Here is a 72089-nt window from a genome sequence, read left to right as displayed (position 1 = left end):
TCTACCTAAGACTACTTTTGAGTATCTTAGAAGTCAATTGGGGATTGTCCCTCTTCATGAAGTTAGTTGAACATGATGTTGACTGCATCGGTCTCTAAATCACTTGAATAATTTTACAAGGGTTGATGTAGAAGTGGACATACTCCACAGGGGGAGCCTCAAGTTGCGGTATGTTGTTGATGCACAGTGAAAATTTGACATTACATGTTGTACTTTCAATTTGGCATTGTTGTCAAAGGGGGAGAAGAATTATGTGATTATGGGAAGGAAAACCAGTGACAGACTGAAGAAAGAGAGAGCATGTGAATACTTGGTAATGTAAACCAAGATTCCTATTCACAATCACAGTAGCAAAGCAATGGTGTTCATATTTGTATTGCCATCAATGCCAAAGGGGGAGATTGTTGGCATTTGCATGAAGATTGCATTAATGATATGTTATGTTGTCATTGATGTCAATTGAACAGGTAACGATATTATTGATATTGTTGTTATTTTTTATATTGTCTTGTAACCGGTAGGAAGAGCTTTGTGAAGGATACTGTAAACCAGTATGTAAGTTTGTGAGTTGAATCGGTAATAGGAGTAAAAGGTGAAACCCTTTCTATGTTATGTAACTGGTAAACCCTAACTGATTAAGGTTGTTGAATTGGTTATGTTGGTTTATGATCTGATGTTGAGCGGTAATGATGGTGACATGTAAGGTCATTGTATGAAGACAAGGTCAATTGTTTGTTTGTCTAGGGAATGAGAAAAGTGTATTGCATCTAATACAAAGCACGTGATGAGTTACTAAGCTTGATGAAGCAGTAATCAAGGAGCAGTTGAGGTTTTCTTGATTAATGTGTTGAGATTGCTATGAAATCCAATGGTCATGCTTGTACCGACTTGTTTGTAATATCGATGAGAGGATTAAATTTATGTTGTGTTACCGACCTAATTGATTTGTATTTAAGGTCGATGAAGTTGTTTTGTTTAGTGTTGGCAAGAATTGGTAGAAATCAGTTGAGAACCAGAGAATGAGTTTGCAATTTGAGTAAAGGCAGATAGAAGCTTAAATGGATTTGATCAAGCAAATGTAGTGCTATTCAGACAAATCAAGAAACTCCTGTTGTTTTCTAACAATTACAACATAATTGAAATCCCCTAACCGAGTAAGCTCTAACAAGCTTGGTTACTTATTAAATCCTCTAACAAGGTGGTCAAATCCTCTACTGAGGTTACTCCTTACTAGGTATTTTCTTCTAACAAGGCATTTGTAGTCAATCCCTTAACTGGGTGATTCCTAACAGGATCAGCTCTTAACAAGACTTTTGTAAAAGCTTTAATAGGCTTGGCTCCTAATAGGGTGAACTTCAGAAGAGTTCAGATATTATCTTGTGAGTCCCATCTCACTGTGGTTTTTACCTATTTGGGTTGTCCACGTATAAATACTTGTGTCATGTGGTGAATATTTTTGTGGTTATGATCTTATGGTTGATTTGATTAACTACTTAATTATTTTTGATAAGGCATGATAACCAGAAGCATTGAGAAATGAAGCATTGGCATATGATAAAGCATTTGGATGTTTACAAGTTAAATGTTGTTTACTGTTAAGTTGTTGTAACTATTAACCGGTATTCTTATGAGTATTTATCTTGACAGTGGTATTTCATTGATAAGTTTACTTTGTATGTTTGAGTTTGAGTTTGGGAAGTTTGTATCAGTTTTTCTATATATTGATTCACCCCCCCCCCCTCACAGTATTCTACCAGATACTTAATCTTTCATCATACCATCAATAGCTTGAAATGATACATCCCGATCTCTTTAAGTTATGTCGATGACTAATGTCTATATTCCTATCGATGTAGGTCCTATCGATAGCCTTATCAGCTATCGACAAAACAGTTTTCGCATGTTTCTATAGTGAAAACTACACCGATGATACTTTAGTAATTACTAAGTCAGTGTATATCCTCTCGATGTGTCTATCAAGTATCGGGATAACTGATATCCCCTCCTTACGATAGTTAATCACTTCCTGATGACCTTTGGCTTTGCTAAGGTGCTTTCTTCGGGGTAAGCTACACTGATGGTCTGATATGTTTCTAAAATGTGCTTCCCTTAATGAAATAAACATGTTTATGATTTTTTATATATAAACTAAACAAAACCTCACATAAGCTCAACCTCTGAGATATCACATAGATCTTGCCTGTTTGGCTAATTTTTTCAAAGTGAAAGCCTTATCTTACTCAGTGTCACCCCCTAATTTCCCAGCTGATGGTTGACTCTCTAGAGACAGATCACAGATGGATGGGAATTGATGTTGTAGGATCACTCCTACACATAAAACTTCAGTAGTAACTATTCTCATGATAAAAAAATACGTGTTTAAAGCATAAGAAAATAGTATAAATAATTTGAAAAATTATGTGCTAACAGTGGCTCTTTCTGGCGATGTATGTTTCTTTATGAACATAGAAAGATCCTAGTTATCTCTAGCAAGAAGACCAACTGTCTACTAAAAACTACAAAAATAAAGAACAGGAAACAAAAACAAAAACAACCCTAATTAATATATACAAAGAACTACTCCTTGTTTTATTTAGTAGAAGAAATGCTTGAGATATTGCCCATGGGTAGGGAATTCCTGAATCTCCCCATTAGTATTCTGCAAAATGTATGAATTTTCTCCTCCCTTTTCCACAATGACATAAGAGCCTAGCCAAAGTGCTTCAAACTTTTTGTGCTTCCCTTTGTCTTGATCCTTAGCATTCTACTTTAATACCCAATCTCTTTCTTTGAAAGTTCTCTCAGGTGCCTTCTTATCATGCACAATTTGATCTGTTGTTGCTTTCTGATGTTCTGCTTCTAAGCTTCTCTTCTATAATCATCCAATTCTACTAATTCATCCAGCCTATCCTCTATGAAATTTACATCCTCTAATTGCTCATGTCACCAATTTATATACCAGGAGAAGATTGTTTAGAGGCAATTTTGCTTCTTTCCCATATACCAACTCATAAGGTGCAAATCTAGTAGACTTCTTGATGGTAGTCCTATCCGCCCATATTGCTAAATTCAACTTCGAATCCCGAGACCTCTTATTATTTCCCAACATTCTTTTTATTATTTTGACTAAATTTTTGTTACTGGGTTCAGCTTATCCATTTCCTTGTGGGTGATAAGGTGAAGAATAAGATACAACAATGCCATATGATTCACAAAAATCAGAAAACTCCTTAGACCCGAAGCACATTCCATTATCAACCATAATTTTATGAGGTACACCAAACCTTGTCAAGATATTTTCCATAAGAAATTTTATTACCACCTTACTTGTGGCTTGCCTAGTTGGGATTGCCTCTACCCACTTAGTAAAATAATTTGTTGTTGCTAGAACCCACCTATGTCACCCAATTGATTTGTCTACTATCTCTCCTATGAATTCAATGCCCCACATTTGAAAAGCTTCCTCAATTTGCATGGGCTTAAGTTGCAATGCTCTATTATACTTTAACCTCCCTGAAAACCTTTGACAAGCCTCACATTTCCTAACATATGCATGACAATCCTTGAAGAGTTGGGGCCAATAATAACTAGCATGTAACATCTTATGTGCATAGGTTTTAGCAAAAAAATGTCCTCCACATACACCTTCATGCAACTCCTTGAGGATTGCTTATGCTTGATCCATGACTAAACAAAGGAGTAGGACACCATCTCGATTTTTCTAATATAAATCTCCTTGCAACAAAACATATCTAGCTGCCTGAAGTTTGATTGTCCTCTTTTGGCTATGAGTAAGACCTTCTTGACATTTCAAATGTTTTAGATAATAAACAACATCTGTATACCATGGACATCTTTCAATGCTTACCTCTGAGTTTTCTAGCTCCACTTGATTTATTTGCATTGCTTCTAAGTTTGAATCCGTCATAAGTTTAGCCAGGCCTTGTCCTCTAACAAGCTTGTCGATTTTTACATCTATGTTGAATTCCTGGATCTGATTAATCCATCTGCACCTGTGACCAGTAGTCTCACTCTGTCTAAAAATATCCTTTACTGTTGCATTAGGCACATATGCAACTACATTTGCTCCTACCAGGTGTGGCCTGAAATATTTTATAGCTTTTACCAATGTATAATCATGTTTCTCATTCAGGTCATAATTTAACTTAGATGTATGCAATGTCTTACTAAAAAATGTCACAGGTTGTTCATATCCCTCATCATTTTTCTGTAACATGACAGCTGCTATGGTATGGTAAGATGCAAAAGAAAACACTTGGAAAGGTATTGAAAAATCAGGAGACTTGAGGAATGGGGCTTCTTTAATGGCCCTCTTTATACTTACAAATTCTTCTAGGGCTTCATTTGTCCATTTGATATCTGCCCCTTTCTTAAGCATCTTAGCAATTAGTTTCATAATTTATGAAAAATTTGAGACAAATCTCCTAAGAAAATTTATTTGTCCAAAGAATGACTGGATAGCTTTAACAATTTTAGGTATCTGAATTTAATTGTAGTGGCTATCCTTTCAGGATCAATTCTAACACCTTCCTTTGATACAATATGTCCTAACAATTTTCCTTTTGTCACTCCAAAATGACACTTTTTGGGGTTAAGAGAAACACCATATTCTAGTGTCCTTATGAAGATCTTCTCCAAGTCATTGCAATTCTCTTCTGCTTTCTTTGAATAATTTGTCAAGTCATCTTGATAAACAACTAGGATGTAATCAATCAAACCTTCAAATGCCACATCCATAGCCCTTTGGAAAGTAGCTCCTGCATTAGTGAGTCTGAAAGGCACTCTAGTATAGACATATGTCCCCCAAGGTGTCGTAAAGGTAGTTTTGTGTTGCTCTGTCTCCTTGACCTTCACCTAATTATACCCTGAGAATCCATCCATCATGGAAAGCAATTCATTTCGTGTAACTTTCTGCAACAAAGCTTCCATGTTAGGCAAAGCATAATTTTCCTTTAATGAAGATACATTCAGATTCCTAAAATCCACACAAAGTCTTATATCACCATTCTTCTTTCTAACAAGTACCAAGTTGGACACCCATGTTGAATGTCTGATTGGTTTTATGATCCCTGCATTCCTCATTTTCATCAGTCCCTCCTTCATCTTTGGAACTAGTGTTGGATTTATAGGCCTTTGTCTTTGTCTAAAAGGTTTCACATCTAGCTTCAGAGGAATTTCATGTTGAAAGAGGTCTTCTCTTTATGCTTTAAGGTCATCATATGACTATACAAAAACATATTTGTATTTTCTTAATAAATTTATCAAGGTTGTTCTGACTTTTGGGGTAAGTCTTTTTCCAATGAACACCTCTCTAGGATTGTGTTCACTTCCAATATTTATCTTTTCAACATCCTCATGTGTTAAAGGGTTGGATTTTAAATAAGCTCTATCCTGATTATCAAAAATCCTTTCCAACGCCACCAACCCTTTTGGGATCTTATTTGATTTTAATTTCAAAATCTCTTTCCCAAACAAAGTGTCTTTACCATCTTGATTTTCTACATAGGCAATCAAATCAATTTGTTGATCTTCAGATTGATCCTCACATATTAGAAATTTCAATAAATCATGATCATAATAAAAAATTTGCCAGTTTTTTATGTTTTCTAGTACTGCTGGTATTGTTTTGATTTCTACTTGAGTTATTTCATCAAAAGGGATGCCATTATGCTTAATTGCAAGGTTAGCCATGAAATCTGCTAAGATATTCTTTGATCTTTCTATCCAATTTATTGCAAAAGCATCAAAAACTTCTATGGAGTCCCAAATTCCATTCTTGTAACGTCTTAATTTTGAAATCTTAGTAGCAAATTTGTTTTTAACTTGAGATATAATTAGCTCTGAATCACCATAAATTGTCAGGATTTTTATCCCATGCATGTTTGCAATTCTGAGTCCTAATAAGAGATCTTCACGCTCAACTATGTTATTTGTGCATTCAAATGCTAAAAGGAATGAGTATTTAAAAGACTTGCTATTAGGGGATATAAACACAACTCCAACCCCATTTCCATCTTTTCTACATGCCCCATCAAAATACATTTTCCATATCATGTTTTTATTTTCTTTATAATGCATTTCAATTTGTTTTGTATTTGACATGGTAGGTTTAACTATACTTATGTGAAAATTGTCCATGTCTGTATGGCAAAAATATGTCATCTGAGTTGGGTCCACTTCCTCAATGATGTATAATGACTTGGGTTCTCTATCAATCCTATCCTTTGTGCCATTTACTGGGATGGTTGCATATGACAAATCCAATTGCACATGTCCACCCACCAAATTAGACCACTATCTGGATAAAATCATCCCATAACTTGGAGGCATCTCCACCACTGTGATATTAGTTTTGTAAGATGCATCAGGGCATGCTGGAAACTTGAATTCCACATATTTCATGATTCCCACCACATGTACTGATCTATTGTTCATGGCATAACACTACCCATATGGGGTATCCACATTCATTCCTAGTTCCTTCATAACATTAGCCGACATAATATTGATTGTTGCCTATGAATCAATCATGCAATTCTTGACAAGCTTGTTATTAATCAACAATGTTAGATAAAATGGGTCCACCTAGTTTAGATACTTGACCAAAGAAGTACCTAGATAAACCACTGGTGGAGTCTCACCAATTTGTCACTGCTTAGGGTTCTCTTGAATGATTTTACCCACATTAGATATTATTTTTACTATTTCATCTCTATAATCAGGGAATTTCATAATCTCAAGTAAAGGGAGAGAAATTTTCACCTGAGACAGAGCTTGGGACGTAAAATAATTGTAGCTTCAAACTTGCTTACTGATTGTCTTATTATCATCAGGTTTTGTTGCCTTTGGAAGTTCTACCTATTTGTTTTGTTTTGATATCATCTTGTTTCCCTTTTTTAGATTTCCATCTTTACTATCATGCTGCTTTGGTATTTTTGCAAACATCCCTGTTGGATTTCCTTGATCTACATTTATTGTTCTATTTCTCAATTGATAATTACTCTTGGCATGTGTTACTACTGCTATTGTATAAGCCTTCTTCTCTTCATCTATTAGGAAAAAATTCCTCAACAAGGGTGGTTCATCCTCGTCTGATAATATTTGTTGCATACTGCTATTTTGAAAAATGATCTCAAACATACATACGGTGCATATTCTTCTTCCGGTGAACTATAATCATCTCTGCCCCAAAATGGTTTAGAGGAAAGTGCATTTATCATGGGTCATTGATCTTCATCTTAGCTTTCATTGTCTAATAAACTTTGAGCAATCACACACTATTCGGGTGCATGAGGTAACCTACAAATATCACACCATGGGAAATCTTCTACCAAATGAGTACCTTTCTTCAATGGATCAGGAGTCTCCTTGTTTTGATTTATTTTTTCATCCTTACCATCCTTCCAATTAGTATTTTATGGCATGTCATTTAGTCTAGGCCTATCATTTTTATAATTCTATGGCCTATCATTCATATATGTTGGTCGTCTGTCATTTCTATTTTGTCTTCCTTTCATATCTTTGATCATATCCATTATCTCTTTGAAATCATCCCTTTTTGGAGCCCTAGGATTATACAATTTTACATCGTCTCTTTTATTTAGTCTACCAAAAGCTTTCCTATTGTTTTCAATAGTAGCAACAATTTTAAAAGCTTGTTGCAATGTTGTAGGCTTGTGTGACCTTATCTCATAATGATTCTTACTATCAAATGCACTTAAGTAAAAATCAATTAGGAAGGAGTCAATAGGTCTCACATCTCTTGGTATTTTGTTCAATAATTTATTAATCTTTTTATTAAATTATTTCACTGATTCATTAAAGTCTTTTTGATACTGGTTAATTCATGAGAAGCAAATGATGTGTCATTATGATCCCCAAACTCTTCAATGAATTGTATCATAAAATCTAGCCAACTGACAATTAATCCATCCGATAATCCTCTGTACCATTCACCAGCATCTTCAATCAAGGATTGCACAAATAATTTCATGAACACATCTTCATGGGGCACTTCAAATTCTTTGATAGTATTTTTTAAATTTATCGCATGTTGTTCAGCCAATTCTAACCCATTGCTAATAAATTTTGGAATAGAAATCCTCAACTCTTTTTGAATAGGATTTGGGTATCCTATTATTCCATTAAAATATAACTTCTTGTATCTTTGAATATTCATAGGTGCCTTATACCTAGGATTATAATTCCCATGATTTCCATTTCCACTATTTCGCCCTCTATTGTTCTGATCCATGTCACCGTTATGTTGTTGTCTTGGATTTCCTTGATTTTGGATCCTTCCACAGTTTGATTCCCTCCAATGGTCACTCCTATTGTCATTTTTTCTATTTATTTCTCCAGTTCCAGGTTGAAATAATGGATTGAAATGATTCATATTGAAGATTTGTTCTCCATTCTTTTTGTGAGGGGGATTATATCTAGGAATTATGCCATCCCCTAACCCCCTTTCACTTCCAACTTCTCTATGTCATGCCCTCTTATTTCTTGATATTTCACCTACAATTTCCTTTTCTTTTGAGGAAATGAGTGAATCTCTTTTTATTCCCAAATTATCTAATGTCTCATCTGGCTGCCTTCTAAGGGCTTTAACCATTTTGTCCTCATTTGAACCTATTTAGCCATTTTGTGAATAAGGGTATCCCATTGGAAATCCTCTTCTTCTTTATCTGGTCTCTCATAATTCATTTCATTACACCAATTAAGATTTTTATCATTACTTTGAGGATTGTGATGTCTTGATGTAGGATCCTCATTTTCATTTAAGTTTCCTCTTTCCCTGTTAGGGAAACTTTTAAAGCTAGCAAATGTCATTTCTAATGTTTGATCTTTCTTTCTATTTGGTCTTTTCTTAGGACTCAATTCAATATGGTTATCTTGTGTATTGTGCAGAGATCTTTGTCCCCACATAAAATCTAATGATAAGTGCCTAGGGTTCTTCCTTACCCTTTTGCAAGACAGAGCATTAATCATGAACTAAATGTAGAGTCGCCATCCCCTTTAGAGGAAAACCTTATTTTAGCTGGTATGAGTTCCTTTTCCAATAGAGTCTAAAATTTATTCACCAAATATTTTGAAAAACTCTTTTTTTTAGCAACTCCCCAGCAGAGTCACCAATGTGTTGGTTCCCAAAACCACAAATTGGAAATCAAAGAGTTTTGCCACTTCTCTTAATGACTTCTGAATTAGTTATGGCCAACAAACGAGAATGATCAGTAGATCAAATTCCCCTGCACTTCAGGCTTCACTAAACCAAGGCGGGTGAACCTATACCTGAAACCTAAATCTGCAGTTTAAAGACTTTTCTATAGCAAATTTAAGAAGTTTAGTGACTTCAAGATGGAAATTGTTCTTGAACCCAATCTTATTATCTGAAAACTGTGACTGGTTGCTTGTAAATGAATGTTTATAAAGTAGTGATTGTATGAATTAGAAATATGATTCCTTAATAAAAATTGCTCTAAAAATACTTGATTCAAATATATAAAATCAATAAAAGACCAGTGCCTTGATTCCTTATTGGTTTCATATCATTTCAAATGGAAAATACTACGGTTAACCTTAGAGACAGTTTTAATAACTTGTTAATGAAACAAGACCATCATCTCAAAGGATTTTATATGAATTGCAATTAAAATGTAACATCCAGTTAGTCTTACTAAATTTAACTTTACTTTAAAAGACCAATAAGACAATTCAAAGTTTGCCAACCAATCCTTCGAACTGATACTCAAACTGAAAATCAATCTTAATTACAACAACATAAGGTTGCACAATGAAACAATCTATATAAATAGATTTATCCAAGGAACTGGTCAACCAATTGAAAAGACACATACCATCATGAGAAAAAACACTTGAATCTTTATATTGAAAGTATGATACTTAAACCAGTTGATTTCAATGTATATCATCCATCAGCTTGATATATCCATACAGTGAGTTCATAAGAAATGCATAAATATTGTCTTGCTATATAACCATAAAAAACTATGAAACTTCTCCTATATGTCTTTCCTAAAAGTTCGTCTATATATAGATGAGGATTTAGTTTGAAAAGGAAAGGGCATACTCTTTCATTAAAACTAAAATTAACAAAAACTAACTAGAAACTAACTACCTAAAAACTGCCCTAACAAACTAAAAACTATAAAACACAAAGTCACATCTTTGAACATCTTTTGATAGTTATGGTTGATCTCCAAGCATCTGATCGCGCTTCTAAATGTGCTTCAAGTATCCCTCTGATTTGTAGGTATCTGCATCATAGATAATATCTCTGACCACAATCTTGAGAGTCACAAATTTTTCCATGTGCTCGATTATCTATGTCATGTCAAGTCCATCAGATCGGGCAATGTTAAGGGAAGCACTGAGAAGACTTTGGCATTCCACAATCCATTTATCCTTATCCTTAATCTGTCCATTCTGATCTTCAATCTCTAGAAAACTATGTTGTATTATTTCCTTGCACTCGTCAAATTCATTTTGTAGTTATGTGTCAAAGTCTTCATGCTTTTTCAACAGCCTTTGTATTCTTTCAATAACTTTAGCGTCTACATTGGTCATTGTCTTATCATGCAATAGATTTCCTAGTTTGTTATAAATTCGGTTGCGGGATACTGCATTGTCCATATTCTTCTGATAAACAACCCAAAAATCTTCAAGGAAACCCTGCAACTTTTCAAATCTCTAAGTCAATAAAACAGAGGTTGTATCAGCCCTCACACTCTGCATTTGCCTTTTTAACTTTTTATTTTCCAGTTGCACTTCCTCACATTTCTTTTTCCACTGAGACCCATCATGGATTTGTGGCACACGTTTTCCTCCTCTTCTTAGCAATTCTTAAAATAATCCCTTGTACTGATCTCTTTCTTTGATCACTTTGAGCAGTTGTGCTTTATTAAATTTCTCAATATCCCCATATCAGCAGTAACAATTGGATCCACTTCACCAACTTTTGATTTCAACATGTGACCAAAGGCTTTAGCCACATAAATGATTTTAGGCCTCTTATTTGGAGGGTAAAGAGCCCATAAAAGAAGAGCCTCTTCATTCTGATCAAATCTAGAACCAATAAAAACATCATTCACTCCCTGAATATCCAATTTAAAATCTTTATTCTCAAAATGTAACATGTTGTCAAAAATAAATGATGCGCTCATATCCCATCCTAGAAAGATGATGATGCCTACCTCACTAAGAACTTGCCTTCCCTTTTGAGGGGTTATAGTGGTCAATTCTAAACCAATTTCTTCCTTTAGTTTCCCTAACAATTCTGATTCCTTTTCAGGGGTTATGTTTGGGATATTATCTCTCTATTTTTTATCTTTAAAATTATATAGAAAGGATTTAAACTCTCTTGACTTAATAAAAACATCATCAGACACAAAGGCAAAATAAGATCATCTTATCTTGCATCACTATGGATGTTTATCTTGGCAACAATTTTCTCTTATAAGTCAGGCTCTTCTACTATGTTTGGTGCCTGATGCCTAGATATTATCTCAACTTCTTCTGACTCCCCTTCACTCTCCTCTTCTTCAGTTTCCATTTCTTCCAATCTCTTCTTCTTTTCTTCTATTTTTTTTGTTTAATTCATCAACGTCCATCAAGGCGTCTTCCTCCTCCATTTTTCTAAACATATCCTCGGCTTCCAAGTAAACATGAAAATAATCTCCCAAATTTTGACTTTTCTTACAATTGTGAATATATCCTTCAGGGTCATAATTGACCCTAGCAGTATATTTGAACAAATTGTATTCTTCAATCAATTTCCTATCAATGGCTTCATAAGCCTTTTTTGATACAATGGTAAAGTCCCCAAAACTAAGAGTCCCGGACAGAAAATTTTGCTTACGCATATCTCCAAAATGTTTGGCATTTGAAACACTTATGTCTTACAATCTCCAAATAAGACATCATGTTTGGTACATATTTTGGAAACACATATGGGGTTCCTTCAAAACCATAAATCTTGAAGCAAGTAAAATCTTAATGAACAAACAAATCACCCCAGTTGTGATTGACAATACCTCTCTCATCAAAAACAACAGGTCTCAGAAATCTTTTAACTTCAGTGGAAATGGATCCTTCACACATGACACCATACATCTAGTATAGTGGCTTTACTATTATCTCTTCAAAATTAATGTAGTTTGACTTCAGATATCGTGAGTCCCAAATTAATGTCCACATTTACATTGGTTGTTCTTCACCTTCTCTGTCCAATGTGAGAAATTTTAAACTCATGGGCCACATACCCTGAAATCTTCCATAAAATAAAATCAAATGCATCAACAACGAGTAAAACTTGAAAGTGGGCTCCCTATTATCTCTGAGATTCAAGAAACCCTCATGTAGTTTTTTTGCAAGATAAGTAGCATAGTCAAAGGGTCTTGGCTCATACATCTGTACATTTGTTGCCAACACCAGTAGCCCAATACTAGCTACATCGGGGACCTCTATACCTCCAACCTGTCTACATCACATATAGGTGTATTGTAAGTAATGTCTGAACATACCATGTTGAATGGGAGACCATCCTTTTTGGTCAGAATGCCCTTCTCAACCATGTGGAAGGCTGCATTCCACCCTTTATAAGTAGTATCCATTTTGACAAAATTCCTCTTCTAGTTCTTTAAATGACAAGGGCACATCAAGGTTAGGGTCTAAGCTAAAAACTTCATCTATGGTGCCATGGATAAATCTGATAAACACCTCGCCATTTGGAAACTGAATGCATCTCTTCATAGAATTATAATTTTTGACCAAGACTTCCATCAGTCTGATATTTACGAAAAATATTTCGAACAACCAATTTACGTAAGTTGGTTATCCACGGGTTGCAAATTGGCACTTCTCTATCTTTTCTCAGAAAATGAAATAGGAAGAGTTCATAACCTCTCACCTTTGTCCATACATCTCCAAACCCTTTAAACCTATCTTCAAGCTGGTCTTTCTGGGCAAATGTTGTTTCAACCTTCTTGATTTTAGACCTGGAGACTGCAATTGATCAATAATGTCTTGATTCAATTTTCGTGAGGGAGGGACTTCCGTTGTTTTGCATTTTTTAGATGTGGATTTCAATCCCTTAGCACTCCTCTTTCTTCTTGATGAACTTGAAGCTTCCATGATGTGTGAAGAACTATGAGCAATAATTCTCACCTTGTGTGTTTTTTACTAAGACGCAATCTGCATTTGGTTCATAATTCGCCTCGTGTGAGCCATCAATCTACTCAGTTGCAAGCATTAAATATAGGTTTCTTTGGTTTCATTTTTGAATTACATTTGTAACATCTCATTGGTATATGCTTTTCCGATGAATTACTCCCTTGGTGCCATCAGCAATATTTCATTCCTTAAGTCACTTTGTTGTTTATCAGTGTGTATCTTCCTGATACCTCCATCGGGTATCCACATAACCTTGAATAGCTTCAGTCGATAGATATTTTTTCTCTGATGAGCCTCCTTATTTATTATTTCCATCAGGTATCAAGATAGCTTGAAATGATACTGATGAATACTAAGAGGGGGGGTTGAATTAGTATACCAAGAACCTTACCAAACACTTAAGCAATTTTACTATAGACCGATATAGCCCTTTAAACAACAAACCAGTTAATACACAAACAAACCAAACAGAAAATAAAGCATTCACCCACAATAACACAATCACCATAACACAAGATATTTTGACATGGAAACCCAAATGGGAAAAAACATGGTGACTAAAACTCACAAGCCTACTATCTGCAAAATAGCAACCAGACCGGTTAAGATCAAATCGGTTAAGGCCTTACAATGTTCTTCACCAGAACAGATCCTGTTAGGAATCCTAATCTCTGTTAGGAGATAAGTCTTGTTAAAGACTACCCTGTTAAAGGATTTCAGATCCACAATTGTGAACCACCTTGTTGGAGGATTTAGAAAAGGCTTAACTAAGCCTACCTGGTTAAGGGTTTCAGACTTGTTGAAGAGATTAGTAATCAACAAGTAGGTGATCTACAAAGTAGCACAAAATGCTTAGTTAGATCCTTGATTTCTCTCTATTAATGCATTGTAGCATTACTTCAGTCTTCTGTCCTTCACACGTTCAATCTTTATCGCAAGATACTTTTTGCAAAGACCTAATCTTCTTACCCACAAAACCCTAGACATGATGTCCTCATATAGGAATCTAATTTCATGTCATTCCAATGAGATTAGATTACAATTTCCTAGGTACAATGCATCTAGACATAATTGTAACACGGCACAGAATCACCGCATCGGTGTCGGTGGAACTCATCACACTTTACAAGTTTGTCGGTTAACAAAACAAAGTATACCGATTACCGGTTTACAAACAAAGACTGGTAAACTGGAACATGGTGTTTTGATCTTAAAAAGATTGGTTGCCGCATGGGGTCCTCATACCGCATGAGGTCCTCAGTCATGCTTTGACCGGCAAGCTCCTTCTGCAAACACCGATAGTCTTCTACAAACAAAGACTATGCATACATTGGCATATAATACCATTTTGAACAATACATCACATACTACCGGTTGAGAATAACTCATACAAAAAATAAGTGTGTGTCCATAAATGACAATCACAACTAAGTACAAACATCATCAGAATTCCAACAATCTCCCCCTTTGGCATTGATGGAAACACTTAGGAAAAATTGACATCTAAGTGCTTACAAAACAAAAATGATGTCATAATCAAAATTACTCCCCCTAAGCATGTACACTACTCCCTTTGCCAAAATTACAAGCATGTACTACTTCCATTTGCAAAAAAATTTCATTCAATACCACTCCCTCTTTGCCAACAATGACAAAGCAATGCAAACATGTTGCAAAGATTTACCAAAATCATATTGCATAAGATGAAAACAGAGTATATATTTATGACAATAATGAGTAAAACTTCTCAAAAATGGTTTTAATGTCTTTCAGAAATTTCTGCATGTCTGTAGACCAAATATCTAGGAGTGAGGCAGCAATTTCACTCTGAGTCTTCATCTGGAATGCTAACTCCTCCATGGCATCCATAGTGCTAAATTCCTGAGTGACAATAATGGCTTCCATGTTCAGAAAGCACTTATGAAGAATCTGCAACTTAGGTAACAAAAGCAACTGAATCTCTAGTAGATTTTAAGTCTGCTTGCAGATCTCTGAATCAATCCTATCATTTTGTTGCCTGTGAGTCTTTATAGTCTGCCCATACACTGTGAAGGAATCATATGGCACTTTGAAGGTCTCCATATACTACTTTAATTCCAATTAGAGTTGACCTTTCTTCTTCATAGCATCATCACAAAATAGATCGGGCTGGCAGATTTTGCTCAAAAGTTTATGTCCTTCAGCCATTGCTAGACTGCTATCATCTCTCTGTTGGATCAGCTTGGTTCTTTCTTCATCAATTTGCTTCACTAATGCAACTTTTAGTGCCTTTTCATGATTTTTCTCTGCAGTAGCCTGGGAAACATCTTCCAATGATTGCACTTGATCACCCACTATTGTGCATAGAAGCTTCAACTAGGCCAGTGAGGAATTGGTATCGAGAAGATTAGTATCAAGGACTAAGTTTGAAAGAGTATCAACAACAAATTGAATAACATCTTTTTCTTTCTTCTTTCTTAGTTCCTCCAATCTTTCTTTAGCAAGTTGAATACTTCTAAGTAGCTCATTTTCGTCTATAGATTTGGTAAGGCAGGCAAGAGTCAATTCATTGTGACCAATGGGATCAACTTGTTTAGCTTGAACTTGATCTCTAGTTGCCTTGGGAATCTTTAAAGTTTGTCCTCCTTCCTTTGCTTTGATCTCCTCTTGTCTCTTCTTCTCCTGCTCCTTGGCCTCCTTGTCGACCTTCTCTTTCTCCTCCTTCTCCGCTTTCTCCTTCTCAGCATTCTCACTAGGTGATTCTTGAATATCTAGTGCAATATCCTCTGGTTTAGTGCCTTCAGCATCTAATGCATCCACATCGATAAGATCATTTTACTCAGCTACTCTTTCTCCTTGATCATTGAAGGCTTCATCCATTTTTTACTTTGATAGGTCAATTACTTGCTCAGCCTGTAGATTTGCTTCGGATACCTTTTTCATCTAGACAACTTCTTGAGCCCGTAGATGAGTGTCCTTTTCTATTGTAGAGAATTTACCTCTAAGTAACTGAAGTCTTTTCTTTCTCATGAAAAAAGTGCCTTTGTACCGATCAAGAATCTCAAATAATTCAGAATTGGAAGCATCTAGAAAATATTGAGCAAAAATTTGCTCCTTAACTGCTTGCTCCTTTTTAATGGCAATGCACCATTTATTGTCCAAAGAATCATAGAAATAATTAGAAACAATAAGTTTAATATCAGTTGGAGACCGATCATTATCACATAAATACTTAATGAGTTCTTGCTCTACCTCCTACTTTTTAGTATTGTTAAAATCATCAAAATAATCTTTTAGATCATCAAGAACTTTCCTTCTAATATTCTTTATAGTCCTTTGACAATGTGTCATAGGCTTGTAAGAAGCAATGTCTACATTTACTAGTGCAGGGGTTACAGGTACATTATCGATTAGCTTGTTCTTCTTACCCGATTTCCTCATCTTCTTCATTTCATCTTCCAATTTAGTGTCTTTTGAATCCTGTGCTCCGTTCTTGGTTTTCCTCTCCCTCTCAAATACCTTTGGCAGAATAGCCTCCAGTTTCTTCTTGGTTGGTGACCTCTTGGTCACTTTTGGACTGGCAGCAGATGTAACCAATGTCGATGCCGATGGCATAACTTTCTTCTTCTACTACTTCAGTACTTCAGTAGGATTAACCCTCTCAGAGTAGGTACCAGTCCTCTTCTTCTTTGGATCAAGCGGTGAAGCAAGTAGGGAGGCATACCCAATGAGTATATCGTTCACCACTTCATAGCCCATAGTCTCAACTTCCTCTTTTCTTGGCTTAATCGCTTCCATTATTCAATGATCCACTTGGATCATGAAATAAATATCATCTTCATACTTCTTAACCAGGTCACCTGATAGCCTTGTTCTCTGGTTCATCTTCAATCTGAACTCATCAAAATACATGTTCAAAGTCTCCGGATAAGTAGATCCCACTGCTTGCAGACTCTCCTTGATTTTTCTTGTAACCGGTAGGTCACTTGACCATTGAACATCACCAACTTCTGGAAAATACCCTTGAAAGTAGAAAAACAACTCGACAAGTAGTTGACCAAACTTGAACCTTAGTGCCTAGTCCGCTTTGATGGATTTCAAATTCTCCATGAGTTATTTTTGCATGCAGGTACACAAGTCGTACTCTACATCTTCCTTGATCATTCGATAAGCAGCATGTACCGCAGCTATAGGAATAGAATTCATCCTTCTATCATAGAATACTCTATACCCAATAACCATGCACGCATACTTCACCAAGTCATCTCTCATGGTGTTGATAGTCATTGCCCGCTTGTCGCTCACGGAACCAGTGAGCTTTTCCACTTTGTCTTTTGTGATCTTACGAAGAACAGGGACTTCTCCAATATTGCAGAAACCGGTCATAGCATGGATTGCCTCCAGTGTGATATCATGGGTTCGCTCAAGATACATCTTGTCACCATGAACCCTACTAAGAATAATTATTATATGATCTTCTGTGAATTCCTCAAGAAAATATGTTGCATTGTGGAAATTCTTCTTCTCGATCACGTTGTACTCCAGTTTAATCTTCTTATCTTCTCCATAGAATAAACTCAACTGGGAGTAAATCACTAGAGACCCTAGGTCTTCCAGTCTGTAATAAATGTAACCAGAAACATCCCCTTTGACAATGACTCCGGTGGGAATTTGAGATAGGGCATTGTAATTCAACTTCTTCCTAAGAGATTTGGATGACTCCTCAAGTGCGGAAGAACTAGAAGAGACTTTGGATGAAAAAGCCATGTCTAAATAATTTTAAATGATAAGACTGATTCGAAAAAAAATACCTCTTCACTCCGAACAAGGGTTCGCCGATGTCGAGTACAACATACTTCTCCAAAAGCTTGCTTTACCACTCTAACCTCCACTCTGGATAGCTTGAAATGACTGTTGGGTCTTGCACAAGATTTATTTATGGATTTCTTCGAATGAAAGATTGATCACTTTTGTTGCGCTGCTCAAGTTAGAAAAATACTTCTTCAAAAATAGGTAAGCAAAAATGACTACAAGAGTCACCTTTATACAAGCTCCTACCTACCATAATAAATGCATCACTGATAGGGTACAGACCCTAATTTTACCTTTTACCACTTGATTTCTTCTGTCGGTCGACAAGTAACCAATACCGATAAAAGCACTTTACTGATATACTCCGAGGGTTCAAAACATTGTTACCAATATGTTCCCCCTTAAGCTTTTTGAAGCTCAATTTGCCAATTCAGGGGTCTCCACACTGGGTGCGGAAACTGGTGCATCTTGTGGCTTCTCTTCAGATTTATTTTTCCAAATTTTATTCATATTTGCCCGAGCGGTTTCAACATCAACCTTTCCTTTACCTTCTAGGTTGACTGGTCTATCTTCCGATGGATTCTGTCTCAGTCTGCATGATCTAGAAAGATGTCTCGGTTTGTGACAATGATAGCATACCATACCAAGAACTCTCCATGGTTCGGTGTTCACATTTCCATTCTTTCTCCTACATGTTGCAGCAGTGTGACTGCTACCACGACATATCACATAGGTTGCACTCCAACCATTTGTCACTCCATAACCATTTGACCAGTGGTCATAGGTTACCGGTTTAAGTTCTGGTTCATAAGAGGTTTTCCTTTTGATTTCAGTGCATAGCCTCCAGGGTTGTTCATAATCGACCTGCACTCAAAAGATCTATGCCCAAACTTGTTGCATGCATAACAATGACCATTAAATCTACCATTTATAGCCTTGTGGTCATTAACATTGTTTTTCATGTAAGGGAAAATATTATAAGTCTTGCTCCTACATACATTGGTAGTATGTCCTTCCTTATGACAGTTAAAGCATACAAGTGTGAACGTTGACTTACCTTTGCTTTTGTTGTTGTTCTTAGGTACTGATTGCTCTTTTGGTGCATCAATCTTGGTTCTAGAGGACTCACCTTCCTCATATGCATAGAAACCAAGTTCAATGGTATCCCTTGATGACTTAATTGATTCCAGTTGTTGGTCCAATTTTGTAGAGCTCCAGTTGAACTTTGCAAGTATCTCCTTCATCTCAGCAAGTTCTTTGGAAAGAGCTTCATTGGTCTTCATTAAGGTTTCATTCTGATAAATGGTTGCATTGAGTTCTTCTTGCATTTCTTCTTTCTCTTCCTTACCCTCTTGCAAATAAGTGGTAATGGTACCAATTTCTTGATTCAACTTAAAGATCTCGTGCTCCTTGTCCTTCACTAGATCCTCAGCTTTTCTTCGGTTTTCCAGTTCCTGACTCATCCTAATGGCTAGTGCTTCTAGCTCCCTCCTCAGGTTAGTTTTGGACTCATTCAGTTTCTCCACTTCTTCAACTAGGGCATACATGTTTGCTTCATCAGAAGAGCTATTTTTAGTAATTTCTAGCATTTGCTCAGTAAGTTCTCTTCTTTTGGCTAAAGAGGCTTTATACTTGACCTTAAGTTCATCATAGGCTCTCTTAGATTCAGCTAGACAATGAGTGAGTTCCCTCATACTGTATTCCCCCATATCTCCTTTCAAACTGTTAGACTTAAAGAAAGGTTGGCTTTGATACCAATTGATGAATACTAAGAGGGGGGGTGAATTAGTATACCCAAGAACCTTACCAAACACTTAAGCAATTTTACTGCAGACCCGTACAACCCTTTAAACCGCAAACCGGTTAATACACAAATAAGACAAATAGAAAATAAAGCATTCACCCACAATAACACAATCACCATGACACAAGATATTTTGACGTGGAAACCCAAACGGGAAAAACCACGGTGAGTAAAACTCACAAGTCTACTATCTGCAGAATAGCAACCAGACTGGTTAAGGTCAAACCGGTTAAGGCCTTACAATGTTCTTCACCAAAACAGATCCCGTTAAGAATCTTGATCTTTATTAGGAGATAAGTCTTGTTAAAGACTACCCTGTTAAAGGATTTCAGATCCACAACTATGAACCACCTTGTTAGAGGATTTAGAATAGACTTAACTAAGCCTACCCAGTTAAGGGTTTCTGACTTGTCGAAGAGATTAGTAATCAACAAGTAAGTGATCTACAAAGTAGCACAAAATGCTTAGTTAGATCCTTGATTGCTCTTTGTTAATGCATTGCAGTATTACTTCAGTCTTCTGTCCTTTGCACGTTCAATCTTTGTCGCAAGATACTTTTTGCAAAGACCTAATCTTCTTACCCACAAAACCCTAGACATGATGTCCTCATATAGGAATCTGATTTCATGTCAGTCTAATGAGATTAGATTACAATTTCCTAGGTACAATGCATCTAGACACAATTGTAACATGGCACAAAATCACCGCATCGGTGTCGGTGGATGATAACTCATCACACTTTAAAAGTTTTTCGGTTAGCAAAACAAAGTATACCGATTACCAGTTTATAAACAAAGACTGGTATACTGGAACATAGTGTTTTGATCTTAAAAATATTAGCTTTCGGTTGGGGTCCTCGTACCGCTTGAGGTCCTCAGTCATGCTTTGACCGGTAAGCTCCTTTTGCAAACACCGATAGTCTTCTACAAACAAAGACTATGCATACATTGGCATATAATAATGGTTTGAACAATACATCACATACTACCAGTTGAGAATAACTCATACAAGAAATAAGTGTGTGTCCATCAATGACAATCACAACTAAGTACAAACATCATCAAAATGCCAACAGATCCATCCCGATCTCTTTAAGTTATGTCGATAACTAATGTCTCTCTTCCTATTGGTGTAAGTTCTACCGATAGCATTATCGGCTATCGGCAAAATAGTAATTCGCATGTTCCGATAGTGAAAGCTACACCGATGATACTTTAGTAATTACTAAGTTGGTGTATATCATCGCGATGTGTCTATCAGGTATCGGGATAACTCCTATCCCCCCTTGCAATAGTTAATCACTTCTCGATGACCTTTGGCTTTGCTAAGGTGCTTTCTTCGGGGTAAGCTCAATGGTTTGATATGTTTATAAAATGTGCTTCCCTTAATGAAATACACATGTTTATGATTTTTTATATATAAATTGAACAAAACCTCACACAAGCTCAACCTTTGAGATATCACATAGGTCTTACCTCTTTGGCTAAATTTGTCAAAGTGAAAGCCTTATCTTACTCAGTGCCACCCCCTAATTTCCCAACTGATGGTTCACTCTCTAGAGACAGATCATAGATGGATGGGAATTGATGTTGTAGGATCACTCTTGCACATAAAACTTCAGCAGTAACTATTCTCATGATAAAAAATACTCATTTAAAGCATAAGTAAATAGCATAAATAATTTGAAAAATTGTGTGCCAACACAATTAACTAAATTTGATTTTATAAAATATCAACAAAAATAATAATAAAGTAACATTTAACTAAAAAATAAAGTGATAAAAAATTGAGAGTTGTTGCTATTGTGTTTTTCAATAGTCTTCCATTAAATGAACAAAAATACTTGAAAATAATCAAATTACCAAACTTTAAAAAACTTGTCTCCTATTTATTGCCCAAGTTATCATTGCGACAAAATAGCAAAGACTAGTCACTAAAATGAGGAGCTAACAAATAATATTTTATTGAGCATTTATTGACTCACCTTATAAATGGAAGGTAAAATTTCCATACTAAACCAAATTTGTTGTTGGAAATTATTTGTTTGAAAGATTTTCTAGCACAACTCCAACAAACATGTGAAATTTTGGATGAGTTTCAATGAGAATCATAAATTATATGTCATTGATATTTAGAGCTTTAAAAAAAAATTAATGGCAAAAGGAAATACAATATTAATAAATTTGACTTCAGCAACAAATAAATTTCACTCCAGCTATTGTGATTTGAACCCGGTCACTCCATTGTTCCCCCTTAAATTTTACAAAATAGAATTTAAAGGAAACTGTATTGCAATTTTTTAAAATAGGAAATAGAAAAAAAGTATGTATTTTAAATGCAAATCCATAAAATGACATCTATCGAATAGCATATATAACACTTCATCTTGTTTGCCTATGACTATCGAATGAGCATCAAATTTAAACACATATTTGAAGATGACATTTTAATATATGCCAAATTTGAACTAATGCTTAGGAGATGAAAGTAAATAGGCATCAAATTTAAACTTGAAACTTCAATGATGATGGTCATGCAAACATCAAATTTCAAAATTAAAATAAGTTAATGACAGTCAAATGAAAGTTAAATTTGACAAACAATAAATTAACAATAGACGGTTGAGTGGACATCAATTTTTACCTATACCTATACTAAGTGATGACAATTACACGGTCATTTAATTTAACAATGCTAAATTTTGATAACATCAAATTCACGAGAATCATTAAAAAAATCTCAATATTACTCTCAGATCATTTAGGCCTATGAAGGAAGCATAACTAAAAAGATCAAATCATTTATCTATTTTCTTCTTTCTACATAAAGTTGTCTCTTTGAAAACAACATAGTTTGTTGTTTCAAGATTATTTTCACTAGCTTAAGCTTCAAAGGTCCTTTTGAATCCCCTCCTATGTGACTTATTTTTCCTTTATAGCTTGAAGAAATCATACCTTTTGAGATTTACACAGAATTTATTTCTCCAACTTCTTTCAATTCATAAGTTTGTCTTCCATCGCCATCTTTGCTCTTTTTCTTTCCACACACTTTTGTTTCTATGAAAATGATTAGCATTACTTGGTAGGACCCTTCTATAGAATGTGAAATATATTATTTTGAATGGATAGGCAATAATTATTGATATACTTAAAGACTTCCTTTTGTCATCTTTTTAATGACTACTCTAGATGTTAAGTCTATATAATTAACAAATTTCTCCTTTTTGACATAGATTTTAGAATTTCTCAAATTACTATATAGTGTATTTTTATGGGATGATTTTTTTTGTAAGTTAATTGGCCATGTGGTCTCAAATTGTAGTCTTCTTCTTATCCATCTAAATACTTGCATTTTGCATGAAGTCTCATGCGATGTGGTATGCCCCAACTTAGTACTCATCTATATGACTCTTTAGGGTCTTATATTGACTCAAATTCAAAGCACATTCCAAGCTCTTTATGATCTAATTTATCAGCTCTTTTGAATTCGAGATCCTTGAATAGGTTGGGAGATCCGCGTTAGAAAATCATTCTCAATAGATTATATTGAAGAAATGAACAACTTATGAGCCCCTCCAAAATTGATGATATTCAACCAAACTTTGTTACTTGACACAATGAGTATAATCATACTACTTGGAGAGACTCTCCAAGTTATAATCGATCCCTTCTATACAAGCCTATCTATTCTTAAGAACCACTTTATTCCCATCATTGTATTCAAATTTTCTTGCATGTATACTTCTTCTCTTTTTCAACCATTACAACTAGTTGTGAGTGACTCAATTTTCTAATGATGTGTGTATAGATAATGGAAGAATTTAACTTGCCTAGTGTTTGTTGAACCCAAGGCAAGATTGAGAGAGGGGGTGAATTAGTCCTAACAAGCAATTATTGTGGGACATAGACAATTAATAAACAACACATAACCAACACATGAACACCTAGATTTTCTACATGGAAAACCTAAACAAGGAAAAAACATAGTGAGCACTTGCCCACAAAAATATATCCACTATGAATATTGTATTACAAATAAAAGAGCTCATTGCTCCGAACTTGCAAACCAAGGCTAACTACTCTTGGGGCAAGATACAAAGAGGACTTGCAAAACCTGAAGCTAATTGCACTCAGGGAAAGATATAGAAAACGATATGAAAAGAAGGATCTCCTAATCATGAATTTGTCCTTGAACTCCACATCACACAACCAACATCAGCACACAACTTAGACTTCAACTATCACGCTCTATCTCATAACTCTACTACAGTCTCAATACAACTTGCACATCCTTTGAACACAAATTTTCTTCACTGCTTATACTTCCTCTGAACTTCACTCTTCACCACATCTCATACTCTCTTTTCCTTCTACATATCTAACTCAAACACACATATGCCTTATATACAAGATAGATTAGCAAAGCTTGAACCAAAATATACCTTCTAGACCAAAAATACACACACTAATCCACTTGAAGAGAAAGAGGGGACTAAAACTCATCTTTCAAAGATCAATTCACCGATCCACAATCACCAAAACCTAACCAACAACATATTCACATACTACGCATCCATATAAGAAATTAGTGATTAAAAAGTACTCTTATTATAAATAACTAAATTTTGAATCTCCACATGCTACAGTGAGACCATAACATATCAAACAATCTCCCACAAATCATATGCATACCCAAGGATAGCTCTAACATAGAATACCACAACCAACAACGAACAAGGTCATAACACATGGAGAGCACAAAGATATTTCCAGACCACAAAACTATCATATCCATGATACCAAAACCATAACCAATGAAGATAACAATAATACTCAGCATGAATAACATTTTTGGACCTGGACACTTTTGAAACAACCAGTAAAACAACTACATCATCAACACAATAAGATAAGCAAGATAACTTTTCACCATAGACATTTTAGACCAATCTGGAACAAGTAGTTTGACATCAATGACAAACATAACAACACATACTACCAACAATCTCCCCCCTTTTCCATTGATGGCAACACTTGCCAACCTACAACCACAACTACAAAATGATACTACTCAATGTCTCTCAAAACTGCTTAGACTAAACTGCTCAATCTCTCCCCCAAAATATCACAAGATGCACATTGCTCAATCACAAGACATTGCTCAATCTCTCCCCCTTTTCCATCTAGGACAAAGGCCTCAATAGCACCGTACACACTATTTCTCCCCCTGAGAGAAACCACAACATCAATCCAAGAAAATAAATAGGCATGAAGACTCCCCCTTGAAAGATGCATCCCTATAATGCACCTAGCTAGAAAAGGAGCAAAAATGACCCCAAGCTTCTCCTAAGGTTACTTAAATATATCCTTCGCCAATTCCTTAGTGAAAATGTCTACAACCTACTCTTTTGTACAAATGTTCTCCAATCTAATTGCCTTCTCAGCAACTTTCTCCCTTAAGTAATGACATCTTATTGAAACATGCTTTGTTCTTGAATGTATAACTGGATTTTTTCAAATGTTTATTGTACTTGTGCATTGTCACACAAAATAGGAATTGCTTCATCATGTGTTACTTTGATATCCTTAACAGTCTGTCTCATCCACATCACCTGACTACAACAAGATGTCATTCCAATATACTCTAATTCAACAATAGATAAGGCAATTGAATCTTGTTTCTTAATGAACTAGGAGACCAATCTGTCCCCCAAAAATAATGCTCTACCTTTAGTACTCTTTCGGTCATCAACATTTTTATGCCAATCTACATCAGTATAATATCTCAACATGAAATATCCACCTTTTTTGTACCAAAGTCCACAGTTCCTTTCAAATATCTAAAAAATTCTTTTCACAGCTTGCTCATGTGTCACCTTCAAATTCACTTGAAATCTAGCTAGTAGACAAACAACTTGCATGATATCTGGTCTAGATGAAGACAAATGCAACAATCCACCAATCATCGACCTGTACTTCTTCTATTCAACTTCCAAAGATATCATATTTTCTCAACTTGCATCCAATGGTTAAAGGAGTAGTAACCAGTTTGCAATCATCAAAACCAAACTTCTTCAACCTTTCTTTCACTTGCTCTAAGAGATAAAAATTAAATCTTCTGATTGAATAACTTGCAACCCAAGAAAGAAAGATAGCTCACCAATCATTGACATCTCAAATTCATTATGCATCTCCTTAGTAAATTCTTTACATAAACTATCATTTCCTTCAAATATAATTTTATTAACATAAACTATAACAATCAACAACTTATCTCCATCAATCTTAAAATAGAGATGACTATTTGATGTACCTTTCCTGAAATCTTGTTGAAACAAATACATGTCTAACCTTGCATACCAAGCTCTAGGTTCCTGTTTAAGTCCATACAATGATTTCTTCAATTTGCATACCATATCTGGATCTTCTATCAATTTGAATGCATCTGGAACTGCTCAATGTAAAATTCTTCTTCTAGATCTCCATTCAACAATGTTGATTTAAACATCCATTTGATAAACTCTAAAGTTCTTGTAAGCAAAAAATGCAAGAAACGTGTATATAGCGTCCATCCTTGCTACCAAAGAAAAATTTTCTTCAAAGTCTATGCCTTCTACTTGAGAATATCCTTTACATACCAGTCTTTCTTTATTTATCATCACTTGTCCTTGCTCATTCAACTTATTTCTAAATACCCACTTAGTTCCTTTCACATTGTTGTCCACCCATCTAGGTACTGATTCCCAAGTCTTATTTTTTTGAATCTGATTTAGTTCTTCCTCTTCCTCCTCTTCCTCTTCTTCCTCCTCCTCCTCTTCCTCTTCTTCCTCATCTTCCTCCTCCTCCTCTTCCTCTTCCTCCTCCTCCTCCTCTTCCTCTTCCTCCTCCTCCTCCTCCTCTTCCTCTTCCTCTTCCTCTTCCTCTTCTTCCTCATCTTCCTCCTCCTCCTCCTCCTCTTCCTCTTCCTCTTCCTCTTCCTCTTCCTCTTCCTCTTCCTCTTCCTCTTCCTCTTCATCTCCTCCTCCTCTTCCTCTTCTTCCTCCTCCTCCTCCTCCTCCTCCTCTTCCTCTTCCTCTTCCTCTTCCTCTTCCTCTTCTTCTTCTTCTTCTTCTTCTTCTTCTTGAGTCTATAATCTATGTATTATAGTCTATCTTAACATGCAATTTGATTTTGATAACTTTCTCTTCTTCTAGTTTCTCTAAAGCATTATCCTTATCTTAAATTGCCAAAAACATAGATTCTTCGTTTGAGTCATCATCAACTTCATCTTTAGATGTATGTTCCTCAATAGAACATAAGCCCTTTGTCTCCTTTCTATTGAAATTGTGTCTTTTAAACTTGTTCTTCTTCTCATCATCATCTAATCTCTTATAATATTCTTTGTAAGTGAAAAATAGAAGCATAATGTTCAATTCTACCACAAGAAAAATATTCTAGAGGTAATTTCCCTTTGTATTTCCCAGTGCCTCATTGCAATTTTCTCGCAAAATTTGCTTCAGCTTCATCTAGATCTCCACTACATTCTAGACCATCGAGTCTTGAAACATTAAATGTTTCTTCTTTCTTTTCTCTTCTCTCTTCTCTCTTCCTCCATTTTTGAAATCTCAAAGGATACTAAGGTACCAATAAGGTGATGAATGGTATACTTACTCAAATCATTACTCTCTTGTATAGCACATCTTAGTGGCTTGTACAATTTAGGCAAAGTCACCAAGATATTATGCACAACATCACATTCCTCCAAGTGTCCATCAGCAAGATCATACACTCTATGAATATAGTTCTCAACACTTTCATCTTCAAGTATTCTTAGGTACTCATACTTTTGCTTCAAATTCATCAATCTAGCCTGCTTTGTCTTCAGATCTCCTTCATATGCCAAACACAGCTTGTTCCAAACAACTTTATCTTCGTTCAATCCTTTTACCCTTTCAAACGTAGAATCACTTATACAACTAAGGATTGTAGCTCTAGCCTATGCATTAGCTTCCTTTAATTTTATCTCATCCAAAGTCTGAGAACCACCCTATGGAGGTGTATATCTAGTCTGAATGATCTCCAAAATTCTATTTTGAAATATCTCCAAATGCGACTGCACTCTCTCATTCCATTACAAAAATTTGTACCATCAAAGATCAAAACCTTGTAATGAATGTCTTGCGCCATACAGGATCTACCTCAAGTGGTTAAGCTTACTTAGGTTGAACCTTGCTCCAATACCAATTATTGAACCAAAGGCAAGACTAAGAGGGGGTGAATCAGTCCAAACAAATAATTATTGCAGCACATAAACAACTAATAAACAACACATAACCAACACATGAACACCTAGATTTTCTACATGGAAAAAACAAATAGGGAAAAACTATGGTGAGTTCTTGCCCACAAAAATATATCCTCTATGAATATCAAATTACAAAGAAAAGAGCTCACTACTCTAGACTTATAAACCAAGGCTAACTGCTCTTGGGGCAAGATACAAAGAGGACTTGCAAAACCTGAAGTTAACTATACTCAGGGCAAGATACAAAAAATGATATGAAAAGAAGGATCTCCTAATCATGAAGTTGTCCTTGAGCTCTGCATCAAGCAACCAACTTTAGCACACAACTTATCCTTCAACTGACAATGCTCTATCTCATAGCTCTACTACAGTCTCAACATGGCTTTCATATCATTTGACCACAACTCTTCTTCACTACTCAGGCTTCCTCGGATCTTCCCTCTTCACCAGATCGCACACTCTTCTTATTCAACATATCTAACTTAAACACACATATGCCCTATATACAATATAGATCATCAAAGCTTGAACCAAGTCAGCCTGAACCAAAATATACCTGTTGGACCAAAAATACACATGTTGATCCACTTGAGGAGAAAGAGGGGACCAAAATACATCTTTCAAAGATCAATTCATTGATCCGCAATCACCATAACTTAACCAACAACATATTCATATGATGTGCATCCATATTAGCAATTACCAATCACAACATACTCTCCAATACAAATAACTAAAATTCAGATCTTCACACACTATGGTGATACCAATAACATATCAAACAAGATCCCACAAATCATATCCAAACCTAAGGATAGGTCTAACATAGAATACCACAACTAGCAATGAACAATGTCATAACGCCCAAAGAACGCAAAGATGTTTCCAGACCACAAAACTATCATATCCATGATACCAAAACTATAAATAATGAAGATGACAATAATACTCAACTTCAATAACACTTTCTATACTTGAACACTTCTAAAACAACTAATAGAACAACTACATTAGCAACATAGCATGATAAGCAAGATAACTTTGCACCATAGACATTCTAGACCAATCTGGAACAACAAGTTTGACATCAATGACAAACATAAGATCACATACTTCCAATAGTGTTCACAATCTAGTTTAACTAAAACTTGAAAAAAATAGAATGTAATAGTAAATGCATAGATTGGAGAATAAAAATTTATCCATCCACACCACCTATCTTTTATTAAATTCCACTATAATGCTATTAAAAATTTTGTAGAGACAAACATTTCTAATAAAAATTACTTGATATTTTCCAATTATTAGCCAAATAATGTCTCCTACACAATCTAATATCTCACAAGAAGACCTGATCCCTCTCATCTTCTAAACTTTTTTAGTAACACACAATACCTTGTGACATGGTCTACCACTATAGTTCCATAAGGGTTGTTTCTACTATCACTTATGCATGAGTCTGCTTTAGAATATGTGCCCATATGTGACATAAAATACATATGTAATGGTTTCCAATGTAAAGTTGTAGATGAAATAGGATCCCAAACACAAACATTAAAAAAAAAATAGAATAAAAAATGCACAACTTTCGATCCAAAAGATAACTAGTTTACTATGCAATGTAAAAAGCTAGTTTCCCTAAGATGACCTTGCAACATATTTTACATTTATCATATGTCACCATTTACATTGATTATTCAACTCTTACATATCCATCCATGATTGTTGTGTTTCTCTTACTCATGACTCTCTTTTTTTAAGCTCGCACTCAACATTTCATTTCCTTGTTCTAATTGATAGAAAATACAAAAAAAAAATATTCAACTGATTTCAAGGGGCTAAGTTCCATTTGATAAAATATAGAGAAACCAAAACAACCCTATAATAAAAAAAATTTTCAAGGATTCATTATTATTGTGCATCAAATATAGAGGTCCCTCCTTAAATTTTTTAGACTAGGTGATTATGAGCATAAAACGTATGTAATCATCCATATTACACTTGTATACTCCTAAATAAAATAACTTTGAGATTCTCTAATTTCATTCTTCTAAACACTCTAACAATATCTCCACAACTATGCCACAATCAAAGTTTACAATAGCATTAAAATGTCTACACGCCACAAACTACATATACACTTACTCATAACTAGCTTCCCAAATACTTGCCAAAAATGTCAATGAAAATTGTTACAAAAAATTATAGAAGATGATAATCATGAATATGATTCAATAAATTGGGCTGGGGTAGGCTCTATTGGCAAGAGCTTCATGTGGTAAAGCATGAGGTCACGAGGCCTAGTCTCCCCCCCAAGCAACGTGATACTGGAGGATGTGTCATTCCAACATCATTAGTCACATTAAAGAATTTACCAAGCACACGATGGCCTATAGCGAGTAATCTACCCAATTCTTGAAATCTAATATGTATATGATTCATTAATTGTTTCCTTCTAAGAATTATAATTAATGTATCTGTAGAATCATAAATTGTACACCTTTATTAGTGTGTCCAATTTCACACTCTCCTAGCACCTATTTTAGTATTTCCCTTTTCTCTATGCATTATATGACCTTTATTGATTTAAATTAATATTATGAGTCTTATTCCACTTTATTACATCATCACACTCTTATTTGGGCCCTTAATTCTAATTGTGCCCTTTATTATTTTATCATGATTTATCCTTAATCTTACCATAATTGCAACTCTCAAAGCATATTTTGCATACCTATATATTATGGTTTGATCCACTGAGTTGGATTCGGCAATAGAATCATGCTATCTCGCATCCCTAGAAATTCAAAAAAAAAGTTGATAGGACCAGTATCTTGCATCCCTATAAATTCAACAAAAAAAGTTGATAGGACCAGTATCTCGCATCCCTACCTGGTATCACACTTTTTTCCCCAAATTTTGGGAGGATAATTTGGTAGTATTTTCTAATTCAAATACTTCTCTATGTGAAAATATATCAATTCTAAGTTAGCCTAAAGGTAATTTTAATCATGAAAAGTCCTATATAAGGCATCTCTCTCAATGTGTTTCCATTCTCTAATCTTATGTTAACATTATCATCAATTCAAGAGCAATTCTTCTTCCTTGAGGGTACATTTGATTCAAGGAGTAGCAAACTACATCAAGGCATCATCATATTATGTTTCAATTCAGATTTCATGATAGATTTTATGAGATTTATTATGCTATTGCATTAACACATGGAAGACTTATCCTAAGAGCATTGCATCACCTATTGAAGGTGTAATCATCTGCACCCAAGCATTTCAATTTTAGATATGGCCTTGCCCTCAAAAGGCAAGTTTTTCCAATTCAATTTATATTTCAATTAGGGTTTATTTTAAACCTGGGGTTTTACCTAAGGAAAATCCCTATCTACAACCTCGTTTCTTTTCTCTCGCATGCATCTATAGGTACCCAGTGGAGCTAGGAAGACCAAAATAGCATCAGGACCTAAAAATGGAGCATCTAGCAAAATTTCATTAGAAAGTGCCTAGACCATGGCACTCTAGGTGTCATGGTCCAAGACTAGGATGTTGTAGGTGCCATAGTCCTCCCAGAATAGGTCCAAATTTGACAGGTGTCTTCTAGATTGCATTAGGATTCAAAATTTCAAATCATAGCTCAAAAGACCAAGGCATTGGGCACTCTGGTCTTGTTAGTTCAACTTCAGATTTCAATTATAGATGCACAATCAAATCATTGTTCTATTTTTGTACATGTTGTGAAGTTTTTATTTCGATATTAATTAACATAATTGGTCCAAGTTGCTAGTTCATGCATGTACCTTAACCTAGGTTTGAAATTCAATTTACATCTTTGCAATTACATTTTCACTTGAAATGAAAAAGGGGAATAAGACTTCAATTAGCATTCAACCCTCTTCTTATAAAAATTGAGGTTGGATCTATTGAGTGAACATCCTCCTTTTAATATGATGCATGTGAAAGTTAGGTCATTTCCTAGTTTACAAAGCATAACTCGTGAAACCCCAATTTTCCATCCATTACATTTTTGGTGAACCCGACCTTATTGCATTGTATATTCTAATTTGCATCTTCATTTCATTTCAAAATAAGAAAAATACAAAAATATTTTATTTTTATGCATTATTTGTGTGTATGTGTGTTTCAATTTATATGCATTATTACATTAATATTGAATATTTCAAACAACTGAGAGGGTGGGGGTGAATTAGTTGTATATTAAAATTATCACTTTTTCCCATAGAAATAGATCCAGTATAGATTAAATTCAAATTACTTAGCCATGAACAAATAAGAACATGAAAGAACACAAACATGAAACACTAGATATGAAGTGGAAACCCAGGAAGGTAAAAACCACAGAGAATGTTAGTTCTCAATATGAAAACACCTATTAGGGTGACACCGATTAAGGTGATTTTTACAAAGATGGCTCATGCCAGAATTGCTCACTACAGGTGGGCTCACTGTTTGGCTAAAACTGTCAGAAAAAGAAGGGCTCACTTCTTGGAGGAAGAAAGAAAGAATCCACCACAAAGGTGGAACCTTCAAACCGTTGCAATACCAAATGAAACCTTAGGCTCACTACCACTAGTACTAAACATCATCAACAAACAACCACACCAATCGACCACTTCGCATCACCAAAGATAGATTTTCCTTTTACAATCAACTTCCTTTTATGAATCCTTCTATGATATTTCATTACAATCATTCTATATATATATATAGATCTCCAGAATAGATTTTCCAAGTTGACCAAGGAGATAATAAACGATAATTCAAAATAGGTCTTCACAAAGAATTCTTGCAGTGGAAAGGGATGAAAATTGGACCACGCCACAATGCAACAACATGTTATCCAAATTCCGCAATCATCAGACCAAAAGATAAAGCATCTAGGGATAATCAAACCAGGTAAGATCATGGCCAAAAAACATAATTTAAAATCATATCAACACGCGATAGATTAGAATAACAAAGATGCATGCATGAGAAGCATAAATCCAAAAATGAAACAGGGCAACTGAAATGTGGAGTAATACGAAGCTTTGCAAATTATGCCAAAGAATCATTATCATCACTGCATGGACTTTCAGAGCACAACTTCCGGACCACAAAGACACAAGAGTAGAATCTCAAGACAATCTCCAACAACATGCTAATACATCATAAATATATCTACAACAAATCAGAAAGTCCAGAACAAAACCAAACACTAAAACAAAGTCAATACATTGACATCGATGACAACCATACTGAAACATCAATCAACTGCACATTTGCAACAATCTCCCCCTTTGTCATTGATGGCAACATTCATAAACAACAAACAATTTCTCCAACAACTTGCAATGACAAACAATTTCTCCAATAGAATGTTCAACAAGACTTTCCAAAAATTCTCTTAATCTGCTCAAACTTCTCTCCCTTTGACATCAAGGACAAAGATGAACAACAATAAATCAACTCATAAACCACACTACTCCCCCTAAGAGGAAGCCCCAAACATTAGCCCAGACTGAGCTTAAGTGTTTCTCCACCTTTATCTTGTAAAAGTTGATCAATCTAATAAACCCTGATTAAGAGTTATGTATAACTTTGACTATACTCGCCATGATTTAATATTAATCGTATTCATCATTTTTCATTCGTTAATTCCATTCTATCAATACTATAATATAAAGTTACCAAAGCAATCATGAATGGTAATCATAACAAAAAAAAGTGTTCAAATGTGAGGTGAATACATCTTGGGATCACTTAGCTTAAGTGTCTCTCCACCTTTAGCTTGCAAAATTTGATCAATCTACCAAATCCTAATCAAGAGTTATATATAACTTTGACTATACCTCACCATGATTTAATATTAGTGTCCCTCCTTTTTTATTGTTGCTAAAGAGAAAATCTGCTACTTAATTCTTTAAATTCCTAGTTTTGAGCCTTTAATGTCTATGTATCAAAGTTCCTAACTCAATTTCACATTTGGATTCCTTCATAAAGAACATTAAATTATACTTTATTATTTCCATTATATCTTTATATGTATTTGGAACTTGAAGCCCAAATCCAAGAATTTATAATTTGATTATCCCAAGTTGTCAAGTTTTTTTATTTAGTTTTCAAGAATTTGCTTATTCCAAAATTGGTTATTATTTTACAAGAGTTTGTCTAAGAGTCATTGGTGTTGTGATTCCACAAATTGTTTAATAAACTTCAAGATTATATTACTTGGTTATCCCAATTTATGAAATTCATTTTATTAGTTTTTAAGAATTCAATTATTCCAACATTGATTCTTTTTAGTTTTTGAGATAGTGCTTGATTCAATTATATTAATAAGGATATTATTATAATGAAAACTATAATGAATTATTAAATTGTACTTTTATTTCACCTTCGCAATCACAATTTTCCTTTTACTTTGAGAATTTCAATATGGGTGTGATGGTTATGTAGTGTTGCTTGACAAAGAATATCATCAAATGCATGAAATGCATGAATGAGATAAAGTTGATAAAGTAGGTGAAATAATAAATGGTCTCCTTTACATGTTGATACTATGGCAATTAGAACTAGCATTGTGGACATTTCATTCCTCAATAATAAAAAATGCATTCTCTAATATTCAAATAAGATAGAAGCATGCACAAACATTTACATATATTATAGCTAATGTTGAATGATCAAACTTTTAAAAAAATGCAAACATATTATACATTCATTTTAATTATATATTCTATTAAGGTTAGGGTAAGTTTTAATTAGAGTTATAATTAGAGTTAGGATAAGACTTCTATTAGGATTGGAGTTAAGGCTCAATTAAATTAGGGTTAGGTTCAATTTTAATTAGGCCTATGGTTAAGGTTAGGTTAGGGGGAAATTATTGAATTAAGGATAGGTTTAAGGTTATGGTTAAATTATGGTTTGAGTTCAAACAAGGTTCTATTCAATAATATTTAGGGTTAGGGTTAGTGTAAAAATTAGAAATATGAATATGATAATTATGGATAGAGTTAAAATTAAAATTAGGATTATGGTTAGAATTAACATTAGAGATAGGGTTTACAGTTAAATTATGGTTAAAGTTAGGGTTACGATTCAACTAGGATTAATTCTAAGGTTAGTGTTCAATTTGGTTAGAGTTATTTAGGGTGCAATTATGGTTAGATCATGTAGAGTTACACAAGAAATCTTTGAGCTAGGGTTAAATTATAATTACAGTTCAAATATGGTTAGGATTAAGGTTAGGATTCAATTATAGTTAGATTTAAAGTTTAATTTGGGTTATGGTTAAGGCTAAGTTAGGGTTCATCTAGGGGAAAATTGTTGAAGTAGGGTTCGGGTTGGGTTTGAGGTTAGTTTGCAATTTGGGTTAAATTTTGGTAAAGGTTTAAATATAGTGTTTACTTAAATTTAAGATTAGGGTTCAATTAGGGTTAGGATTAGGGGTAAATACATATTCAATTTAGTTGGTTAGAGCTAAATCATGGTTAAAATTCAAATAAGCTTAGGTTCGAGACTAGGTTAGGGTTTTAGGGTTAAAGGTTCAAGATTAGGCTAGGGTTAGGGTTAAATTAGATTTAAGGTTATGGTTAGAGTGGTGGTTAAAAAGTAGGGTTAGCATTCAATTAGAATTAGGATTAGGGTTAAAAGGTTAGTGTAAACAATAAAGTTATAATTATCTAATAATATATATTAAATATGTCGAGAGATATAATTATGATTAGGGTTAAATTATGATTAAGCTAAAGGTTAGGGTTAGGTTTGGGGTTAGGGTTGGGGATATGATTAACATTAGAGATAGAATTAGGATATAGGGGTAGGGTTAGGGTTAAGATTAGGGACAAGTATAGGGTTAGGGTTGGGTTTATGATTAGGGATAGGGATAGGTTTTAAGGTTATATTGCCTCAACCCTAATATATATAAATTATATATCCCTAAACCTAACCTTATAACCCTAACCCTAAAACTAGGGTTAGGGAATGATATATTCCTAATTATATAGGGTTAGTGTTATAAGCCTTAGAATTATATATATAATCATAAACCTAATTGTAAATAGAAATAGGGTTATATTACACCAACCCTAACCTTAATCATAATTTCACCCTAGGAAAAGGATTACAGTTAGGATAATATATACATAACCATAACCTTAACCCTAATGGATAGGGTTATATTATCCCAACCCTAAACCTAACCTTAACCTTAAACCTAACCAACAACCTAATATTAACCCTAATTATATAGGATTAGGATTAGGGTAAGAGTAATTAGGGTTAGGTTAAGAGATATAAAAAATAATATAGGGTTAGGTTTAGGGTTACCCCAACCCTAACCCTAATTATATAAGGTTAGGGTTACCCTATTCCTAACTCTAATTGGGGTCATCTTCTTTAAATCCTAATCCTAAACCTTAAACCCTAATCCACGGGGGCTTCACTTATTGAACCTGGGATATATCACGTGCATTCATGGCATACTGAAGAGTCCCCCTATTTTCAAAAAATATTGCCCTAAACTCCTTTGTTGTCATCCCCTCCCAATACATAGACTGGATTAAAATCCCCCCTATTTTCACTAGATATTGTATTTTTTTATAGCTCGAATTAAAACCCCCCATATTTTCACCAATAGGCAATATATTATACCCTCATTTTTGGGATATTAAACCCCCCAATATGAATGCACACGATATAATATTGCCTAGCTAGTGAAGCCCTCATGCCCTAATCCCTAAACCCAACCCTAGAACCCTAAACAAGGATAGGGTTATATTATCCCAACCCTAACTTTAAACCTAGTCCTAGAACCCTAACACTAGGATTAGGATAAGAGATATGCCTAATTATATAGGATTAGCATGGGTTAGATATATACCCTAACCCTAATTGTAAATAGGAATTGGGTTTTATTATGCCAACCCTAACCTTAATCATAATTTAAAACTAGGGATATTTATATATATAACACTAAATAGGGATAGAGTTATAATAATCCTAACCTTAACCTTAAACCTAACCCTAACCCTGCAATTAATCCTTATTATCTAGGAATAGGGTTAGGGTAAGAGATATACCTAATTATATAGGGTTAGGGTTACCCCAACCCTAACCCTAATTATATAGGATTAGGGTTAGGGTCTTAACCATAACACTAAACCCTATTTAGAGTTTTGTAACTTCTTTAAACCCTAACATTAACCCTACCCCTAACCATAATTAGGATTTAGGGTTTTGTAACTTATTTCAACCCTAACCCTAAACCCTAAAATCCTAAACCATAAAACCTAACCCCTAACCCTAACATTAACCCTAATCCCTAAACACTAAAACCTAACCCTAAACCCTAAAATTATAACATCCTAATCCTAAACCCTAAATTTTAGGGTTTAGGGTTTTTTAACTTCTTTAAACCCTAAACCTTAAAACCCTAAACCCTAATCCTAGCATTAAGATGGTATGATTAGATGATTAGATTATTGTATGGTAGTATGATTGTGTAGGAATCATGACAAGGGCAAGGATACACCTATATTTTAAGACATATGGCATTTTTAGATACTTGTGATATTGAAAATATAAGATGTAGTGTTATATTGAAAAGATATCGAGTTGCATGTAATTGTGGATCATTCATACATTCTATTGAAGTGGAAATAGGTGTAATAAGTTCCTTTAACATCAATTTACCCTCTTGTCTTAATATAATCATAAGACATGCAATATAATTATAGAATGGTATTTTAGCATTTGGGTAAAGAATTATATATGTCTATAAGATATCTATTGTTCCCTTGAGTATAAAAACATCCATTTTGAATATATTAAATGTGAATTTTAAATGGAAGTGTTTTCCTATGTGTTTATTTAAATTGAGGTAATTTTCATGTTGAGTAACAAGCTTAGCCTTACCTGAGAAGGAAAATCTTGGGACATTCAACTTTCTTTATGCATAATAGTGAGAGGACTTTGAGTCAAAACCTTGATATTTTAAAAGGAAAAGTGTTATAGTGTCAGTTACTAAATTATGACCTATTTTTTATTTTCTAACTATTGTTAGGTGTTATTAATTGAAGTGAAATGTTGATGAAAAATTAGTTATGGGGAGATCATGCATATGCATCTTTTGAGAGAAACTTTGTAAGGAGAACTACATGTGACTTTAACCCATTTTGAAGCAAGAAAGTAGTCCTTGGGTGAAGGAAGGACCTTTGACCTCAAATGCATGGGGGGGGGTGGGGGGGGGTAGGTGGGGGGAGGGGGGGGTGGTGGGTGTCTAGGGGGGATAACTTCCAAGTTACAGGGTTGTTCCAAATTGTTTTGATCTTATTTCTTCCTAGGTTTCAAATGAGGTCAAAGTGGGTATTAGATGGCTATGAAAGATAAATACAAAAACTTGATGTAAAGCGGAAAATCGCGATCGAACCCTAGTTGCTCTCCCCTCTTCCAACTCCAAGGAGAGAGAAGGGAGATTACTAGGGTTGATGGTTTTCACTTAAGGGAGAGACTTTACATTCAAAAGAGGGGTTGAAACCCACAAGATCCAATCCCACACAATGCAAGATTGGATGCTAAATGAGTTTCAAGGGTTAAGACAGCAAGGCTACCCTCTTTTGTAAAGAATGTGCATAGGAGAATTAAGCTAGGAATGCATAGAAAGTGGGAAAGATTCGCTTATAAACTGAGATAGGGATATAGGATGAAGCTACGGACCTGGAATTAGCAGTAAAATGTTGATACGGCGCTGTCCTGCAAATTTGAGCAAAAGTTGTCGGGACGATGGCGCCCGAGCGCCACGGTCCTCCGAAAAATCCGCGAAACGAAGGGGGATCTGTTCGTCTCTGCACAAGGATTCTAGATCTTCAATTTCAGCCACGTACCTGCAACCTACACACAGAAAAGCGAAGACGATTGGGGGGTTAGGGATTAGGGGTTTGCCTTTAGGTCAAACCCCGGTTTTGGAATTAACCAAGAAATGAGCAAGTGCTGTAAATGTAAATGACTGTAAAACAAGTACTAATACCTTGTTCTAAGGATGTTCGTATCCTTATGTGCGAAGGTATAGATGTTGTTGTAATATGTAGTATGTGATCTCCTCTTCAATGGTTGAATCCTTGACTTGAATGCAACACTTAGCCTTGAATGGAGACTTGAAATGATCAATTGCTTGAAGGAATGCTTGAATGCTTGAATGCTTGAGTATAGTTTCCACGCTTTGTACACATATCCTCTTCATGCCAAATGAGAGAGAAAAATGTAGTTTATATACTTGTCATTTAGGGCTGATAGACTGATTTTCCCGACCTTAGGTCGACCGGGAAAGTTAATTTCCAAATTGCAAACAAAAAGACCCGAGACCCCTTAGGAGACCGGGCCCAAAATAGGACCCAGGGACCAGGGCGCTGGGCGCCCTGGTCCTGAGGACCAGGGCGCTGGGCGCTCTGGTCCCACCTCCCGCGACAGCAGGGTGCAAAGGAGGTTCAGGCCAGGGTACAAGAAAATGCAGTTTTCAGTGTCGTAATCAGGTTTCGGGGTCTCCATTCAGGTTGCGTGTTGCGTCACCATCGTGAAGACCGAAATGCAGTTGAAATTGCAAGTGTCGCAATTTTAGGACGCTACACTTGACAAATGGTATTTAATACATAATGTGTTTTGAATAGCAATATGAATGAAGTGAAGGGATTGACTATCATATAATCAACATATTAATCTATTGAGTAGAGGTCATCCTATGCTGGTCCAAGTGATATTATCCACTTGTAAATTTAATCTTAGACCTATAAGACTTTGCATATATACTCCTAGATCAGTCCTTTGTGATCTATTCTTTCTAAATTAGGGGCCTCTCTTCTAGTCATAGTGCTAAGCTAAGTACAAGTGTCAACTTTTATAACAATAAATAGAGTTAGGACCCTATGAGGGCATAGGTAGAGGATTGTATTCTTGTAGCACGTAGAGTAGTCCTCTCTATTCAAGATGGTCATGGAAGGATAAATCTTATGACTTGATTGAGATAAGTTTATCTTCTCAAAATTGGTAATAATCAATGAGCATACTATGTTGGTAGACTGTCAGCCGTACCACTTAGTTAGCGGATGGTTACCACTAGTTGCATGTAGGTGAGAGATACCCCATATTGATCTAGGGTATTAGATGGATTTCTCTAGGATCATGTAGGCCTGGGGGCTAGTTTCATGTCAGCGACGTAGGTCCTTGTTGGTTAGCTATCTAATGGATTGCATGGAAGATAATTTGTAATGAAGAATAGGTAGGTAAAACTTGGACCAAACTCAGTATAATACTACATATATCCTAACATGGAAATGATGTTCTTGACTAATAGGTATGGGGACAACACTCAGTGTAATATGTGATACATCGAATCCTATTTTCACTTTCTTGTCGGTGTAGAAGATCGGGCAAAAGAACATGACCCATGATGTAGTATGCAGTGCACCGAATTTCCTTTTATTTGGGATGTACTATGGGCGAGTGATGGTTAGCTGTAGTGGATATGTTTGTCTCTCACAATGTATATTCTAATCACTATGTATGTAACATATTTAGAGCTAATCATTAAGTATGTGATGTATTCTCTAGGGCTAATCATTGAGTATGTGATGTATGGTAGAGCTAGTCATGTGTCATACATGTTAGAGCTAGACATCGTGTATATGTAAGGTATGTACAAGCTAGTAACCATGTGTTTAGGGGAAGTGTGATCGAATCACTCTCTATGGAATTGGGAATATTTGTAAGGATATGATCCCCTGTGTAATTATGTATGTATGTACACTACTTGAAGGTAGTTAGATATTACTTGTTATTGTTGGGACAATTTAAATAAATAATCTTAGCTTAAAGAGATCAAATATCTCATATGAGAGGAGAGAATTAACTTCCTCTAAATTTCAAGGGTGAACTACGAAGCCTCTGACTTCCCTTGAAGGAATATGTAGGCAAGGTCATCTAGAATGAACCCTCGAGGCTTAGGTCTAAGTCTAATGGGGATTTTGATCTCAAGAGATTACTACCTTGAGAATAAGAATAAGTGGAGTAAATTTATCACCTCAATGGTGATTGAAGAAATTATGAAGTCAACACTTCCAAGATGAAACAAAAAGCTTGGTCGATTAAGTTGGATCTTGTGAATTAAAAAAAAATAGTAGCAACCGAGGCATGGTTGTTACACTCTTGTGGTGATAAATTTCATTACATTATACTCTCAATGGGAAGTTGTCAATTAGATTCAGGAATGTTTGCTATCCCTATCAGGTGTGTGAATCTAGCTTTGGGTGGGAATGGCTTAAACAATTAAGAACAATTTATCTTTCAATTTTCAAGACTTATAAATGAATATTAGTACACATAAAAAAAATTATGAACTTTTGATATAAAAGCACCACCAAGTGTAATAATTAAATCCCAAAGGATAGAGAAATTGATCAAGAAATGTTCTTATAATATAGGGGTTGAATTATATAGAAGCAAGAGATATAATAACTCGCCCAAAAATTCAAGAAATCATTGAACACCGTCAACATCTATTTTAGGAATCCAATGTTGCAGGTCTCTATTTAGAGACTATAGTCATGATATTAAATTAATATCAAGAAGCTTTTTTCACATTAGCATGGTGGTAAGCTATAACTGGAATATTTTCACATTAGATATCTTTGTAAAGTGGCACAATTAGACAGTAATAATCATCTTAAATGCAAGTTAAAAAGAAGGGCTATGCTTCTAAAATTGCACAGTTGATTAAAAATAAAATATATTGGACAGTATCACTAAAGAAACATAAATTTCCTTACTACAAGAGCTTATACTTTCTGTAAATTCCTGGAACAAAGTCGCAACATTTTCAAAAGTTCAAAACAATAATAACATGAGAAGGAGATGATAAAAAAAAAAGAAAAGAAAAACACATAAATGGTCTGCAAACTAGACTGTAGGGGAAGTGGAATGATATTTATCATTGGGAACAAGTCAAAGTGCAGTTATGGGGGGATCCAACCATCGATGTCATGATGCATCTTAATGGCCGAATAGCCACCACTCTTCCGCCTCACTCTCCACACCTCTTCCTTACATGCAAAGGAAGTGGGTGCCTTGCAGGAAATTAGATTGTTAGCTATAACTTAAGTAAGAGAATATACGTGGATTTTAAAATCTTTTGAAATTCGTTGTTGTCATTGTTATTCACATTTGAATCAGAAAAAAACCTTTGTATTGTTAAAATTTTATCGTATTTTATTTGAATTGCTAGGAATATTTGCCTTAGTTATCTTATATTACCTTTTTCAAAGCTTTGTTGATTTTTATTTATTTTGGTTGACACAATATTGATAATCTTTCTAAAAGTAAATGTTTTTGAATGATTAAGTAAAATGAAAAATTGTTGGGTTTGTGCAATTGTAACATGTCTTCACTAATAGTTAATCCATTAGATCATGAAACATCAATGCCACCATTGTATGTTGTTTTCAACATTCAATGTTTTCGCCACTATTATTCTTATATGTGAAAGACGTATTAAAAAATCATATAAAAAATATAAATGATTATAATAAATCCAATATAAATATAAATATAAAAAATGCTAATTAATATTATAAAAATCATGATATAAAACCAAATTACATACAAATTTAATTAAATTCTTTTACAAGTTAATACCTAAAAAAATTTGTTTAATTAAATTAATAAAAAACCATTAAAAGAATGTTTGAAACTCATAACAAAAAAGAAAATTAAAATGCCATTCATGTCATTGAGGAAATGTCTGAAACTAGGTAAAATGGAGCGGGAATGTACAGAAAATTTGTATGGCTAGTTCTTTAAAACTCATTTTTATACATAAAATATATTCCTTAATTCAATGGTCAAAGTTTGGTCCAAATTTAAACATCAAATTATCTCATACAAAGCTTTTCCCACCTCAATACTTAGAATAAAAATATAATTGAAGTCATGTCATCTTTAAGATTAGAGAAACTTTATAACGAAATCTAAGGACCATTTTATTTTCAACCACCTACAATTGAGGAAAGAATTCCACAAGGATATGAAACAATGATACATTTCATTAAAGATAAAATTCTTAACCAATTTCTAATTTTTTTTTATGTGGCTTTAAAGAAGTTTACAAAAGGGTTATTATTAGCATTAAAGTCCCAAACAAGCCATCAACTAGATGGGTACAACCATAATAAACCAAATCAAGGGATAGGAGAACCTTTTTGAGGTCAAGAAACATACTGACCAAAAATAAACACTCATAAATTTGGTGTTAAAAATGTAATTTTATGGATAAGACTCCTAGAAAGACAATTTAAATTTAATAAAGTACCAAATAATTAATTGGTTGACATATTTTGAATTAGGACCTTACCAATGGTATTGATGGAAGATGGATGATATACAAGGACAAATTTTTAGTTGGAAAGAATTTATTAAAGAATTAGCAACCTTTTATTAAAAAACAATGTATTGGAAGCCATTTTTCACAAATAAAGATTTAAAATAGTTAATATATTTAACTAAATATGATGTTAAGCATTTGAGATTGACACTTCAAGCACTCAAAGTGACAACTTATATATCGAAGGCTACAATTGTACATCAATGGACTTAATGACCAGATTCAACATGATGTCCATTTTATGGAAACTTTTATAATTAGGAAAGCTATGGAAAAAGCATTACATATTGAGAAACAAAACACTAACAAAGGTGAAACAATGAGAGTAATTGACAAAAATGTGATTGATCCTACTAGTAAAAACATGGACAAATTCTTTGACCCAAGAGAAAGCAATATGTCCTCTCCTCAAGAAGAGATAGAGAAAAGAGAAAATAAAATAAGTTCAAATTGTGATAGTAAATGGTCAAAGAGGCATAACTATTCTAGTAGTGAGAAAATAAATGAGGTTGAAGAAGAGGGAAAAGTACTTGTAAGAGAACAAAATATAGAACTTAAGAATGAGGACTATAAGAAAAAAGAAAACGCTACTAGCTCCCTACAAGCATTGAATGGAATAAATACACCACATGCACTAAAATTAACTATAATATCAAAAATCAAAATGCGAAAGTGTTAATTGATAGTGATAGTACACAAAAAATTAATAATAGAAGGATAGCTCATAAGCTCAACCTTTTTATTTATCTAGTCTTGAATTTTCAAGTCATGATAGACAATGGAAAACAAATCTCCGGTGGTGATAAATGGCATCGCATTAAACTCTTAGTGGGAAGTTATCAATTAGATTCAGGACTGTTTGCTATCCCTATTAGGTGTGTGAATCTAGTTTTGGGTGGGAATGACTTAAACAATCAAGAACAATTTATCTTTCAAATTTTAGGACTTATAAATAAATTTTAGTACACAAGGAAAAAATTATGAACTTTTGATATAAAATCACCACCAAGTGTAATAATTAAATCCCAAAGGATAGAAAAATTGATCAAGAAATGTTCCTATAATATAGGGGTTGAATTACATTCTATAGAAGCAAGAGATAGTATAACTCGCCTAAAAATTCAAGAAATTGTTGAACACCCTTAGCATCTATTTTAGGAATCCAATGTTGTAGGTCTCTATTAAGAGATTATAGTCATGATATCAAACTAATATCAAGAAGCTTTTTTCATATTAGACTGGTGGTAAGCTATAACTGCAATATTTTCATATTAGAGATCGCCACAATTAGACTACAATAATCATCTTAAATGCAAGTTAAAAAGAAGGGCCATGCACTTTTTGAAATCACACAACTAATTGAAAATAAAATATATTAGACAGTATCACTGAAGAAACATAAATCTCCTTACTACAAGAGCTTCTACTTTTGTGAATTCCTGTCTCAAAGTCACAACATTTTCAAAAGTTCAAAACAACAATAACATGAGAAGGAGATGATAAAAAAAAAGAAAAAGAAAAACACATAAACGGTGTGCAAACTAGACTGGAAGGGAAGTGGAATGATAGTTGTCATCGAGAGCAAGTACAACTACAGTTATGGGGGGATCCAACCATTGATGCTATGATGCATCTTGATGGTTGGATAACCACCACTCTTCCTCCTCATTCTTCACATCTCTTCCTTGCATGCAGAGGAAGTGGGTGCCTTTCAGGCAATTAGTTTGTCAGCTATAACTTAAGTAAGAGAATGCACGTGGATTTTTAAATCTTTTGAAAGTCAATGTTGTCATTGTTATTCACATTTGAATCCAAAAAAAACTTTGTATTGTTAGAATTTTATTGTATTCTATTTGAACTACTAGGAGTCTTTGCTTCAATTATCTTATATTACGTTTTTTAGAGCATTGTTTGTTGATTTTTATTTATTTTGGTTGGCACGATTGATAATCTTTCTAATAGTAAATGTTTTTGATTGATTAAGTAAAATGAAAAATTATTGGGTTTGTGTAGTTTTAACATGTCTTCACTAATAGTTTAATCCATTAGATCATAAACAATGCTATGTTGTTTTCAACATTTAATGTTTTTTCCACTATTATTCTTATATGTGAAAAAGATTTATTAATAAATCATATAAAAAATATAAATGATTATAATAAATCCAATATAAATCTAAATTAAAAAAATGCTAATGAATATTATAAAAATCATGCTATAAAACAAAGTCACACACAAATTTAATTAATTTTTTTTACAAATTAATACCTAAAATAATTTGTTTCCTTAAATTAATAAAAAACCATTGAAAGAATGTTTGAAACTCGAACAGAAAAGAAAATTAAAATGTCATTCACGCTGTTGAGAAAATGTCTGAAATTAGGTAACATGGAGCGGAAATGTACAGAAAATTCATGTCAAATGGAAAGGGTATCACTTGCTCACTAGCCGTTGAGAGAATGCTTGAAAAAGCATGTGATGAAAATTCAAATCTCATGGAGCGTATAACTAACTGGAGTAAACCATGGTATCCAGACCATGTAAACCACGGTATTTCTCTTACGGAGTTTATTTTGAAGGGAGGGATGGTAATTGTTAGTCCTCTCATTATTTGTGCACAGATGGGCAAAGGCACCCGCAATTGCCTGTGTCGCATTTGCAATTTTAAGATTATAACCCTAACCTCTGTCAGACGAATTAATGTTTTTTTATTTTTTTTCTTCTGTGAGTGCTTTGTTCTGTCTTTCTGTTCTTTCTTTCATTATTTTTTTTCCAATACAATGTTTGTTCAATGTTTTGTTCTATCTTTTCATTATTTCTTGTTTTTTTAATCAAGAGTCTGTCTACAGTGTGCACACTAGTCTGTCTGTCATGATTTTTATCTGTTATTTGTTTTTTCCTTTTTCCTTTTTGTCACATTTTGTGTGGTAGAAGATGAAGTGGAAAAGCAGAGGAGGTAGGGATCGGGAAATACCAGTCGATTGAGGGAAAAATTCTACTTCCAGGTAATATTTTATAAATTATATCTATATTTTTTTAATATTTACTTCTATAGATTATCTCATAGATTATTCTTCTTATATGTAGTAGAGGCATGTGGAGGATTTGTTTACCCTGCCAAAATTAATAGGACTCACAGTTTTTTCTTTGAAAACTAATGGATTGTTTGCCCTCCCAGAATGAATAGGAATTTCAGATAATTGATTGTTTGCCCTGCCTGAATGAATGGATTGTGTATATATAGACAATTGATTATAGTAAGAAAGATGATAATAATAAGAAATAGCCCTCTACCGTTGAAGCTATCAACCCTAGTTTATTTATTTTTAGAATTATTATCTTTATTGCATTTGGTATGGCTTGCCTACTCTCCATGGTGTTACAGTGACTGTGGTGGGCATTACATTTAGATATTTGATATAATTTAATATTTTGATGTAATTATTACATTTTCATCTAATATTCATTGATTATTTCTTTTATTATCTTCGAATAATTTAATGTTTAGAATATAATTTTATATATAAAATATTTTAGATCTGACCACTTTAAAGGATGTTTTTCTTTTAATCTTTAAGTTTTCACAATGTATGCTACTTTCTTGGAAATAAATGTTTTGATCTGTTTTAATTTTAATAGATTGACTCATGTTTATATTTGTGTTCAGCGGGTCATGGCACTGACAATGGAATCACTGGTGGGACCATTTCTCAGAGGAGGCCTTGCTAAGCTCTTCATGACTTCCTTTGAACCTGCTCACAGGCGAGCTGCACCATCAACTTAGGTATTTCCTTTTTCCTTTTCCTTTTCCTATTTAAAAACTTGGGGTGTGGAGTTTTGTCTTTCACATGTATTTTTTATCCCCTCACAGTGTCTTACTATCGCCTACAACTTGTCTTTAATCTCTTGACTGTCTCTAACTTCTACTAAGGGTCATCCGTCATTGTGTTTTTCTAGCAGTAATAGTGTCATAGTCTGTCTTGACCATCTTTGGGTTTTAATATTGAAGAATAGTTTAAAGGGGTTTAACAACTTCCAAAGAGGACAATGAAACCCTACAAAGTCTAATAGAAACCTTTGACTATCATACACCCGAAAATGATCATACTTTTTATTTTACAGCAGTAGAAAATGGATCTTCATTGACTGCCATGGATTTTAGGCACTGTGCAACTGCTTGGACACCTTCCTTAATATTACCGGTCCACTATGTTAGTCTACTCAATATGTTAATGTGACTTGGCACTATCCTCTACTTGGACCATCCATGTCTGAGAAAGTGTCATACTTGTGTTTGCAATGTAACAACCCAAACTACCTTGCTTACCAACAGCTGACAGTGCCCTGTGAGATATTTAAAATTTAAATTCATAATATCACTATCACTTTTTTTTGTTGACATCCATCTTCCATATCAAGGCTCAAAACCTCTATCAACGGATTTGACTACTTTTTCTCACTATATCTAGAAATTAGAGAGTTTCTCTGACAATATCCAGTGATCTCTACTATGTGAGGATTTGGAAGATGACCAATTAGGGTCTAACAAAACTATTGTCTTCATGACCATGATTGCAAAGTCTTTGTCACTTGAGTCATACTACTCTTTCGTATGCATTCATAGTCTCTTTTGAATAAGGAACAAAATCTTTTCATCCTTATAGTGCTTCACTTCTAACCTTTTATCATTCACAAACCCCACCATTATATAGCGTACAAGCCCTTTTGTATTATCACTTAGCTATCATGTATCTTCTATTGTGCACTTGTTCTTGCCACAATATTGGCACTTAAGTGTCCATGTCATGAAGATCTGTCCTTTTTACCCATATCTCGTGAGAATCCTTTGATGTCCCTTGAGTATTCTAGTTTGACTCGTGAGCATTGTCTATAACTGAAATATGATAATATTTATCTTCATACTGTTGTCTTGAACACATGCCATATGACTTTCTCCTTATAGTCAACATGTCTTGCCAATTTTATCACTTCGACCACTCCATATTCCTAAGCGTTTAACTACCTTGCATGATTTAAAAGGTTTTCATCTTTGCAAGACCGTTAGTGAACTGGGTTAATAGATCTTTGTTCAGACATTCAAAACTGAATCTTTATTACTATCCTTGTTTTTTGTGTTTTGTGGATATCTTTATTATGTATACCTTTTCTTGATCCTATTGTCATACATATTGGATCATTGTCATCTAAAACTTGCTTTACTTTCATATGGCAATCTTTTCACTTAAACTTCAAAGGTTCCTTTTTAACTTTGCCCCAGCATGCAGGAAACTTCAAATAAGTCCCCATAGAGATTCACAAATTTTCAGAACCAAAGGATTTTTGCCCACAACAAACATTCTTTGACCAACATGGATATTGTCCCAGCCATGATAATTCAAATCAGTCTTCTTAGTGAGCACAAGTGACACTTCGAAATATAAGATGCATCTGAAAACTAAGGACTTTGATATTCTTTAGGCCACTAAGTATTGTATCAAACTTTTAAAAAGTGAAGTTGTAAGACTCAAAGTGACATGCATGCTTTTGCCAGTAATATATTTTAGCATCGGCATCCATTCTCTATTTAATTGTAATCACGACAATACAATCAAACTCAACAAACTATCTACACATTGATTCAAAATGTCCAACTTCAACATCATGCCAACAAATGTTATTTGGAAACATGGTGATTTTGTCCGATTACACAATACTTCAAATCAGGCTTTATAAAGACCCACAATATATCCCTTTGTAAAGTAATTTCTTTTAGAAACCTAAGGATTTTCCTCTAGTTAAGCCCACAGTACTGAAAATCTTTCAAGATAGTCATCAAATAAATAAGTCCACCATGTATCCATGAATTGAAGTAAAATGATCATACAAAACAGCCATTCAACAAAGTATAGAGACCAGTTTCAATATAGTACTCTTTCATGGAAGACTCCAGCACAAAAGGATTTTGTATGCTTCACGTGTGCACTCATCCTTCTTTAACAGTCAAATTTTATCTTTCACAACCCATTATTCCCTCGCAATATATTACTTTTTCATGGAAGCCTTAATCACAATAGGGATGTTACATGCTAACTATGTCGAATCATCCTTCTTGATAGTCGACAAACTCTCACAACCCATCATCCCCTTTCAACAATGTAGTGTGATGAGGACTATAGGTCATCTTTGTGATCACCTTCTAGAATTATATGAGCCAACCTTTTTATAGCATGTAATACATTTCCTATTTTTCTATTCACCATTCACACAAATAGGTCTTCACACCAAGCTTGAAATGATAACATATTGTGGATATTTTCTCCTTGGTTATAACATTTCATTATTTCGTTTTTTCCTCTTTACCTCCAAAAACTCACAAAATTTAGTGCTCTAAAACCCTAAGCTTTGTTAATGGCAACCCTAGTGATTTTGCGTTAGCTTGTCTACTTGACAAAACCTCGATTTCAAAACCCTAGGCACCATCATGAAGAGTGGAAACTTAATTCTGAACAAGTCTGCAATTTGTCATCATAATGAGTGGAAAACTGATTCTGAACAAATCTGCAATTTGATGTTTTGGGAGTCCTAAGGTATGCCTGAAAATAGAGGAAACTATTACAACTCTTGCAAACTTATTACTTTTTAATCTGCTGAAACCCTTGAAGACACTGATGTTTAACCTTTAAGGTGACCAATCAAAGGCTGAAGTTTAAACTTACTACAACTGAAACTCTTTTCCTTTTGCCAATGAAAAATATGGAACGAGGAGTAACGAACAAACACTATCTGAAGAAATTGGATGCTTTTCTATTTTTACAAAACAAATCAATGACTGTTGGGCACACACTCTAAAACTTGGTCAAATCCTGTTAGGTGTGCACTAGGATATTCTTGAGCATGCATTCTCTGCTTTTTAATTTTTAACCAAATCTGATATGGCACACGCTAGAGTTTCCATGGTACATTTTGCGAAATCTTCAAATTTTGTCAATCTATATGCTAATGGAAAATCTCTAGGGTTGCCACTGACAAAGCCTAGGGTTTTATTGCACTAAATTTTGTAAGTTTTTGGACGTAAAGAGGAAAAAATTAGATTCAAGTCACCAAGATTATTTGGTGATTTGCCAGGAGTCATTAGGGATTCAAGTCTCTTCAAAGGATTTATCTGTGAACTAGGATGGATATTCCATGTACTAGTCACCAACATATAGATTTCTAAGAGGGCAATGAAAGACCAAATTTAACCATGAGAGCACAATTGCAACAAAAATTAGCAAGTAAATATGGGAGCACATGTCACCATGAGAGTAACACATAGCTTACCCTAGAGAAATCCCTTACAGATGAAAATTCATCACAATGAGAGCTTCTACTCCCTTAATTCACTCCAAATTCAAAATACTTGAGTCTCAAGTCTCTTAGCATTTGTACATAAATGAATCTACTCAGACTTGGACCTCTATTCTACTCTCTCAACCCACTGTATTGCTACTTCGCTTATCATGATCATAAGAAATTTGGAAAATCACATACAAAGCTACTCTAAATCCCAACATGTCTCCCCAATGCATACCATTCAATTTTCAAATGGATTATGATAACCTTACTTTACATGAGGAAGTTGAACAGATTGAGAGAAATGAAGAGATTGAAGAAAGCTAGAATGCCATGGGGCACATTTCTGAGCCTGTGAAAAAATTGATACCTTCCTCAAGTGGTGAATTCGTAATAGCCATTTTTTGACAATCTTCCAACTTCTGGAAGCCATAACTTTTCAAGAGGAACCCATATAGGCAGCAACATTTAAGTTTGGTGCCATATACGACCTATTTTGGACCTACAACACAAGTCCTTACTTTGCCATATAGTGAAACCATATCTTGTTTTAGATCAGGATTTAATGGTCAAGATGCAGGAGTTGCATCAAAATCACTGAGGGCCTAATTGATATCAAACTGGCTACTTCTAATGATCACTATTTTCAATAGACTACTCTTAAATAACTTTCTAGAAGGTTCATCTTAGGATGCTATATGTTTAGTCAGGTCTATTTGATGCTTTCTTGTTTTAAACAATGTATTTTTATACAATTTTGTATTTTGAGCTTGTTTTGATTGCAAGAAAAGTATTCTTAGTATAGGAACTGCAATATATTTATGATTTATTTTGAATAAATCATATGCAAAATCTTTGTAAACACTTACATTTAGTTTAGGAAAGAATAATAATTTTATGCCTGCTTGCCGCTAAGACTATTGTCTGAATTGTTTTCTTTTATCTTGTAAGTGTTAGTTTGATAAATCAAATATCTATTATTGAATATTGCAGGCTTTGTATTGTCAATTTTCATTGAAGTGGTTGTAGTAACTTTGCATACAATTGATAAATCTTGTGTTTAATCCAATCCAATCTTGTGTGTACTTATTCTTTTTAGCTAAAAAGAGTGAGTATTTGATAACTGCTTTAGGTTGTTTGCTTTCAAAATGAAAGACATAAAATCTCTCATCTTGTTTACAAGTGTCAATAAGCCCTGTGCTCATACTTAATGAACCAGAAGATAGGTTGTTTTTGTTGCTTAAGTGTTCTAGGATTTTAGTTTTATTGCAAAGTTTCCTTTCATCATTTGAAGAAAGGTATACAGTATTAGTTTTATAAATTTATTGTAAAGGATTTTGATTTTAGTGTTTGATAACTGCTTTAGGTTGCTTGCTTTCAAAATAAAAGACAAAAAATATCTCATTTTTTGTATAAGTGTCAATAAGCCTTGTGCTCATACCCAAGAACCAAAAGATGGTCCTCTATGAACTATGTGTTATCCCTGCACCTCTTAACTTCCATCACAGACTGATATGACAATTTTAATGTCTTATTTCATCCATAGACTATGTATTAGCTTCCCTAACATCCATTTATAACTTGTGAGCTCCTATTAGCTTGGATTACAATTTCAGGTTACTAATGGACACAATTAGCTTGCATCACCCAGTTCACATGGATGCAGTCAAGCTAGAGACATAAGTGATCGAGACAAAAGCTGAACGATCTTCTTCTGCAAATTTCACAAGTAATGTTGAATTTTCACTTAGCACAGAAAACGGTGGGGAACTCGAGAATTTAATCACTCACAAGTATGTTGAATTTTCAATTGGCACAAAAAATGGTGCAATCAGCCTAGAGATAGAAGATGGAGACAAAAGTTGAACAACCTTCTTTTGCAAAGTTCATGGCTAACAAGTAATGTTGAGTTTTAACTTTTATCTTAGCATAAAAATGGTGTTGAACTCACAAATTTCATCGCTCATAATTAATGCTAAGTTTCAAGTAGCAGAGAAAATGGTGTTGAAAAACTTCATAACTAAAGGGTGCGATATTCTATCAAAACGTGATATAGCGTTATGGAAAGTTGACTCAACTAGTGAAAATGAACTGAAGTCTTTACCAAGTCAATATCTTGGTTAACAAAAATTCTATAACTACAGAAACAAACAAGCTATCACACAAGGAAAACTTTTTGCGAAAGACTAGAGCTTAGTATGAAGCAAATGAGGCACCATAAACAAGTTGCTCAATGCACAGAAACAATGGTTTTACCACAGCCCCTAGGGATTAAGGGGGGGATGTTATGTACATAATCCCTAGGCGTAGTAGGATAATATTTTACCTTTTATATATCCTTGGTACACTAAAAGGTGAGTAGGCATATAGAAGTTGAACTGAACAATCAATAATATTGATAAATATGTACATTGTATCACATTTTGATGAATGGTTTGCATTTCATTGAATACTTTGTTGTTGTCTTGTCCAATTCTCTTGTCAATCTTTTCGTCTGTATTTGATTTTTGGGCCGATTGTCTTTTCTTGTTTCTCTTGTAGATAATTTATTTTTGAGGATTGATGCTATTTTTGTCCTTCATGATGGGTTTTGTTTTCCAGAGCCTGATGTGTGGTTATTTGATCAATGTTTCAGATGAATTAGTGACTGATTTAAAAACCAGACAAACCATTTCACTACACATTACAGAAATATAATCCTTTTATGGCTCATTGATTGTCAAAATGTGAAATTAAAAATTCAATTGCAGGATCTTTATACTGTTTTGACGATTTTTTTCTTAATTATTTTACAGTTGCTTTAAAACCAATTTCTGTGAATGTCTACTTTGTAATTAAAACCCAACACGATTATGAATGTAGATTGCACATATTGTGACATATTAATGAAAAGAATAGATTTCTTTTTCTACCAAGCATTCAGGTTTTATTGTCATATGTGGATGCCTAAACCACTTTTGAGTTTGACAAAGTGGTTTGTATGTTTTCAGGGTCAGTTTCGTGGAAGTTGTACCAGATCAAAGGGAGAATTATCTTCAGTGCCTTGAGCACGTTCAGCAGCAAGGACACAATCCAGGTCTCTTGGGAGCTCAATTATCTGACTTATCAGTGGGCAACCAGAAGAAATTTTTGTCTCGGCAACAACAATCTGCACTTTTGCAGCAGGTATATACCTTTTCCTAAGGAAATATATTGCAGTTTCTTATGTGAATTTGAATCCTATTATTAAAAGGTGTTGAAATGTCAGAAATACAATTATTATAACTCTTGGGATTTCAACCACCTTTAAACCCTGCACTAGGTTCATGTACCTCTTAGACTGCTATTGAACACCGCCCCCATCATGGACTGCTCTTATCTTTCCTTGTGGATGGCCTCAAATCCTTGTAGCCATGTTTTCTTCATTGGTTACCTTAGATCACGACTGAGTTTATTATTCTGGACTGTGATGTTCCTCGAGACTGTATTTTTTGTTGCGCATAGTCTTCTGATGACTATATTCCATTCACAAATACTGCCCTATCCTCATGTTACTATCTAAACTCAAAGCTTAAAACTGACATTGTGACTGTGGTGAATGTACATGTTCCCCATACTCTCTGTTGCTCATTGTCCTGTAGCTTGTCTCAAACCCTTATGCAACCTTGGCATGACTTTTGTAGAACTCTTAAGGTTCTTCACTGTTTCTTAGGAAACTATTGTCAAAAACCTCGCTTATCACCGGTCTGGGTGTCTTAGACTCCTAAAGGATGCTGCTATATTCCTCGTATTACTGTGATCTTCTGCAAATGCTTGCTTATAGCATATTATGAAGAGGGTATATTAACTTTTGTAGATTTCCTTTTATGCGTCAATGTAGTAGCCTTGATAAGAGAACTGAGTATTGTAGCTTGCAATTCACTGACATTGGTGTTCTTTTGACTGTCAGCGAACTCTTGGTATTTTACTGTCACACAGTACTATGACTGAGAATCATGGCTCTGTTCTAAAGCTCATCCTGCTTTGAGTACTTGGACTGCCTGTCCTCTCTTGATTGCTCTATGTATCTTGTTAATGCTGTCATGCTCTGTGACTCCATCATACTTAGGAAGGGAACTGTCTTTCTTGAGTATTGTCATTTCTTGTATCTTATGCACTTTTCCCTATTTTAAGTTTACCATCATTACATCCTATGTTGGTCAGCACCATGACTTCCTCGTTTAATATGATTGGTATGTGTCCTTGTAATATTTTGTTTTGAATTGAATGTCTATATATCTTACGACAATGAACATGGACCTCCTTTGACTGATGATGAGTTGTACCCTCGTGCACAGGCTTATGTTATCTCCTCTCACTGCTATCTGCATCTTTTACTATGGTACTGTACCAAGGATTGGCACATTGCTAACTGTTTTGATCTTCTTTTCCCTGTCAATACTGCTGCAAATGTCTATTTGCCACTGTGATTAGTCTTCATTGTCTTGGTTGTCCTTGTTCTCTCTGTGACTGCAACATGAAAGCATAGGTCTATTCTCTTTATTTCCCTTGTGACCGTGCCTTCCCACTCTGTCACATCAATGATCAATGACTGCTTTTTACTTGTATGGCTGTGAGTGTTTGAGCTGCTCTGTGAAGCCACATTCCCACATTCCTTATCATTTGCTTCAGAAATTTTTGACCTTAGGCTTGGAATCTCTATATTCATCATCTTTGCAGATCTATTCTTGAATATGTTCTTCATGCTACTGTTCTAGTATTGATATGGTGCTGTTAACCTTTATTTTCTCATTCAAGGATATCCTGAGACAAATTGTCAAAGTTCGGTGTCTCTGAAACTCTGTCAATGACTTGACTATCGTCTTATAACAGTGCTCAATTATGAGTCCTGCACACGTTAAGTGGCTGGTCATGCTGATCACATCTTAATTCTAGATGATACCATGCTTTTGTTATGACAGTGATCTCTTTTCTAACATCTGCAACCAACAAATTTCCTTGTAGACAAGGTTATCTTCCTTGTAGGCTATGACAATCCTTTAAACGCTGTTACCAAAAGTTACCAGCTTTGCTATGATTGCAATCGAAAGATCATCTATGTCTGCAAAAGAGTCATTTTTGACTGTGAATAACCTTCATATTGCTTTGCCAGTCCTTATTTGAATGAGATATCTCTGTCTGTAATGTCCCTTTTTCTACGTGCCCTAGATTTTGCCCTAAAATCACAAATCCAAGTTGAGATCCACAATAATTTTTCACATCAAATCACAGTTGTAATACTGATATCTGTATGCCTGAATCTGATTATATCAGGTCTGCCCCTGTTCGATCTCTTGCTGCTCATGAAGTCTGAAATTAACTCCTTGTGATGTCTGAAATAATCTGCTCATAGTCTTCACACATTTCTGATCATGAATATTTCTTAGATCTGCTCTAGGGTCTGTTTATTATACCTTGAGTAGATATGCTATTCAATGGAATGCTTATAATCTGCCTTATTAATATATTTATATGTTGGATGTAATAGGCCTGCTCTGATTTCTAAAATCCTTCTTCTACATTTAGTTGTCTTATCTGATTCAATTCCTTCTTTGATACCCTACCTCAGGGAAATTGTTCTACTTTTATATCTGTAGCAAGCTGCCAATTCTTATAACTTAATAACAGTTCTGATCTGATCTGATCTGATCGATGGTCTCTTCACTGGATGCTTTTGTTGGTTCCTTTTCTTTATATCTCTCAATGTGAGGGAGAGCTCACACCACTTCATTATGGATGCCTTTTGGCAAGAGACACGCCCTTTCACCATTAGCACCCTTTGAAAGAGTGCAACTCTTAATTATTTCTGCCCTTTGAAAGGTACACAACCTTTCACAATCGGATCTGCATTCCTTATTTAAATCAGATCTGCACTTCTGATTCCCAAATTATCCCCCTCAAATGAGGTTCTCTTCTCCTTTTTATATCTCATGTTTGAGGGATTTGCAAATTTTCATTTCATTCCTTTGACCATTCATTAACTTAATTAAATTTAATTATATTTAATTATATTCTTTTATATTTTAATATTAGTTTTATTATTATCATTTATCATTAAATTGTATTTCAAAGTGGGGACATTACACTATCACAACAATACTATCATCAACCTTTCATAGTTCTTTGGGAAGAAATGCCCCTTTGCTTTCAAGCTTTATCATTGTCTTTTGTTCATTGGGACCACTCACACTCATATTGGCTTTTCATTGATTTTGACAGAGACTGTCCTCTTGACAGTGAGCTTATCACTGTAACATTGCCTTTTTCAAGCTTTTTACTTGTAAAACATTCAAACGTTTGGGCTCAACCGTCTTTGAAACCCTTTGGGCATGCATTCATAGACATGATTGCTCCTTTGAACTGTCAACGAACAAGGCATTGTCAATGCATGAACGGTTAGCACTGTGCGAATCTTCCTTTATCTTGACTGTCACTGATTGTTTGATCTGTGAAAATCATTGTCTTTCCTTGTATAGCTGTGACTGGTCTCAAAACTGATTGTAATACTTTTTCTTTGTCATCTTAGGTTGTCAAACTCCCATTAATATCTTCAAAATTTACGTGAAACCTTGACAATGTGACTGTTATTGGTTGAATTATCTTATGGTAGTTTAAGCATTGGTCTTGATGGCTTGTTAATCTGACAGTGACTGTCACTCTTTTCATCTTTCAAAGTCAAGTAATCTGTATCTTGGCTCTGGAATTGACATTGTTGTTTTGGCAGTGATATCTCTTTGATGGCTGCACTGTAACTTTCTTTTTTGGATCACCATTTTGGAAAGCTCATACTCATTTCTTTCATTATGAGAACTAACCTGAGACATGTCACTGTCTTTTGGCTCATACTGACTATCATACACAGTCATCTTTATTCCTTTTGATTGCTGTCTGTTCTGTCTTTTAGAGATGCTGCTCTGCGTAAGGACCTCGGTGCTTCACATTTTCTGCTATGAAACTTTGGATCACTGCTCCAGCTTGCATTTCATTTACCAGTGAACCCATCATGATTCAGGCTCTTTGAAGCCTTGTTCTTTGTCAGTGACTTTCCTGTCTTTAGCTTTTTGGAACTGTGACTGTGACTATGACCTTTTCACTGTGAATTAATAGTTCTTGCATCCTAAAGTTGCTGTGACTGCATGTGACTACTTTCAAAGCCTAGTCTTCTTGTATACTCTCCCTTTATGGCTTTGAGGTCCTTTATTACTGTCTTTGACACTCATTTAAAAACCCCTTAGCACTGTCTTGAGACTTCTGTATGAGGCTTTGGTGGTATTTTACTCGCTGCCATCCATAATCTATACCTTTGTTACTATACTTTCAATGAATGTCTTCATGTGTGTTGCTTGTGTGGTTTGTATAAGCATGCTCATACTCAGTGGGTATATATTATGACCTATGTATCTCTGATGTGTTGCTACATGAGATTTTGAAGTCATTACAATCATTGATCAAGTCTTATACACTGTTTTGATCACCTTTGAGGACAGTGTTATTGCTTTCTTTGATATTGTATCTGTCTTTCCAAGGCTTGTTCTGAGTTTATTTTCTTTGAGCTTCTCCTCTTTTCTATGAACATTATCCATTGAGTGTTGTGGTGTTGCTGCTAATGGCCTGTTGTGAAGACTACTTTTTGTATTCAAGCTCTTCTCAAGGGATTTGAACTGCCAAATTGCTCATTAATCCTTTCAGACTTTATTTCCTCATTAATACTTTGCATAGTAGACCTCTAATCTGTTAGGGGGAAATGAGCATTCTCTAGGACTGTTCTAGATTCTCCTTCAAAATAGAGTATCTCTTCAAAACAGTGACTATGGTTGGTCACTGAACTCTATACAATGATCTCTTAAAATAAATCCATATCTCACACGATAAGACTTTAAGGTCTCAAAAGAGAAAAGTTACAAAAGACATAACGGTAGCAAGAGTTCCTTTCTATTGAAGCTTTCAACTTAAAGATTGCAAGAAAGAATCCTCTTGGCAATGAGCTATCTCTTTAAGAATGAATAATGATAAATCTTTCAACTCTTTGTGAAGTAGGGATTCAAAACCTTACCTCTTTCTGAATCTTTAATTAGAACTCTTTGTGCTTTAATCTCCAACTGTTGTTCTCATGCTTTTGGCGTTGTAGAACGTCTTTCTATCTGCTGCTCTATCACTGGGACTATTGTTAACAACTTGAGCACAGTTCTCTGTCTCTGGTATCCTTGTTATCTTTGGCGTCCAATGAGCAAGGAAACGCAGATGTAGAGTTTCTAGGCTTAGAAAACTACAACATTATTCACCTTAACTCATGCTTTTCCCCTTCATCACGGGTTCAAACTTGAGTTTTGCTTTTTTGGCCAATTATACAATGGAAATGCTTTAATGAAATTTCCCTCCAAGCATCTCAACACAAATTTTGCTTTATCTCTGTCCTCCAACGTATTTTTTTTATAAAAAAGAATCCTCTTTCAAAAGAAACTCTATGAAAATTAAAAGTTTTGCTGATCATTTAATAAAGATATAGGGTTAAAAAAGGTCATTAATGCTCTTGTGACGACAAGGACTAAAACATTGTGTGCAATTTAAGATGTGACTGAAATTGAACAGTACCCTACTGTCACATGACTTTGATTGTCATAAACAATAAGGCCACATATTATCTTACCATCCTTTCAATTCTTACTGTGATATTTGTTGCTATCTTGAGTTTAGAAGGTAACCTCATAGAATGAAACCTTGTCTTGCATAGCTAGACTCCATACCCTGCTCACTGTACCATAATAAATTTTTGTCGACTGTAGATAAATTCTACATCCCAAAATAATAGAAACCAAATATCAATTTAAAATGTGCAAATGTATAAGCCCCACTAATTAATATCAATTAAATTCTGAACTACACAGTTAGCAATGGAATAGCAAGGCCAAATAAAGTATACAAACCTAAATCAAGTGTGTTTAGGCTTGTGGCTTTCTTTTTCTTTTTCGACTTCTTTTTTTTGTTTTTATGTTTTGAAAATTGATTAGGTGGATGTCATTGTTTTGTTCGGGAAAAAAGCTTGTGGAGTGGGGCGTCTTACTTCTTGGTAAATCACATGTTTTAAGTCATTGTGTTCAGATTTATTCCATTTTTAAAGTATATTTTTGTCAGGTTTTGGAATGTTATGACTGACAATCAGCTTTTAGGATTGTCTGTGGGTTGTAGTAACACAGAGAAGCTGCAATTATTGAAGTTGACATGTTTGGTGAGGTTGACATGAATGATTACAAACGGGCCCTGGTATGTACACGTGTCTATTGTTTTAGACTATTTTTTTGATTGATTTGTGTGACTACCATGTTTTGTCCTATGCATTTCTTGTGTATACCCACCCTTTTTCTATGACAAAATTTCAAATGTAATTTTATTGATTTGGGGTCTTTAACGATGGTATTCATATCATTATATTTTTCTTTGAATATGAATGCCATGCTTTGTTCTATGTGTATGCCCAACCTTTTGTTATTGTATGCATTTCATTGAAGGTTGTCCTTTTGTAGTAATTGTGGAAAAATCAGAAACAAATAAGCAAAGGAATTGTAGTGTTTGACATTGGACTTGTGGCCAGGTTTTTCAAATTATTTTACTCCTGTGCACATGTTTTCAAGTTAGTTGTCTCATTTTTAAATGGTTTTCTATGTGATGTATAGATGACTCTTTGCAGCAGTTAGTTTGTCATAGTCTATCATATCCATCATTAAGCGTTATTCCTTTATTGTGGTATTATCTTCTCCACCCCAATTTTTCCTTGATAATATATAATACATTTGGAGATGACTTCTTTCATGATGACAACTCCAAATACTACTAGTACTATCTGCCTTGTTAATTTACATTCTTAATCCTGGATAACCTACTAAGCAAAATAATTGTAGGAATTACAAAAAAAAAACATCATTCCTATTCATTTTCCTCCCACTCTCATCTTCAAAACCATAGACAATTTCAAAAAAATTATAGTGAAAATATTTCAAACTTGTATCAATTGTTGGGCAATTTAGATTTGTGTAGCAGTTCCATATATTTCAACTGTCATTTCACCAGGAACTCCCCTACTTTATTGGATAGCTATTATTGCTCCACTAGTCCTGTGCATGTAGCTAATATTGGAACCAGCTGTACCGATGATTGCATCTGCATATGAAAGTGGAATTTGCATGTGTTGAGTCAGCTGCAAAACAATCCAGTTCCTCACTAACCAACTACGTCCCAAGGTCTATGATAAACTTCCTTCCTCCATTCTCCACAGACAGAGTGTTCTTCTTCCAGTTGTGGGTGGCCTTGGCTGCCACCAGCCACCCTCTCCCTAAGATCGCTTCATACCCTTTTTTCTTAAGTGGGATTACCACGAAGTCTTGTATGAAGGGTTGTGCCCCGATGGTAACTTGCTGGTCCATCAGTGCCCCGATGGGTTTGATTCCATGCTTATCTGCTCGCAGTAGATTGAATGTAGATGGCCACAGCATCGGCTTCCCCAACTTCCACCAGGTTTCTTCTGGAAGAACATTCACTTCCGATCCACCATTGACGATGGTATCGGTTACAATGGTGCCAAGGATACCCATCTCCACAATGGTCAGTTCCTTCTAGTGTTAACTGCCAACAGCATGGGGTCTATTGCAGACCTCCCAGGAACATCCGTGGTTGGTATTGGTGTGTGGTTGGGAGAGATTATTCAGCAATGCCGTTTGTAATTGAGGCATCGTCTGGACGAGATCGTGTACCTCACGCACCTCCAGTTTTAAAATATGATTTAGTATAGCCTCCTCCGCCTCCGATCGGCTGGAAGTACCTATCATACCCTTCACCTTCACCCTCTCTTGTATCTCTTTCTCAATTTCTTCACGTGCTTCCCGTAGCCTTCACTTCTCCGTCTCCAGGTCTGAGCACGTTGCTTGTCTGGCTTGGGCGCAGGTTACGACTAGCACTTCCTCTTCTTTGGTTTCCTCGATATTGAGCAAGTTGACGTCGGACTTCGGGCAGGTGGCGTCTTCGTGGTCTCCAGGTCTGCACCATTTGTACAAATATTGTGTGGCCTCTCCCTTTGGGCAGTCTCATGCGAAGTGCCCCCACTGACTGCACACTCTGCATTGTATCATCGGTCGGCCTTTGGAGTCATATTGGATCGGGCTCCTTGTATTGTTATTGTTGTTTCGTCCTCCCCACCGGTTATCTCAGTAGGCTCCCGATGTTGCATTGTTGTTCGCCTGGGAGCTGCCGGTACCACCCGATGTAGTTGGTTGTTCCTGCGTAAGCAATACTTGTTGGTTTCGTGTTTTCATGTTGTACTAAAACTCTACTAGCTTGTTAAAGATTCACAACACATATTTTAACTGTATGATCCAAAACGTTGATGGTTAGAATTTTTTAACACAATCAAACCCAAAAACTAAAAACAAAATCATTGAGATTTGAATGATCAGATTTACTCAATGGATCGTCAGAGAAAGTGTTTAGGTCCTCATATTTTGTTGAAAGAATGATGAGATGAAAGAAATTCCCTTGTGGGCAGGGGACATCTGCAGCGTTATTTGGGGTCCAGCATACTTTGCAAGAAAAAAATAGCAAGAGATGTGGATGGTAATGCTTCAAGGAATATTTTCTTTGTGACATAACTGGTAAGGCAAAGGCATTTCGCTTTGTGAACCCAACTGAGCAAATTAGTTCACTTGGCAAGGATAACTTACACTTCAAAGCACTGTTGTCACGAAGGATTGCATCGTGTTGCTAAGTTGGGAGCTCAACAATCCCATGAAACATGGAATGATCTTCAGGCCTATGGGTTGCCTATTGTGAAGATCAATCTCCAGAGCGATTCGGTTCTCTTGATCGACCTCCTGCAAACTAAATTGATGGGAAAAGGATAGAAGGTAAACTGGAATTTAAACCTATCCTAGGAGAAGGTAAACTGGAATTTAAACCTATCAGTAATTCATAAGGAGGTTTGAGCTTTTACATTAACTGAAGAAGAACTTAATGTTCTTACACCTTCAAACTGTTGCAAGGGATAAACACAACTTGCAACCTGCATACATCAATTGCATTCCATCTAAAGGTGCTCAAATGAGACATGAAAGAAGGAGTTTGCATAATAACTCACAAAAATCACATCAATCACCCATATAACTCACTAAAGAATAGAGTAGACGAGATCTAAACTGATATTTTATCGAAATAAAGGATCTATTTGCTGTTACAAAACTCAGAAAATATGAGTTACAATGTTGTTCTTCAATATGAAAGAGCTCTGAAAGGTACAGTGCAAGTTGGAAGAAAAGAAAGAACTAAGCGAGAAAGAAGAAGCAAGAAGACTTATAGAGAAGAAGTCTTGAATTCAACTGAGAGACGCAATTGATTGTGCCTCCTCGATCTTAGCTTGAACTGTTGTCTTCATCCTTGTTTTCAATCTCCAATTTGCATGAGTGAAGCGAAGTTGAGAAAAAGGCATGAAAGGAAGGAGGTGGGACTGCTGCAAACTGAAGTTCAACTGTTGAAAACTCTCCTCAACTCATGCACCACCCCTGTGGGGCTCTAACTGATGTCTAACTGCTTCATTTGCTTTGAAAATCCCTCCTTTCTAGGCTTTAACTGATTGTGAGCTAATGCTCTATCTCTTACCTCTCAAGCTGAAAGTTAGACTAATACTTGCTCTTCCACAACTCCACTTTATCAATCACCAACTAAAACTTGAACTGCCTCCTAACTTGACTTTGACCTTCAATTGTACTCAATGCTGATGCTGTTGCAATTTGACGGTGAGATCTTGAAATGTGCTCTTTGTATTTGTATTTGAATGATTGTATCCTCCACTTTGCATTATCTTAGATACCTTCAATGAACATGATCTACTGCCATGCTTTATGACTCATTATTTGCTGCCCCACAGTTGCCCTTGATGATCTTCAAACCCTTTTGACACTGTCTTTTACCCTTTAAATCTACAACTACTCTATGTAACAGTGATGAAGACCCCTTTGTTTTCCTCTTTACTATCAAAACGCGTCTCAGAGTTATTGCAAAAGGATTATCACCTTTTGCATCTTAATACCAGGGTCATAGCTCTGAATCCTTGTTTTAATTCACCTATTCTGATGAATTGCTCTCTGCTCTTTGACTACTTATTGGACCTTTACATCGTCAAGCACTGTTATGCATTCTTTGAATTGTGAATCACTACTTTTTGAGACTGCTATGTCTCATATATCTTATCCTTCATAGACCTGAAAGTGTTTCATGATTGCTTAACTTGCTGCAAAGTGTTAGGATCACTGTTTCATTGTGAATTCTAGTTTTGACTTCTCTTATAGCTCTTGGTGTATGCCTGTCTGTGAAGATTTTTTAATTGAATATCTAAGGCTGCATTTTTGGCTTAAGGTTGTCTTATAACTGTTATAACTCATTGCTAACTAGGACTGCATATGATCTTTTTGAGTGTGCTTTATGCTTCTCCAAGGTCTTTCTTTGGTATTAAGTCTAGCCTTGTTTGAGTTGTGCCCATGCTGAAACTATGCCTTTCTGTCAAGCTTTTGTCTTGAATGCTACAACCACAATGATCTTATGCTATAAGGATGTTCTTTTATCTCTGCTTTTAGCCCTTTGGCTATGACTGATCTCTATTCTCATTGTCCACTTGAGGCTGGAACAAAACTGTCAAACCCTGCACGTGCTTAATCTTTGAAGTTGCTCTATGATCCATCTTGACAATCAATAATACCCCCTCAACACTACAAAAAGGGCTTGTATGCTCTTTTGTTGATGCCTCTAAAATATCAAGGACAATTCTATTCTTCAATGGACTGTTATAGATCAATACCTAAGTTACCGGATTCTTCTGTGCAACTGCTGGGTCCTGGTTCGGTTTGCCCAAAATTCTGGGTTGTTGGAAATTCGCCAAGGGTTCGTATTTTGCCCTGTGGGTTCGATCAGCAGGACCGAGGGAGAATTTTGATGCTTTTCCAGAGAATTTTTACCCCAACAGCAGAACCTGAGGAGAATTTCGGCAATTTGACTCATTTTTTAATATTTTTTTAAGTTTTCTTTTTTATTGTTCTGTCTTGCAAATTCGAGATAGTATTTTTCAAAGGGAAAAGAATAGTGATATCGCTCACCCTATATTAGGTGCATGGATAACAAATTTGATTCAGATTTTCAACTGTTTATAATTTAAATCTATTATAGTTGTGTTTCATGTGTGTTTAATTCATTACAAACAGCTATTCACTGTCATGCCATTTTCTCTTCAAACTGGGTGTGTGGCTATGTAAGCTCTAATAGGTTAGGGCAATTAAAAGAAAGCCGAGGGTTATTACATGGCTACTAGAGAGAACAAACCTGCCAGCCATTTGAGTGTGTGTTGTGTATGCAGCTAAGCATGGGCCTTGGAAAGAAGCTAGAAGATGAGTCACGATAGTTAGGGTTTGGAATTGAAGGTAGGGGTAAGAAGATGTTGGATATGGATGAGGATTGGAGAGCCTTTATGCAAATACAACAAATAGCACATAGCTAGGAACAAATGGCAAAACAACAAGAGCAAACAATATAAGTACTACTTCAAATATTGTAAAACATGTAACAATTCTACCAAACTTACACAAAATAATGGAGTAGAAGGTAGTAACTCAAATAAATTGTGGAGCTACATAGCCTATATACTTTCCTACCTTACGGTAGTAGATGCTACTGCTGGTAGCATCTGCTACCGCAAGGTAGCACGTGCTACCGCACGGTAGCATCCTGGAGTTGAGTTGACTCAAGAAGACGAAGAGTTGAATCCAAAAGAAAATGATTTCAATGCTTGCGTAGATTTATATTCAAAACTTGATCTAGATTTAGATGTCAAATCCCATTTGTATATATTTGCTGATGCATATGTGTACATTTTTATTTTTATATGTTTTTGTACGGACGAACCCAAAGCGAACCCGAACCCACCCACCCACCCACCTCCAAAAAAAAAATAACGAATTTACGAACCAAAATCCAATTCTGAACTGGGACTGTCAACTTAGATCAATACCCTTAAATCTCTACAGGGCCTAGGACTATGCTTAATCCTTATCATTGTCTATTGATTGATTATATTGGTTATTCAGAATGACCTAGGGCTTGCTTCAGACCTGCACTTATATTTTGGTCTTTGAATCTGCTACAGGTATATCATCTTAACTATCCACAAGCTCTGCATCAAATGAGGGTATCCATTAGGGACTGTCCTTTTTGTGTACGGGCAATGACCTTCATTGGCTCTTTGTGACTTGATGAGTACTCTGTTGTTTACTGTTTGAACATTACATGATATGAGGGTTTATGGTACTTTCTTGAAGGCTTCTGTGTATGCTCTGTGACTCATGGTTGACTGTATACTTGTATACCTTTCTTACAAACCCAATGATGCTCTGTGAAATACCATGAAACCCAAAGTGTCCTATGGGTTATACTATGTGTTCGCATTGTCTTTATGATAATGATATCACAGTCTTCCTTTATTGCAGACCTCTGACTTCTTTTAAGCAGTCCTTGAGCTTTTTTATTCACTATCCTGTGATTGCATCTTATTTATGACTTCTGGTATGACTGTTTTGTATTTTCACTGTCAAGACAGTAAAAAATGTTCCCTGACTGTATTTTTTCAGTCTTGGATGGACTGTATGTTGTCTTTTCTATTGTTGTTTTGAGTCCTTACAAGATGTATCAGATTTGTGCAGGTCAAAATTTGTTCGTGGTCTTTGATTTCCTTTTGATGTTTGACCTTGTGCTGGCTAAGCTCACTGTTCATGGGGCTTTTCTATGGTAAAAGTTCTATTATTGCTTTTCATGTGTCTTTCACATCTTTCTCAAGGGTCCTCCGTCTTTATTATTCTTTGAGATTTCTGGACTGTGTTAAGTACATTCTTTTCTGTTTTTATGCCTTTGTCTCTATATTTTGTTATATCTCAGCCCTTCAACTCATAACATGATCTCTGTTCTTCTCAGGAATGTCTTCTTATGAATAGTCCTCCTTATGATTTGCTTGCAACTCTTGACATCATTATGGTTGCCTGCACGTGTGACCTCAGTAACGACGTGATTTGCCATTGATAAGACTATTTTGATTTCTGCTCCATGCTTGTGTATTGGCTGAGTTACAATATTATTATCATAAAACCTTGAATCAAATCTGCCATAAACCTTAGTGTTTAGACCTGCAAAAAATCTGAGTATCCACTGTTTCGTTTGATGGTGACTGCTGCTATAGGCTAACCTTATAAAACCTTTGCTGTGATTACTATGTGTGGCAGCCATGACACCTTTAGTCCATAAGGTTATACAACAACATCTTTCCTATAAACCTCTGTTGTGATTACTATCAACATGCTCTACTTATATTGGCTAAAGCTTATTTTAAGAACAAAGGAGACAAAACACAAGATGTATAAACAATGAAGTCTTGCCCACGTGAAAGGTAAAAGGGAGATTAATGGAATAAGGCAAACCTGTACTGTTAATGTGCATGAATCTTGCTTTGCATGGACTTGATCTGATCTAAGTAGAGTTATCCCACGTAATCTTTGATGTCATGACCTTTCCTTCACGTCCAACCTCTGAGAACAGATTGTTAATTCTTTATACACTATCAATGCATTTGCATAAACCCCTTATTTCTCTTATAACCGGAAGTGTGCACTTGATCTATGTATAAAACTGCTCCTTGAGTTTCTGTTGGAAATTTGATGATTATGGTGGCTGTTATGGGTCTGTAAGATATGACTGTAGCCATCAAGTGCCAACAAATAGGCAGCGATGAGAGACCAGCATAAAACCAGATATTGTTGAATGCTCAACTTTTGTTCTGATTTTTTTGAATTAAACTTAAATTCCACCATTATTAGGCATTCTTATAATCAAAATCTTATTATGATCAAGGCTGAAGAAGTTAGCAACAAGATTTAACCTTGTTTTTATTTACATTTTGAAGCAGAATTACAACAGAAACAATATTCTACAGTGATTTGAGAAAACAGAACCAACAATATGATTTATTTTTTAGAATAAGCATAGTTTTAAGTTATACAGCCTGAGATTGTACACAATTTTAATCTTTACTCGTTACAAAGAAACCAGGGTCCTACTATTAGGAGGAATTCTAGTCCATGGCCTCTGAGTTACATATCTAACTGCAGCTGTCACAGGCTCCCACACCCCGTGAGGCTCAAATTCATTAGACGCATTCCCTATGTTGTTTTGCAGTTATTAGTGTTACTGTCTTTAATGTTGTAATTGTTATTGTTGCTGTCATTTTCATTACCATTTTTGCTTCCCATGTAATTGTTTTTATTCTGCATGACAGCCAGGGTAGTGCAGATTTATGTGATGTCATCTTCTCTAACTTGCATCTTTGGATTGAGAGGGATCTTGATTGGAAGATAGATTGCGTTCAAACTATTCATTACTTTTAATAACATTTGAAAATTTGTCAAAGGGGCCATGATTCAGCAACAAGGTTAAATTAAAACATTAGAAGGGGGAAGAGTGAGTTTTAAGAAATAACTTAGGTATAGTCAGTGCTTCAACCTCAAATACAACGTGACTGGCCTAATGGCGACGGGCTCAAATTTGGAGGTGTGTGAAGGATGTATGCGTCATTGAATAGTGTATAAGGTGTGTGATGTGGGGTTGAAGAACAAGGGTCTTGGACATCAAATTGGCGTCTTAGGAAACTCATACCAAATTGAATATCTTTGTTAGTAGGAGTTCAACAAACTACATTAACCTTTACTTTAATATCATAACTTAATTGCAGTGAAACAAGCAACTCTTTAAACGTGTTAGAAAACTGAAAGAAATCCTTGTATGATGGTCTAAAACAAGGTATGTAGCTACAATCTGGTTTGTTTTGAGGTCACTACCATAGTGTCATCAAGTTCATCTCCAATATTGCTGAACATTTTCATAATTCAAGAATGGATATTGTGAAGAATGCTGGTAATAGCATCCTGACTAAGGTTTTCCCTTATTCCTCTAAAAATATTGAAGAAACAAAACATGATAACGAAAGCGTATAAATTTTTCAAACTTGTAAATGCACTTTTGAATTTTTATAACTGTCTTCAAACTCAAACAGTTTTCTACCTTTGTGATTTATATTTTTGTTTATTTGTGGTAGTTGTAAAATGCGTGAATCTTTCTGGATTGGAGATCATTTCCATTATCATTTTCACTTGCTGCATTACATTGACTAATTAATAGTTGAATTGGTATGACAGGCTGGCAGCATGTTGCAGCGAAAAAATTTCAGTTTGATAAGAAGGATCCTAAAGCAAACTGAACATCATGATGTATAAAAACAGCAAGAGATAGAATTAGGCTTCAATCATTTATGTATTTAAATTTTGGTCAAGCATATTGACTTAAAGCTTTGTAATATGTACAAATATAGTGCTTAATAAAAAGTATTGGAAGGGGTTAAAAACCCCTTCTAAAGACTGAAAGGAATAGTCATTGGCCATGGCTATTCCTTGAGGTTGTTTTTGGCACCTTAAAGAATGGTCAATAGGCCAAGACCATTCTTTAAGGTTTGTGTCTCTCTCTCTCTCTTTTCTTTTCTTTTTTTATTTTGCGTTCTTTTTTATTAGTTTAATTTTATTTAAGAATTTAGTAATTTTGATTGCAACAAAAAAACAATTTTGAAAATAAATTTATTGTTTGCTCGCAGCATAATCACCTCTTTAAATGTTTTGTGAATAATTTATAAAATAGTGCACAAAGGATTGTCATAAATAACCCTTACAAAAGCAAAATTTATTCACTTAATGAATGCAATTCACATTATGAAAAATTTAAAACTTGGTGTCTTATTTAACATTATTGTAAATGACTTGAATTCAATCATAAATTACCCTTACAAGTATATCATTTGAACAACATGCAATTTACATAACATAAGAATTTCACCATAATTATAATAAAATGTGTATTTTTACTCATACTATTTTAACACATCATATTCCATAACTAACAACAAATCATAAAATTGACAACTTAAAACAATCATCTCATTCATACGAATTTCGCCATTATTATAATAAGTATTTTGATTCATAATATTTTAACAATTCATATTCCATAACTAACGACAAATCATAAAATTGACAACTTAATTTAATCATCACATTCAAGTTGCATATATAAAACTATTTAAATAACTTTTGACAAATAAATCTAATTATGTGTGGTGTCATGTCGTGTCATGTCATGTCGTGTCTTGTCTTGTCGTGTCATGTCATGTCGTGTCGTGTCTTGTCGTGTCATGTCATGTCGTGTCTTGTCTTGTCGTGTCATGTCTTAGGTCACTTAGGGGAGGCCAAGCAAGCTTCCACCTTCACGTGGTTGGCCTTGTTAGTAAAGAATATTTGAATAAATATTCTTGAAGCTGAGAGAAGCTTATGTGTAAATATTTTCATTTAAATAAATATTTTATAAATTTAAGTTAGTTCATATTATATACATGTTGAAAAGGTAAATTGTGACTGCAAAAGTGAAATAAAAGTGCATTTTAATTATTCATTATAGCTTTCATTATAATAATGGAATAATGGAATTAATGTAGGAACTTTATCTCAAACACTAAAAAGATTCAATGTCAAAATAATTGAATTCTTTAAAACTAGATGTAAATTTAAGTTAGTTCATTATACATGTTGAAAAGGAAAATTGTGAGTGCAAAGGTGAAATATAAGTGCATTTTAATTATTCATTATAGCTTTCATTATAATAATGGAATAATGGAATTAATGTAGGAACTTTATCTCAAACACTAAAAAGAAATGTCAAAATAATTGAATACTTTGAAACTAAATATAAATTAAATAAAATGAACTTCACAACTTGGGATAACCCTAAAAAGAATCAATTTTAGAATAATATCTTTCTTGAGGGGTACGGGTACGGTTACGGTTAGGGTTAGGGTTAGTGTTAGGGTTGGGGTTTTAGAGTTTATTGTTAGGGATTAAAAAAACCCTAAAACCTAAAATATAGGGTTTAAGTTTAGGATGTGTAAAGAAGTTTAGGGTTTTAAGCTTTAGGGTTTAAAGTTTTAAAGATTAGGGCGTAGTGTGTAAAGAAGTTTTAAACTCTAAAATTTAGGGTTTAGGGTTAAGATTTGTCAGCGTTTTAGGGTTTAGGGTTAAGGTTTAAAGAAAAAACCCTAAAATTTAAGGATTAGATTTTAAATAAGTTACAAAACTCTAAACCCTAAAATTTAGGGTTATTAGGGTTAGGGTTAAAGAGAGTTAGGATGTTAGGGTTTCAATGTTTAAGGTTTAGGGCTTAAAGATGTTAGAAAACTTAGGGTTAGGGTTTTAGCATTTTAAAGTTAGGGTTTATGGTATTTGGAGTTATGATGGTGTGGTTGGGGCACATATTGTGTTTTTTTGTTTGTGCTTTTTAGCAACTATCTGTCATTACTAACCTTCTTTAGATTTGCCTAAGATTTTTGGAATTCATTTATTCCTCTCAGGAGCAGCTTGTTTTAGATTTGACGCATTTCATGTAACGAGTTTGTATGACCCTGTTATATGGGTGTCTGATCCTTATATTGTTAGGGTTTAAAGAAAAAACCCTAGGGTTTAGGGTTTTAAAGAATTTCAAAACCCTAAACCTGAAAACTTAAGGTTGAAGGTTAGATGTTAGGAATTAAATAAGTTACAAAACCCTAAAGTTTAGGGTTAGTACTGTAATGCTAACCCTAGCTCTATATAATTAGGGTTAATATTGGGATGTATAAAGAAAAACACTAAACAATAAAATTTAGGGTTTGGGGAGATGTTAGGGATTTAGGTTTAGGGTTTAAACCTAAACCCCAAGGTTTATGGTTAGGGTTTAAAGAAAAAAACCTAAATTTAGGGTTATGATGGTAGGGTTTTAAGGTTTAGGCGTAAAAGAAGTTACAAAAGCTTAAACCCTAAAATTTAGGGTTTAGTGTTAGGGTTAAGGTTGGAAACCTAACACTAAACCCTAACCCTAATTGTTGGGGTTAGGGTTAAGGTTTGAGGGTTTATGGTTAAACCCCAAACTCTAATATTTAGGGTTTAGGGTTAGGATGTTAGGGTTTATGGTTTGTAAGGGTTAGGTTTAAAGCTTAAACCCTAACCCTAAACCTTATTAGGGTTAGGGTCCCAACCCTATAACTTCTTTAAACCCTACCCTAAATTTA

At 34.8% G+C, this 72089-nt stretch overlaps 1 long non-coding RNA gene across 3 annotated transcripts; it reads left to right on the top strand.

Moving 5' to 3' along the window:
* Nucleotides 1–45867: 45867 nt before the first annotated feature.
* Nucleotides 45868–69460, top strand: LOC131032063 (uncharacterized). Of its 3 annotated transcripts, none has more exons than XR_009103357.1 (6): nt 45868–46533; nt 47196–47312; nt 53851–54025; nt 59887–59945; nt 60065–60139; nt 69142–69460. It is a non-coding gene; the product is annotated as an uncharacterized LOC131032063 (long non-coding RNA). The 3 variants fall into 3 exon arrangements; XR_009103356.1 differs by having other exon boundaries at nt 60046–60139; XR_009103358.1 differs by lacking the exon at nt 59887–59945 and having other exon boundaries at nt 60046–60139.
* Nucleotides 69461–72089: the final 2629 nt, after the last annotated feature.

This window comes from Cryptomeria japonica, chromosome 4 (assembly GCF_030272615.1).
Source record: "Cryptomeria japonica chromosome 4, Sugi_1.0, whole genome shotgun sequence".
Lineage (NCBI taxonomy): Eukaryota > Viridiplantae > Streptophyta > Pinopsida > Cupressales > Cupressaceae > Cryptomeria > Cryptomeria japonica.
This window is presented reverse-complemented; position numbering and strand designations above follow the sequence as displayed.